Here is a 72,089-nt window from a genome sequence, read left to right on the forward strand (position 1 = left end):
ACTTGCATGAGCTTTTTGAAGAATAGCTTCAGACTAAGCATAGGGTTGCAACTCTTATCAAGTCTTCATAATTTTGTATTTGATATCTGCATAAGGACACCTTCATTAGAATACTCAACATGCAATTGTATAAATTATGGGTTTACCTTTGTGTAGCTTACTACTGTAGGCTTCGGGGCCATTGGCTCCTTGGGGAATAGTGTATAAGTGTTGTACATAAGAAGATTCCATGTTAGTTAGTTCCTCATTGTTACTTGGCTCAGGGGCCTACCCATGAGATGGGAGAAGTTTAGAGGAGGGAGGCCTATGAAGCGAGTATGTATATAAATAAGCACTCTCCCCTTCCTTGTCATCTCATAAGGGTTTAGGAGTCAAGGAGTTTAAGTGGTATTTAGAAATGTATTAAGCTCTAACTATACTTCATGAGTTACACTAGTAGGATATTCAATATGCTCAAGTGAGAAGTCATATACCATAGATATCAAAATTTGTTCTAGATGTTTGTAGACATTTTGATAAAGGTTTAAGATACCATAAGGGTGGTATAAGGTGCTTTCACGAAGCCTTAGATATGTATAGGTATCATGGGCCTCTACCCAACTAGGACCAAGTATAGGAATTCTAGAGAGAGTTTTAAAATTAGTAGGGATGGAGGGAAGGTTAGGAGACATAAAGTTTTTAAGAAATTCTTCCATGTTATCCAAAATTTGTAGAGTTGATCAGCACTACACCATATCACTAAGGCTATATAGTTCTCACTAGGATTATTATTTTTTGGGTGATTGGGAAATTTTGTAGAGTTTTTTTTTCTTTTGGCTAGAGGGTTCATTTCTTTGTCCCTCATGGAGTAAGGAGGTGGGGTGAGTTTCGAGTTCGCATCCTCAGGTTCTAGAGCTCAAGCTATACCAATAGACTTTTTTTTTTACATAATCTCCCCAACCATCCAGTCTTTACTACCCTTTGTCTATGGACCTAACCCCACGGTGGCAAGTGGTTGGCTAGAGTGGTGGAAAGAAAAATGAGAGAAAAAGTTACATCTCTTTGTAGAGTGTGCATGATCAATGAGAAAATACAGGCTCATGAGATTCCAATTTGCCATGAGTGCTATTTAGAACCTCTTGCTGAAAGAGAAGAGAGGTCTAGTGGTGGTAGTTCTCGAAACACACGAGAATAGCTTCTAAGTAACATTTTGCGCAACGTTTCGGACATCGGTCCTTGAGAAGTCTTCGGCCCAGCCCGATTTTACCAGTACGAGGGGCTTACTACTAACAGGCATTGTGGTGGGTTAGTTAAGGGAAAACGATAGGAACACATAACTCTTTGTCCATCACATCCGCAAGGTGTCACCCTAAAAATAGCATTTGTTTTAGTACTCCCTCTGGCAATGCAACACTTGGTAGTAGTAGTAGTAGTAGGGTAAACACATTCATTTATTTATTTAATAAAGCTAGGGGCTTCCCGAGAAGAGTCTTTTCATACTCGAGTTGATACGCAGCCGACGGACATGTAGAGGCTGAGGCCAAGGCAAACGCAGTTGTGCACGATGACCAGGGATCGCAAGGGGGCGGGCTCGTTATGATGGCGGGGCTTCAAACCAGCAGATCTGATCCATTGCAAGCCCAAGGTGACCACGCCCACGTAGAGCAGGATGAGCAGAAGCACGGGTGTGGGGCTGTCAACACTGGGCCAGCCTCTAGTCGTCGGAGTGCCTACAAGCTCCACCCCAAAACACCGGAGCAGCAAACCATCAAACGCCGCCGTTACGGCAGCGTCCGCCGCCTTGTAGTATGTGATCAACAACTCCTCCATTGCCGCCGCTGCTGCCTCGCCAACGCCCGCAAAGTGTCGCCAATAATAATAATAATAATTGTGCTAGATGGGCAGGTGTGGCCGAAGATCGCAGACTTTGGGATGGCCAAGCTGATGTGAGCAGGGGCGAAAGCATCGTAGCTATTGAGAGTGGGTGTGTTGTTGAGCTATTGCAAAGGATCATAGTTGTTCACATTATCTGTAGTGGTGGTAGAGGGGTAGTCGGTAGAGGAATAGGCATGGGCTAGTAAATCCAAAAAAATAAGGGTTATCGTGTAGCATGGTCTGGTAAATCCGAAAAAAACCGAGTTATTTTGCATGTTTGTAAGATCCATTACACAAGTGTAGTACGTTGTTGGAGAGGTAATGTAGTTCCATGTGAGATCCATTGGACATAAGTGTGGTACACTGTTGGAGACATAATGAACATCCATATGAGATCCAGTGGACAAGTGTAGAACACTGTTGGAGACATAATGAACATCCATGTGAGATCTAGTGGACAAGTGTAGTACGTTGTTAGAGGAGTAATGAAGTTTCATGTGAGATCTAGAGGCCTACATCGAAAGGCTATGCAGGCTTGTACTTATTGGCTTTTCTCACTTGAACTCTGTCTTTTAATCTTTGTACTTTAACCTTTTGAATGATGAAAATATTCATTTGCTTTGGCCCGCAAAGTATGTGGATATGAGGGTAATTGAAATGTGTCTACATAGGTATTAATAGTGTTTGTATATGTAGATATGATCTCTTGATACACACACACACACACACACACATAACAATAAAAACAACAACAAAACATATATGTGTAAAGATTGCCTTTCTATGTAAACTTGAGCAACTCATTTCAAAAGTGCGGCATTGTACTATTGCTAGCAACATTTGTTCAAATGTACCCTTGTTCTTCCCCAATGGTGACCTTTAATTGAAACTTTTAACAGTAAAGTTGAAGTGTATAACTGGTCGATGAATTTATGCCAAAAAGTTTACCTTGTCATTGTGGAACCAAATATCATGTTATTTTCTAAAACAAGTTTTCTTTGGACCCTAACATAGCATTTTGGGTTGCTTTTCTTAGATGAGGTCGTGATTAGCATAGTTAACGTCATGTGTTGAAGCTTAAAACAAATGGGAAAACACCATCTTGAAGTCCAAAGTAAATTGGACAAGTTTCAAAAAATTTTGGATGAAACCTTCGATTAGGCTCCAAATTTAATGCATGATCGTAGCTGTTGAGAGTGGGTGTGTTGATGAACTATTGCGAAGGAATCGTAACTGTTCACATATCTGCAGTGGTAGAGGGGTAGTGGGCTGGTAAATGCAAAAAATAGTAGTTGTCGTGTAGCGTGGACTGGTAAATAAAAAAAACGAGCTGCTTTGCACGGTTGGGCCCTTCACATGGAATGTGACAACTTGATCTACACCACATTTATCTTGAGGCAAAGGATCATAGTTGTTCACATTATCTGTAGTGGTAGAGGGGTAGTCGGTAGAGGAATAGGCACTAGTAAATCCAAAAAAATAAGGGTTATCGTGTAGCATGGTCTGGTAAATCTGAAAAAAACCGAGTTATTTTGCATGTTTGTAAGATCCATTAGACACAAGTGTAGTACGTTGTTGGAGAAGTAATGTAGTTCCATGTGAGATCCATTGAACATAAGTGTAGTACACTGTTGGAGACATAATGAACATCCATGTGAGATCGAGTGGACAAGTGTAGAACACTTTTGGAGACATAATGAACATCCATGTGAGATCTAGTGGACAAGTGTAGTACGTTGTTAGAGGAGTAATGAAGTTTCAAGTGAGATCTAGAGGCCTACATCGAAAGGCTATGTAGGCTTGTACTTGTTGGCTTTTCTCACTTGAACTCTGTCTTTTAATCTTTGTACTTTAACCTTTTGAATGATGAAAATATTCATTTGCTTTGGCCCCCAAAGTATGTGGATATGAGGGTAATTGAAATGTGTCTACATAGGTATTAATAGTGTGGATATGAGGGTAATTGAAATGTGTCTACATAGGTATTAATAGTGTTTGTATATGTAGATATGATCTCTTGATACACACACACACACACACACACACACACACATAACAATAAAAACAACAACAAAACATATATGTGTAAAGATTGCCTTTCTATGTAAACTTGAGCAACTCATTTCAAAAGTGCGGCATTGTACTATTGCTAGCAACATTTGTTCAAATGTACCCTTATTCTTTCCCAATGGTGACCTTTAATTGAAACTTTTAACAGTAGTGTTGAAGTGTATAACTGGTCAATGAAATTTATGCCAAAAAGTTTACCTTGTCATTGTGGAACCAAATATCATATTATTTTCTAAAACAAGTTTTCTTTGGACCCTAACATAGCATTTTGGGTTGCTTTTCTTAGATGACGTCGTGATGATTAGCATAGTTAACGTCATGTGTTGAAGCTTAAAACAAATGGGAAAACACCATCTTGAAGTCCAAAGTAAATTGGACAAGTTTAAAAAAAAATTGGATGAAACCTTCGATTGGGCTCCAAATTTAATGCATGATCGTAGCTGTTGAGAGTGGGTGTGTTGATGAGCTATTGCGAAGGAATCGTAACTGTTCACATATCTGCAGTGGTAGAGGGGTAGTGGGCTGGTAAATGCAAAAAATAGTAGTTATCGTGTAGCGTGGCTTGGTAAATTAAAAAAATGAGCTGCTTTGCATGGTTGGGCCCTTCACATGGAATGAGACAACTTGATCTATCAATGTATGCCTAGGAATTACCAATGAATGAAGTGCTGTAAATGTTCAGATTGTGCAAAAGACATAATACTTGAAATGACAGGAAGAATTAATGTAAAGATTATCTAGTGGTGAGTTAACCCTCAACATCTTTACTTTGACTGGTTGGGAAGAGAGTTTTTATTATTATTAAGGTTTTATGAGAGTGTGAGCCTTAATTAAATGTGTCTTTTTTATTAAGGCTTTTTTGAGAGTGTAAACCTTTAAAAGGCCGATTGAAATTTATTTAAATCCCCAAAAACCTATGGTTGCTGTGGAAAGCTATCTTTATTTTACTGGTTAGAAAAAGGGTTTCACGTGAGCACTGTAATGTAGTGTAGTAGAGGCGGATAGGAGTGCCTTAGAATAAATGTGGTATGCTCCGATCGGTACCAAACTTTGTAAGCATGTCGGAGGGCCCACCCCCACATGCTTGCAAAGTTTGGTCATGATTGATCGGAGCATGTTTGTGTTAGGACTTAGCGCCTAGTGCGGATTTTTCAAGCCTCTTGGTGCTTAAGAGGCCATGGAAACGGGTCTTCCCCATACCACTGTACCTAAACATGCTCCGATGGGGACCAAAATTTACAAGCATGTGAGGGGGACCCACCCCCACAAGCTTGCAAATTTTGGTCACAATAGGAGCATGTTTGGGTTAGTAAATAGCACCTAGTACGTATTTTTCAAGTCTCTTGGTGCATAAGAGGCCATGGAAAATCCGGGTCTTCCCAATACCATCGTACCCAAACATGCTCCGATGGGAACAAAACTTTGCAAGCATGCGGGGGGGGGGGGGGGGGGGGGGCCACCCCCACATGCTTGCAAAGTTTGGTCCCCATCGAAGCATGTTTGGGCTAGTACTTAGCGCCTAGTGCGGATTTTTCAAGTCTCTTGGTGATTAAGAGGCCATGGAAAATCCAGGTCTTCCCCATACCATCATACCCAAATATGCTCCGATGGGAACCAAAGTTTGCAACCATGTGGGGGCCCCATACCATCATACCCAAACATGCTTCGATGGGGACCAAACTTTGCAAGCATGTGGGGGGGGCACCCCCACATGCTTGCAAAGTTTGGTCATGATCGGAGCATGTTTGGGTTAGTACTAAGCGTCGAATGCAGATTTTTCAAGTCTCTTGGTGCTTAAGAGGCCATGGAAAATCCGGGTCTTCCCCATACAATCGTATCCAAACATGCTCCAATGGAGACCAAACTTTGCAACCATGTGGGGGGGACCAGTCCCCACATGCTTGCAAAGTTTGGTCATGATGGGAGCATGTTTGGGTTAGTAATTAGTGCCCAGTGCGGATTTTTCAAGTCTCTTGGTGCTTAAGAGGCCATGCAAAATCCGGGTCTTCCCCATACCATCGTACCCAAACATGCTCTGATGGGAACCAAACTTTGCAAGCATGTGGGGGGGGCCACCCAAACATGCTTGCAAAGTTTGGTCATGATCGGAGCATGTTTGGGTTAGATTTTATCGCCCATTGTGGATTTTTCAAGTCTCAGTGCTTAAGAGGCCATGGAAAATTCAGGTCTTTCCCATAACATCATACCCAAACATGCTTCGATGGGGACCAAACTTTGCAAGCATGTGGGAGGACCAACCCCCACATGCTTACAAAGTTTAGTCAAGATCGGAGCATGTTTGGGTTAGTAATTAGCACCAAGTGCAGATTCTCAAGTCTCTTGGTGCGTAAGAGGCCATGGAAAATCCGGGTCTTCCCCATACCATCATACCCAAACATGCTCGGATGGGAACCAAACATTGCAAGCATGTGGGGGGGACCACACCAACATGCTTGCAAAGTTTGGTCATGATCAGAGCATGTTTGGGTTAGTACTTAGCACCCATGCGGATTTTTCAAGTCTCTTGGTGTTTAAGAGGCCATGGAAAATCTGAGTCTTCCCCATATCATCATATCCAAACATGCTCCAATGGGGACTAATCTCTGCAAGCATGTGGGGGGTACCTACCCCAACATGGTTGCAAAGTTTGGTCATGATCGGAGCATGTTTGGGTTAGTATATAGCGCCCAATGTGGATTTTTCAAGTCTCTTGGTGCTTAAGAGGCCATGGAAAATCCAGGTCTTCACCATATCAGCGTACCCAAACATGCTCTGATTGGGATCGAACTTTGCAAGCATGTGGAAAGGGCCCACCTCCACATGCTTGCAAAGTTTGATCATGATCGGAGCATGTTTGAGATAGTAATTAGCGCCCAGTGTGGATTTTTCAAGTCTCTTAGTACTTCAAAGGGCATAGAAAATCCGGGTCTTACCATCGTACCCAAACATGCTCCAATGGGGACCAAACTTTGCAAGCATGTGGGGGGGGGCACCCCCACATGCTTGCAAACTTTGGTCCCCATCGGAGCATGTTTGTGTCGAAGCTATATATAGCTAACCCTAACTCACTCCAGGTCTTGCCTATATATATGTGACTTGTGACTAATATGATTCATTCTTGTGGAGCGTATGTGGTGTCTCTTGTCTCGTCTCTCTCCCTCTCTCAACATGGTATCAGAGTGATTCTAATCATAAGGAAAGCATCTACATCTTCTTGTTCAATTTATGATTATGATTTCATGTCTTACAAGATTGATCTTTGGTAATAGTTTTGTGTAGGATTGATTGGTTCTTTGATTATATTTTGCCTACATGATTTTATAGCTCCGCTTGTTGTAATTAGAATTGTTTCTTAATTGCATCCTTAATTGTGTAGGGTTGATTGGTGCTGCTGCGTAGATCGTACAGTACTGGTAAATCCTATCAAAACGGTTTGTCAATTGGAGTACTGAGTCAAAAGTTAGGACAATTCAGGTAAACTGCATCTAAAATAGTAAAACAGGTTCTTTGTGAGAGCAAACAAGTAGTTGTCTCTAAGTCGTAAGCAGGATTTGATCATCAAAGCTTTCCGTGTGGTGAAAGCTTCAGATGGATGCTTGTTGTACAAGCTACAATTCGATACAAAACTTGCCATGCAAGTTGTGTCATAACGCGGTGCTCTTTCTTAACGCGGTGCTTTTTCTTATTATTATTTTCATCTTTTATGGACCTCTAAGTTTGCTTACGTGCATGAGACATGGGTCTCCACTTTTAGAGTTCTAATTTTGGTTCACGTTCTATTCTTTACACGATCACTTTATGCTCGACGTCTGGTGCATGCCTATTTTGGGATACGTTTCTCATATCTCGTACATGGTCTGCAAGTTCTGCGATCTTATCTTTTACATGTTCTCACAACCCGACATGGTCTGCAAGTTCTGCGATCTTATCTTGTATGTGTTCTCACAACCCGACATGGCAAACACCATACTTGTTAACGGATTTCCTTCTGGGCAGCGTTCTGTTCCTCTTTTCCAAGGCCAAGGATTTCCTGGTTGGAAATACAAGATGCTATTAATTTTGGAAGGAAACGAATTGGCAGATATTGTTCTTGGTATTCTTGCATGCCCTCCTCAACCTATTGATCCACTTCAGAATGATGTTATTATTACCGAAGGTCCTATTTTTGAACAGTGAAAAATTGATCATGCACACTGGATTTGTCGTGATAAGGCTGCTCATCTCGGTATATATTTTTTGCCCTTAATGATTCACTCAAGCTAGATGTTTATCCGTTATCCATGTCATATGCTATATGGGACTATCTTATCACTATGTTTGAGAAGAAAACTGTTAGAGAGGTTCTTTATCTCTGTAATCTTCTAGGCAAGCTTCAATTCAAGGCAGGTACATCCATGTCTAGTCACATTGAATCATTTAAAAGGTATTATGAATCAACTTTCTGCTTGAGGGGATCCTATTCCTTGAACTCAATTGGTTACACACCTTCTTGATACGGTGAAGAATCCTTTGTATGATAATATTGTCACTATATTATCTAACAAGGATGGAATTGACTTTGAGCATACATGTATTTTCCTTGATCTAACTATGGGACTTACGGGGTCGATCAGATCAGTTCAATTAGTTAAGGCTTTGACAATGTTAGAGTAAAATTATCTTGGAGGAATTGCCCGTGCTTCCAAGGCGAGGGAAGTTTTTTTGGGTTTGGTTTTGGAAGAACCGAGGGATTAGTCTCTTGTCTAGATATCCGTGGTGGGCGAGGCCCCGAGTGAGGGACCCTGCCCTACATAAGAAGTGCTACTTCCACTGCTAGCACCGCTGAATTTGTTGTGCGGTGGGGACAGGGATCGTACAAACCTGACTAATCCATGACTACGACCTGCATCATGTCTTTCTCCGCAAACATTCTCAAATGCTTAAGGTCAATTTATATACTTGGCATTTACATCCCATGGCTAACTCTCCCTTTGTTGAAGACTTTGTGACCACCACTAGGAGAAATGATCTCTTGTTTTGCAATGCTTGTTTATCAAGCCCTTGATGACGTGTGGTTTCCATGCATGGTCGCAAGAAAACATGCCTTGCTATCTCCCATAGCTAGCAATAATCTTTTGCCATGGGAAACATGGGTTTCCCTAGGAAAACCCTCTTAAAACTCCCCCTGTCAAAGTTCAATTACCTAATGGAGAACACATACAAAGCCTTGGGTCTTTTACACAAACTATACATATTGTAGTTAACCCATTGGCTTGTAAGTTTTATATGTGGTTCCCACAGGTGAAACAAAAGAAGTCATCCTTGGAGAAAGTTGGATCCAAAATGCTGCAAGTACTCTCTAGCTTCCCCAAGGCAATGTAACAATGATCCTCTAGGATGGGGCATGCATCGACTCTAATCCTCTGCCCCCACCAGCTTCGTCCACAAAGGGTGCTCCCTCCCCCCCATAATAATTGGTAAGTCTTCCACTGCCCCTAAACTACCACCATAACTCAACCCACCAAGAATATGTATTGGACTCCCTGAGAATGGTCTACAACGGTGGCAAGCCCACATATATCCTATGGTCCACACCAATCTCATATTCCTGGAGGCGTGGAAATATCTTGGAAAACCCACACTAACAAAAGAAAGCACTTACATTCAAATCTCACATGAAATGCATCTAATGAGTGTTGGGTATTTCATTCCTGAAATTTCTATAGGAAATAACCAGTTGGAGTGCAGATTTCATGTCATAGACGTAGGTGCACTCCAAGGCCGTATTATCATTGTAAAAGAGTGAATTGATGTCACTCATTGCACAGTTGGCGCAAACAAACTACCACCATGGAACTCAATGGCTAGAAGGCCACAATCCTCTTGTGTCCCCAAGAGGAAATCATCCATACACCCTCACCCTTGACTGCCCTTCTTCCTCACCCCCCCTCCTTCATCACTGGCGGTCTCTCCTATATTTCCCCACACCATGCCTCACCAAAGGTGGTCAATTGGTCACCATCGACAACATCCACCAATGACAATCAATCCCCGTCTCGCCGACATTGCCCCTCAACTCTACATCCTTGACCAGCCACATTGCCCCTCAACTCTACATCCTTGACCAGCCACATTGCCAGCACCCTGACCTCATATCTTTATCATGACAATCAATGATGGGTGCCTAAGGATCTTCTTGTTGCTCAAGGATTCTATGATGCTTACACAAAACTATGGATCCCCAGATGGCCATCTCTAAAATGCAAATGCAAAAAGCCAACTAAGCCAACAACCACCAACCCTAAGATAAAGCTCCAACATTGGCTAGTCCCCGACCACTTGTTTACGAGCACAAGGCTATTATGAAGGCAACACTCGCCTCTGGCTACCCAAGTATGCCACTAGTACTCATTCCCCATAGTAACTCCCCGAAAGCCACAATAAAAGGTCCCACACCCACAGGTTCGGCAACCCTAAGCACAGTGAAGCCAACAACGCTGGGTGCCTACCAATGTGCTCCAAGCACAAGGATTCCATGAAGGCAACACACACTTGTGGCTTCCCAAGCCACAATCAAAAGCCTCTTCTTCGTGTCGACAACTACCTTATAGCTCTAAGCCTTGTTGACAAAAAAACTGGAAGCCTCACCAACCATGGACCTTCATCACTCGACAGCGTTGGGTTCCCAAATGTCTCTTAGAAGTCCAAGGCTTCCATGATGGCAATTCCATCATTTGGCTCCCAAGGCATACCCCTCAGCAATTTTCCCAAACCACAGCCCCCACACTAGTACACCTGTCCAATTGACAAAGATGGTTTGGCAAGTTCCCTCCTCCTCAACAAAATCCTTCGCACTTTCCCACACCCCCAACCCATGGGCACTCCAAAGCTCAATTCACCCAACCCTTTCAACGCACGGAGCCTACTCCATGAAGCTCGACCCTGCCCCTTGACTTCGTCACCAAACCAAGGGGCATTGCTACACATGGCTGAGCTTATCCAACCACTCAAAGATAAATTCAAAGGTAAGCTCACAACTCTAGCCACATCGGCCACTTAGTACAAAACACTTTTTAGGGGTGTTGACTAATAAACACATGTCAAAACAAAAAGAAAAAGAAAAAACAAAAAGGAGTCTCTAGGTGATTAGGAACACGGGCACACCTTTTGTCCTCGCCCATGCACAACACCTGCAAATCTCACTTGGCTCTATCCTATGGGCACACATCGCATAAAGCTTCATCATCAACAGCCATCCAGGTACATCTTTAGATGGGGGGATCATGGTGGGTGCAAGATTGGTACATGGTATGACCCATAACCTAGATCTTCTAAATCATCCCTACTCTACTTGAATAACTATGATTCATGTCTAATCAATCCTACCCAAAATTTCTTCTTCGGTTCAACACCTATAGATCCTCGTCCCATCAACTACCACTCCTATCCACATAGGTTCCCAGTGCTCCAATGATAGAAGAAGACAAATCATAAAAAGAAAAAGAGAGAACACTGCAACCCGATGACTCAACATTCACAGGAGCCAAGAAACCCATCACAGTGTCTTGACAAAAATGCTAGAGCTTTATGAACATCTCCATCGACATACAACATCTTGGAGTGCAAGTAGTATCCATGCGTGTTGCCTCCTTGTCCCTCCGGAATTCCCCCCTCGCCACTTGCATACTAACCCCATAGTTTTACTAACTCCTCTTTAATCATACCACCTACCACTAGGATACTAGTCATTAAGTATTTCCATGCTAGTCTACTCATTCAAGTACTCTGACTCCTCTAATGAGGATGTCCTGCCGCAAAGGCAATTTATTTATTAAAAAAAACACACAAAAAAAATAAAATAAAGAGTACTATTGGGCACATACATAAAAGCAAACTTATAAGAGCCTATGAAACTAGCTAGATACTCGTTATTTAGTAATTCACTAACTTCTTTCCATCTCACTAACTCCCCCACCCCCTCTCATTTCCAAAGAGACAAGAGAACCAAAAAAGTGTGACACTTCTCCGCGTGCCTCGACAACCCCTCACCAATCACGAGGACACGATCGACTTTAGGAAGGGGAGTATGTTAACCACATATTGGTTAAAACATTCCACAATTCAATCTAGCATTACAACCTAATAAAATGATGACAATCTTAATGCACCTGAACATGGATTTAAAACAATCTTCGGATAACTAGATTATCTCTCCTTGAAAGCCTATACTCCTCGCCTCCATCTGGCAAAATATATGCAAGATAAAAACATTAGCATTGAAGATATAATTCTTGCCGAAAAAAGAAGGATAAGGATAAAACCTTACAAAACTCATTTGGTGGATCAATATTTGAGGCAAACGGCATTTGAATAGGCTTGTAAATAGTAAATCCAAAAACTTTGTATTGTCCAGTGCCCTATGCACCGAAAATCCAACTTATCAGGCTTTTCACAGTCCACAAACATTACACGTACATGAAGTTGATCCACAATCTCCTGCAATCTTAGATTGTAAATGCCAAGGAGCCCAAAGCTCTCATTAAGTGTCTCGACCATACAAACCTATCAATAATTTGGGTTCTTAAAAATAAAAATATTCCCTATTTCAAAAAGAATGTTTCAATAAAAATATAAATTTATTAAATAAAGCACAAAAGCTACATAAAAAGGAAGTTTCTATATATACCATAAAACACTAGTGCTCTCTAATTGTTCGATGTTGTTGCTTGCCCTTCCCAAAATGAAGGGTCTACAATTCAGCCATGAATATTAAATAGATCTTGGAAAACAATAATACCTATATTATAGCAACCATCTAAAAAAATTACCTTCAATATCTTGTCCATCACCATAAATGAATGAAAATGATCTCCTTGCCACATCCATCCTAAGCAATATACCCCTGCTATCAAGTATAACACACTCTATATATATATATATATATATATATATATATATATATATATATATATATATATATATATATCTGTGTGTGTGTGTGTGTTTAGTAGCTTGAGCCAAGAAAGGAATAATATAATGTCACTGTATATAAAAGCAATCCAGAAGCAAACAAAGATTGCACATGTCACATCTTTACAAACATTCTCCATTCAAATGCTTACTTCATTCTACAAAGATATGTATAAATGTAGTCTCTAAAATTTGTAAGCTACCATTTACATTTACATTCTTCGGCATGCCATTTGCAAAACCTCCTTATAGACAACATTGGTTGTGTGAAGACTTCGTTTGAACCTTTTGTGCTGCTTTCATATTCCACAATATTCTTTACACACACTTTCACTACATCGGATGATCTAACACGTGACATAGCAACATACAGTTACCCATGTGTGAATACTTGTGTGCCTAGACAAAGTCCCAATACACTCAGTGTTTGTCCTTGTGACTTATTTATTGACATACCAAAATCTAACCTGACAGGAAATTATCTCCTACTCATGTCAAAAGAAAATTGATGCATAGTAGGCATAAATGTTATCTTGGGAATAAAGACTCTGTCTCCAATGTTTGTACCTGTAATCATGTCTTCTTCTATCACCTTTGAGTTAAATTGCTTGCATATCAATCAGGTACCATTACAAAGTCCCCGTGGAGGGTCCGAATTGCGGAGCAACATGATAGGGGCATTAATATTTAGAAGTAAGCAATGAGGAGGGTAACCACCACCTAATTTCAAATTGTTCAAGTACATAATTGGATACAATATTGCGTCATTCTCGCAAGAAACAATAGAATCTACACTGAGGTATTCTCTTTCAAGACCGGGCAACAAACTCAAGGCTATTTCATTGATCTCATCAACCTCTAGATTTCGTGGTGCAAGAATAGCACGGTCTTTGAAGAAGCATGCATAATCCTCCACTCTCTAAAGATCTTTGTATACCCATTCTACCAAACTCAAAATAGAGTTGCCTGGATCAACATTTGTGGTGAAATTACCACTCTGCCTTCATTTTTTGGCTGACCTATAGTGCCATCTCCAATTTGTAATGCCCATTTGATAAATTCATGTTCTATACCATTATAAGATCTCTGTCTAACTTGCATGTTTTGGGTGAGCTTTAAAACACGAACATATCTCCAAAATCACACCACATCCTATCACATCCCATTCACATCTTATCGCATCCCATTTACATCTTATCACATCTCATTCACATCTTATTCCCATTTAATAGCTTTTCCTACTTCGATGAGAATTTTTCTAAATTTCTACCAATTGTTTGGCTTAGATAAAGGTTATTTTTCTCGACGACTATTTTCATATTCTTTCTCAATTTCTCAAATAAATTATATTCAATATTCCTCTTTTGAATAAAAGAATTCATGGGATTTACAAAAATAAATTCTACCCATATTTTCACTTTTGATAAATATTCATAAATTGAATTATACTAAAAAATCATTTTTTCCCATTTTATTTTTTGGATCTCAAATATCATGGGAATTCCTCTTTTTACATTTAATTGCTTGAATTTTAAATGTCATGGTAATTCTTCCTTTATCATCAAATAAATTTATCTAAAATTTCTCTTTTCTTTAATAAAAATATCCATTAATTCAATATGCCAAGAATTTCACTTTTACTATTTAAATGATTGAATTCCAAATGTCATGGGAATTTCTTTTTTATCATTTAAATATTTCTCATTAAAAAAAATTATCTAAAATAAAATATCCATTAACTCCAATATGCTAAGAATTTCACTTTGACTATTTAAATGATTGAATTCCAAATGTGATGGGAGTTTCTCTTTTATCTTTTAAATATTTTTCATGCATAAAATAAATTTATCTAAAATTTCTCTTTGAATTTAAATAAAATATCCATTAATTACAATATGCTAAGAATTCTACTCTTCCTATTTAAATGATTGAATTCCAAATGTCATGGGAATTTCTCTTTTATCATTTAAAAAATTTTACCATAATTTTCTCTTTTCTTAATTATTTAATTTTACATAAACCTTAAAATTTAGTTTTCCATTGAACATGATGAAAATCATTATTTTAGCCTAGGATATTCAATCCTAGAATATGGTAGGAAGACCTCTTTTCACGTTATGCATAAGAATGAATTATGTATCAATTTCTTAAAATTTTTGCCATAGCTCCATTGCTATTACTGAAAATTTTTAATATTTTTGAAAAGAATAAGATTTAGTAATGTAATTATGAGTCCTGTATAACTATCTTTTAACCTTAAATTTAATTTATGGATTTAACTCATAAGATTACCATAATTTACTAGTATATAAGTATAAAAACTCATTTTCTTAACCTCTAGCTTCACAAGCCTAGAGTTTTATTTGTGAATTGAGAATTTCTCCATGAGAAGCATCAATTGAATAGAGAAATGGTCATAGGAATGACCATTGTTTGGGGAAGAGAGAGATAAACATAAAAAGTATCCTAATTAAGCATAAATGTAAACTTTTCTTAATTATTCATTACAACTCTTAAGAAAATCTTGATTTGCATTATAAACACTTAATTTAAAAACTTCTCAAGCTTAAGAGGGGTTGAGAAGTGAAAACATTGAGAATAGTAGAGAAAAACCATAAAATTACACTTTACCTCTTGTTTTTTCTTGCTTCTCTATCTTAGAAGAAGCCCCCAACCAATCAATTGGTTAGTGTGTTGAAAGGAAAGCTCCAAGGATGGTTGAAGAGAGAGAGCAGCTCCACTCTCTCCAAAAGTAGAGGATTTTTAAGGGATAAAAAAATTTCTCAATATTTTAATGTAGTACTGGCATGGTATAGCTCACAGATTTTTTTACAAAAGACTAAGGATCTATTTATAGGTGAGGGAGGCCTCTAATCAAGTCCAACTAGGTTCTAGAATTTTCCAGGTTCAATTTGGCTAAATTTTGACAAGATTTGGACCTAGTTTGGCTCCCTTTTTATTTGGTTTGATCCAGAGAGAGGAGAGATAAAAATATCATAATTTTTTTGAGTTAAAAACTCCACCACATGTGTGAAATAGGCGACTCCTTGAAGCCCCCCTTCTCCTCACCAAGATGTCAAAAATGTATCATTATACCAAAATATCTCATTTTTTTAGTAATATCTCATAGTTTTTAACTAATAAACCTTGTACTCAGTCAACTCTTCATCTTATGTGAGCATTTACTCATTTTTGGGTATTTTCTTTTATTCTTTGGATTTATCTCATCCCCACACTTGGATTAATCCAATTGGCCCATAGGAACCTTAGTTGGACCATAATCCAAAAATTTCCTAAAAATCTAGACCCTTAGGCTAAGGTCCTTTATACATATTTTTAATTAATTCCAAATGCACATTGGAAAGTGCTTTTTGATTTTTTATTTCAGGGGAATCCATTTTAGACACTAGGAGGATTTTTATATCCAAAAATATCTCAATTTTGGATTACCTCTCTCTAGACATTTTCTCTCTCCAAGCCAAAACAGGGTAAAACAGAATATTTCTTCTATTAATTCAGAGAGGGGAATAACGACAAGAACAAAAGGATAGGTTCTTACATGTGTACACCTCAAAAGCTGGAGGGAGGAATCTTACACCTCGACTTTGTGCCGCTAAAAGTTTTACCCGGAAGAAGTAGCCATGATGATTATTGTTTCGTTGGTTTATGCTTTTGTTGGTATCAGAGTAACCTTCTTACCGGATGCTCTGTCCATGGATGACAATGGTAATATAGGTAATGATGGCTTGTTGAATGAAGTGCACAGGAGCTCTCAGAAATGGTTTGCTGGATGAAGTGCCCAGGAGCTCTTAGTTTAATCATTCTCACTTGTTGGATGAAGTTGACCAAGAGCCTATTTTTATCATTTTTATTATTTGTGTATCTCTCCATAGGGTTTGTCTAGAAAGATCATTGTATGAGATATGCTGGAAGCTTGCTTGCCGAAAATTTTTCTCGAAGGCTAGCTTGCGAGAGAACAACCTATTTTTCCTATTTTTTATGTGGCATTCACCGCCGCGAGATGGTGAATTGAGTAGTAGTGGGTGACCTGTGGATGGGAAGCCAGGTCCTCCACACTCCACCAAGAGCTTCCCACCATCACCTCTTGCATCTTCGACTGCTTTCACTGCCAATGCTGCCCTACAAGATCACTCTGACCGTCAATGCCCTATCACTATTGTTGATGTCCACTGACCACATCTGATCGCTGTCACTTACCAGTGCACCTCCAACCACCGTCACCGTCGGTGCCCTTCGCCTACTTCGACCACTAGTACCCTTCAACCACTCTGACCGCCGGTGCCCCTCTGACCGCTTTGTCATCGTCACTGCCGCTAGTGCCCTTTGACATCTCTAATTGCCATCTACGTGCATGGCCAACTCCGATGGAACTCATGGAGGAAACACCCCTCTCCTCTTCCTGAGTGATGTTTCTGAGTGATGACGAGATCCTCCTCAAGATCCTCTTGAGCACCATCTTCCTTTTCGTGAACGGAATATCTTCTCTCTCGATATTCCCTCTACACTACATGTTAAGGGTTGGGACTTCAAGGAGGAGGACACCCAAGGAGTAGATAAGGGTAACACTCTCTCATCATGGGGGGAGATATGGACACACTCTCTCAGACACAGATACTCTCTTGTAGGACATATATTGTAGCACATTCTTTGTTGGAGTAGAGTCTATCTTGTATCATTCCTTTCCGTATCTTGATATATAGTGTTACGCTCTTGTGGTGTTTGGTCTATCTCTCTTGTGTGAGCGAGGTGAGTGAGTGATTAGTGGTGGGTGTGGTGTGAATGAGAGGCCTATAGGGATACTGCAGTGTGGTGTGAATGAGAGGCCTATAGGGATACTGCGGTGTGGTGTGAATGAGAGGCCTATAGGGATACTGCGGTGCTAGGTGGTGGTCGGAGAGCACGGTTGACAATGTAGAGCATAGGTCTTGCATGTCTAGCCAGTGAGGTCAACTCATCCTTGGCAGGTATGCTTCCTTGAGATGATCCCTGCCCCATTTTCCCTAACCCTAGTTTTTGTGTCAATAGTCCTCGAGTTCCCTAGTGAGGACCTGCAGTCTTCTACAGTGTCTACCACCTATGCATGGATTTGTTTCAGTCACCATGAGGTCAAATGTGATCTTCGTACATGGGGCCATGTGCAATTGTGTATGCAAGGTGTGTAGGCCAGCAAAGGAAGTAGAATGTATTGCACACATTATGGTTTGCCAACAATCAGTCAGGGAACTATGAAGTTCTACAACATGTCCAAAGGATAAAAATGAAGAATGGCATAAGCTAGAGTGCCTACTTGGTATATGTGGTACTTTTCTAAAGCCATTATTCTATCCTCAAGAACTGAATGATGCTAATGGTGCCACGATACAGTGGAAGGCATATGAGTGTATCACTGAGAGGAGACTAAGAATGGTGCCACAAAGAAGAGGATCAAGCTTATTTATAAGGAGACGTCTCCATCCACTATCATTCCACTCTTCCATAGGAGCACTTGAAGACATTCATTGCACACAATTTACGCAGCTACTACTAGCAGCACTCCCAGTTCAAAGAGTGAATCAAACACTTTACTAATGATGTGGTGGTGTTAGTTGTTAGCTTTGCTAAAAACCTATTCCTTCAAGGTGAAAAATGAAATCCAATCAATGCACTGGCATAATGACCAGTGCACAATTATGGTTCACATATTCTACTAGAAAGAGAAGGGAGAGACCAAGAAGTAACATCTCTGATGAGACCGGATACATGACATGTTTTTTATGCAACATTTCTTCAAGGAACATCGCAAGTGGTTGCGGTCTCAAGGGTTGCACTTCTAGTGCCATTGGGTTTGGTCAGATGGTGCTACATCATCTCAATTCAAGGCAGCACCACCATTTTACTTTGTTAGAAGGTAAGGCTTTGTAATTTCATCTCCGCCTCCATTTTATACCTTTCTAAGTAGCTGAGATGTGATAAATTTCAAACTTGAATTCATGTTAATAGCTTATAATCCCTCATATTTGTAGCATTTTTGGGTATTATTCTCTTACTGGTGTTCGCATGACATGGAACTTGTTTGGTAGTTATTATGGTGGCAAGGGTGTGAGCATGGTGGTGTAGGTGTAGTCATCAAGCATGCCCGCAAATGTAGTCATCGCACTACAAAGCAACTTGATGCAAATGGAACAAAACTTGAGAATATACATGATGTAGTTGAGTGGCTAAATTGAAAATTTGGCAATGATGAAGCAAAGAAGTGGTGGTTTGTGGAGGTGATGGTGGGTTAGGTCGAACAAAAAAATATGTATAGAAGCCATATAGTGAAGGGTATGTGAAAGATGCATTGTGTATTAGGCTTGAGTAGCACAGACCTAACATAAGTATTGTTTAGGGGACTCTCTTGCTTTTATGGTTTTTTTAATGGATAAGGAATGGGATAAGTGCACCACATTGGGTATGTGAAAAATGCGTTGTGTATTAGGCTTCAGTACCACATACCCACACAAGTATTGTGTAGGGGTCTCTCCTGCTTTTGTGGTTTTTGCATGGATGATGAATGGGATAAGTGCACCACATTGGTGCATTCAAGTTCTTGGAGTCTAAATAATTTGGAGCCCACTAAAGTGCATGATAACATGTACCTTGGGAAGCAGGACCTTACCTACTCCAATCAAAGGGAGAATCTTGCAGACATGGTGGAGTTGGGAGATCATGTTGCAGTTACCGTTGCACCAAAAAATGCAGACAAAGAAGACTACTATTTAATTGTCTTATGCAAACAATCCAAAATTATTCTTACCTACTCCAGTCAAAGGGAGAATCTCACAGACATGGTGGAGTTGGAGGATCATGTACCATTGCACTAACAGATGCAAACATAGAAGACTATTATGTTGTTTTATGGAACCAACCTTAATTTATTCTTACTGAGTAGGTGAAGGTTGGATGGGGAAATTTGTTTGAGGTTGGTGATGAACTCTTATATGGTTTATATTATGAGAAGGCTCCAAATACTATAGTAAGTTCTATTTTCTTGGAGATGGCACAAATGGCCATTGTGCATGATGCTGATGTGGTGGTGGATTCGGTGGTGCCATTAAGTTCCCAATGTTGCAAGTAAAATAAGGTGAAGAGACACAAAACCTCAGGGGATTCACCTCTAAGAAATTTTATGTATCATGTGCGTTCAAGGGGTATTTAAAAAACCCCTTACACTTACATACTTTTATGAATAAAATGACCCCTTTTTCTTCATAAACTTACGGTTTTTTTTTCCAAAATTGGTTTTGAAAACCCCTGTTGTGAATGTAATTCTATAACTTTTTTGAATTAATATACCTTTTCTCATGAATTCACATACTAAAATTACATATTTTTAGGTGAACCCCCCAAGTACAAAACTGTGTACTGCATACCCCTCTAAGTGCACACTCGGATCTTGGACAACATCCACTTCCAAGTTTCTTACTTTATTTCTTTCTAAAAATGCTCATGTGCTAGACTTGTGTATAATTATTTTTGAAGTTTGAATAAATTTTATGGAGTACTAGCCAACATCTTATCCTATGTGATATGATTTCCACGTGAGTTTTGTTATCTTCTCAAATCGTTGTTGAGTAGTTATGTACATAGTGAAAGATGTTATATGACATACAAGGTTCTTTCACATGATCCTCTTTCTCCCAGAGAGACCACCATTATTGTGCCACAAGCTAAATACATGCTGAGCACTCTTCTTTTGTGTTTGTAACCTGCTGTAAGATCCCTGTCCCCACTGCGCAACGGATTTGGGTTGCTAGCAGCGGAAGTAGCACATCTTGCGTGGGGCAGGGTCCCACACTCGGGGCCTCGCCCACACATCTTGCGTGGGGCAGGGTCCCACACTCGGGGCCTTGCCCACAGATATCCGGACAGGTGACTAAATCCTCGATTCTTCCAAACCGAACTTGGAAAAACTTCTCTTGCCTGGAAAGCACGGGCGATTCCACCAGGATAGCTTTTCCCTAACGTAGTCAAAAGCCTTACTTAACTGAACTGATCTAACCGAACTCGTAAGTTCCATAGTCAGATTCAAGGGACAGATTGCACTTGGATCATAGAGACCAATGCTTTTTTCCTCACCGAGAGGCACAGCCGTTGATCCTTTTTCCATAGAATAATTTTTGTCCGGGATTTACTTCATCTATCGAACTAAACAGAAATTGAGTCTTGATTTATGGATCCATCAGTCCAGCCTAACCCCATCTAGTCCCATGGGTTAGCCAACTACCCAAACACTGTAGTGATGGGATCCAATTAGGAATTTGGTTAGGTTTTGTCCCGGGTCCCAAGGAAAAGAGTTCCCAAGCCCCCTAGTCGAAAGTTCATGCAAACATAAAACTAGTCACACCACTTACGCACCCAATATGAAATTGCATTTTTCTCAGCATCAACTAACTTTAAAACAATCCTTTAATGAAACCATTATGTCATTGATCACTATCCTCAAAATCTCTGGTTGAATCCAGATTTCTAATCATTCATTCATCGGTGTACATATGGCATCATTGGCAACCAGAACGCTCACCACCTGTTCACTCAGGGGCCTTTTCGATAGTTCCTAGCTCATAGTAACCGGCAATATATTCACATAACAAAATGGAATCTCCATGGAAGATCAGCAAGATCAACCAACAGATCCATATAAAAGAGCCATGGACTCATCCGTTGAGGAACAGCAAGGTCAATCAACCAGATCCATGCCTGGTTTCAGAAAACAACTCTTACTCCTTATTCCAATATCTTGCATTATGCACGTGTGGGTATCTTCGGTGACCCAGAGCCCATCGAACCGAGGCTGGTCAAGACCTTGGCCGACCTTGCTAGCGCTCCACTCATAGGCCGCTTTCTTGGTCCCTCATCCACCGTACCGGAAGCTCACCATTTAAATCGAACCGAGGCTGGTCAAGACCTCGATCAACCTTGCTACGCGAGACGTCCTCCATTGACTCTCCGTCAGCTATTGCAACTTTATCAGGTAGGTCTCTACGACCACATACTCAAGATAGTAAAAATGCTTTCCCAGCATCTTTGACATAAAACAGTCATTTGCAAAACAGTTTACAAATACAGTTTCTATATTGAACTCTCGTCATTCCACATTATTCCATATCAATCCATATTACTTAATCCAATTATAATTCATATGTGTATCCATTCTTGACCAGATACATCATTTTCCATCCCATCACATCGGATTCATTCACTTCACATAACATCCATTCCTATCTTTCTTAATTTACATTACGTCTCATCACATCCATTTCTCATTATATCTCATTCGTTCAGATCTTATATTATTCATTCACATTCTGATGGTTCACATGACATCTCATCTCATCCATTCGCTCATATCGACTTCATATCCATTCACATTCATATTTGCATTCATTATTCCACACACACATATCCACATTCGTACATCCACATTCACATCTACATTTATGCATCCATTTTCACATCCACATTCATACATCCACATCCAAATCCACATTCATACATCCACATCCACTTCTATATTCATACATCCACATTCACATTCACATCCATATATCCATATCCACATTCCACATCCTCATTCACATTCACATACATCCACATCCACATTCCATATCTACATCCATATCCCCATTCACACATCCACATTCACATTCCCATACATCCACATTCATTTTCCATATCTACATCCATATCCCCATTCACACATCCACATTCACATTCACATACATCCACATTCACATTCACATCCAGACATCCATATCCACATTCCACATCCTTATTTACATTTACATACATCCACATCCATATTCCATATCTACATCCATATCCACATTCACACATCCACATTCACATTCACATACATCCACATTCACATTCACATTCACATTCACATCCAGACATCCATATCCACATTCCACATCCTTATTCACATTTACATACATCCACATCCACATTCTATATCTACATCCATATCCACATTCACACATCCACATTCACATTCACATACATCCACATTCACATTCACTTTCTCATCCATACATCCATATCCACATTCCACATCTACATCATTTCTTTCACATACATATAAGTACATCTATTCTTTCGCATACATACATCTCCATCTGTTCCTCGTTCATTTTCATCTAATTGATTCGTTTCACATCCTCATATCTATTTATAGAATACAAGAGAATTCTTATTTTCGATATAAGATTTCTTTACTCATTTATTTATGCATAAATTCCATTTTAAGGAGACTAACACTTTCGAAATAAAAATCAATCTTTTATGCATCTTCCTATGCATAAATTCATTTTAAATGAGAATGACACTTTTGAATAGAAAATCAATTCTTTAATGCATCTTCCTATGCATGAAATCAAAATTGATGAAAATAACTCTTTTGAACTAAAAATAGATTTCTTTATGCATCTTTCTATGCATAAATCCAATTTAGTAGGAATTACACTTTTAGAATAAAAGAATTTTTCTTATGCATCCTATTTATGCATAAAATCATTTATGATGAAAATCACTCTTTTAATATTAAAAAAATATCTTTTATGCATCTAATTTATGCATAAAATCATTTATGATGAAAATCACTCTTTTAATATAAAATAATTTCTTTTATGCATCTAATTTATGCATAAAATCATCTTATCTGAGTATTTACTCATTTTTGGGAGATTTTACTTTTATTTCTTCATTTATCTCCTCCCTACATTTGGATGAATCTTATTGGTCCATAGGAACCTTAATTTAAAATTTCAAAAAAATCTTCACCCCCAGGATAATGCCTCTTGAACAGATTATACTTGATTTCTAATGCACCTTCTGAAAATCTTTTTGAACTTTTGTTTCAAGGGAACTTATTTTAATAAGATGAGGTATTTTTTTATCCAAAAATATTTAAAATTTGAATATTATCTCTCTAGAATATTTTCTCTCTCTAGGCCAAAATAGGTAGAAACAAGATCTTTAATATTTCTGAAGAGGGGAATGAATTACAGGGGAGGATACTGGACATCATGAGGACTGGGGGAGGAATCTTACATTCTACCCCACTTAAAAAACACGAGATGTCCTCATCTCGCAGGTGGAGTATGATCTTTTTCATCTTCTTCTTCTTCTTCAATCACTTCCAGCGTTACTACTTTGGAAGTGCGGTCGATTTGGGAACAACTCTCTTTGACTTCCCCTATTCTGAGGTGGAGGTCTTGCATTACTTTGGGTTGAATCTGCAGGTTGGATAGAGGGTCTACCTCTAGGACTTCCCTGATTTTGGCGGATAGAACCGTAATTACTCTAGACGGAAGGGGCTGGGGTCTGGAATCTTGATCCCTGATTTCCCTGCCCTGAAAACCTTGATCCAAAAGGAGTTGGGTAATCCATACTGCGATGTCCAAATCCTTGACAGTCATAGCATTTCATTCTCTTGTTCAAGGGTGGAACTTCTGAAGTTGAAATCCAGGGAATTGAGTTTCGAAAAAAGGACATTTCTTCCATTCTAGAACTTCCCATATCCTGGGTTTGACCCTGATATCTCTTAGATGGAGGAAGGTTGGAATCACCTTCTGGGAATAAAAACCTTTTGAAAGGTGATGGTGTTAGCTTTGGTGAGACTTTGACATCAAAGGCTTTGGCGAAATCCTTCACCATCCGAACTGCTTCGGCCATGGAAATAGGTTTGGCATTCTTGACTAAAGTATCTAATGGCTCGTTCATTCCCCGAATGAACCTGGCCAGCTGCTCTTCATCTAATTGAGGGGAATATTTAAGAAGAAGTGCAAAAGCCCGATGGCACTCTTCAATTTTTTGGGTTTCCTGCTTTAGTTCCAAGAACTCATTCATCTTAGTTTCAAGAAAGCCTGGAGGACAAAACCTCTTTCTGAGGTAAGCCTTGAGATCGATCCAGGTTTGGGTATTTCGGTCGAGACAGTTTGTCTCGCAGTGGTTTCTCCATGCCACTCTAGTTGTCTCCACTATCTTTAGCCTTGCAAGAGCCATTTTGCTCTTCTCATTGTACCCGGTGACATCAAAGTTTTCTTCCATTGATTCGATCCACTTCTCCACAGTCTCGCCCAAGTTTTTCCCTTCACCTTTGAAAGGTCTAGGCTGCGAACTATGAAGAGTTTTACGAACATCTAGGTCGAGCTCTTCTTCATCGAGTTGGGGGTTAACATTTCTACCACGATGACCTCGACCCATATTCCTATCAATACAAAAATTCTTGTTAAGTCTCTTTATTTATGATTCAATCTGAATTTTGATTCAACTGATTCCGGGGTTCTCTAAATAGGTCGGCTCCCCACAGAATCAAGGGATAAAGATACTCATATAGAACGCATTATCAGTTAAATAATTCATTTAGAATATCTCATTCATATCTTTAACACAGTAATGGTCCATTAGACTAAATTTTTCCATCTGAACAGTCCTCCATGGGAATTTCAAATTTTTAGATTTTTATCATCCCTTAACTTGATCCATTGATCAAAAGTTAATAGTAGTAATCTAGCAGCACAATCCACTAATCTGATAGTGATTGGCTGAAGTCATTAACTTCATTCTAGCTATAAACATTATCACAGGGACTCGTCCCATTCATCCTCATTGCGGTTTCGCTCAACTTATTACATTTCAACCAATTTTCAGGGATCATCATTTTTCAATCAGAATCCAAATCAACTCATCAGTTCTCAACAAGAATTTAAAAATCATATCAACCACATTCGAATTCATCAACTGGATAGCATTAATGCTTATAATTTCAAGTCTTAGATTTCCTCGTATATACAGCCAGTAAAGAGCTGCAGTTATACCCTCGGTATATACGGGTAGTCACGGTCCTTGGAATTATAAGGTAAATGCTATCATGTCTAGGCCTCAAGCAAGTCAGGGATTCCATACAATTGTGGTACTTCCACCTGAAGACCGAATTACCAAATTACAAATTTCAGTTTGAATATCAAATTGTATGAATTTTTTATCACACAATTACAACCTTTTTGTGCTTCTTGATAAATTTTTTACATATTTGGCTTCTCGGTTGATCCTCATTAGCCAAATGGCTCTAATACCAACTGTAAGATCCCTGTCCTAGATCCCTATCCCAACCGCGCAATAGATTCGGGGTGCTAGCAGCGAAAGTAGCATATCTTGCGTGGGGCAAGGTCCCACACTCGGGGCCTCGCCCACGGATATCCGGACAGGTGACTAATTCCTTGATTCTTCCAAACCGAACTTGGAAAAACTTCTCTTGCCCGGAAAGCACGGGCGATTTCACAAGGATAGCTTTTCCCTAACGTAGTCAAAAGCCTTACTTAACTGAACTGATCTGACCGAACTCATAAGTTCCATAGTCAGATTCAAGGGACAGATTGCACTTGGATCATAGAGACCAACGCTTTTTTCCTCACCGAGAGGCACAACCGTTGATCCTTTTTCCATAGAATAATTTTTGTCCGGGATTTACTTCATCTATCGAACTAAACAGAAATTGAGTCTCGATTTACGGATCCATCAGTCCAGCCTAACACCATCCAGTCCCATGGGTTAGCCAACCGCCCAACCACTGTAGTGATGGGATCCAATTAGGAATTTGGTTAGGTTTTATCTCGGGTACCAAGGAAAAGAGTTCCCAGGCCCCCTAGCCGGAAGTTCATGCAAACATAAAACTAGTCACACCACTTACGCACCCAATATGAAATTGCCTTTTTCTCAGCATCAGCTAGCTTTAAAACAATCCTTTAATCAAACCATTATGTCATTGATCACTATCCTCAAAATCTCTGGTTCAATCTAGATTTCTAATCATTCATTCATCGGTGTACTTATGGCATCATTGGCAACCAGAACGCTCACCACCTGTTCACTCAGGGGTCTTTTCGATAGTTCCTAGCTCATAGTAACCGGCAATATATTCACATAACAAAATGGAATCTCCGTGGAAGATCAGCAAGATCAACCAACAGATCCATATAAAAGAGCCATGGACTCATCCGTTGAGGACCAGCAAGGTCAATCAACCAGATCCATGCCCAGTTTTAGAAAATAACTCTTACTCCTTATTCCAATATCTTCCACGACGCACGTGTGGGTATCTTCGGTGACCCAGAGCTCAAGCACCATATGGTCAGCACCCTCTAGGATCCTTCGCAGGTCACCTAGTGCTTCACTCATAGGTTGGTCCCTCATCCACCGTACCGGAAGCTCACCATTTAAATCAAACCAAGGCTGGTCAAGACCTCGGTCGACCTTGCTACGCGAGACGTCCTCCATTGACTCTCCGTCAACTGTTGTAACTTTATCAGGTAGGTCTCTATGACCACATACTCAAGACAGTCAAAATGCTTTCCCAGCATCTTTGACATAAAATAGTCATTTGCAACAAACAATTTACAAATACAGTTTCTATATTGAACTCTCATCATTCCACATTATTCCATATCAATCCATATTACTTAATCCAATTCCAATTCATACGTGTATCCATTCTTGACCAGATACATAATTTTCTATCCCATCACATCGGATTCATTCACTTCACATAACATCCAGTCCTATCTTTCTTAATTTACATTACGTCTCATCACATCCATTTCTCATTATATCTCATTCGTTCAGATCTTATATTATTCATTCACATTCTGATGATTCACATGACATCTCATCTCATCCATTCGCTCATATCGACTTCATATCCATTCACATTCATATTAGCATTCATTATTCCACACACACACATCCACATTCGACATTCAGAATTCCAATGAGGAAAAATTAATCATTTATCTGCATATTTCGATCTTGATAGACTTCCTGAATTTTCTTTTTACAATCCGTGTGAATATAAAACGATAGAAATTTCTCTTTTAGAGTATTTAATTATTCATTTATCAAAAACTCATAGAGTTTAAACATAAAAATTAAGAGAATTCTAATTTTGATATAAAAATTCTTTATGCATCTATTTGTGCATAAAAAGCAACTTCAATGGGAATAACACTTTCAAAATAAAAAAAATTCTTTATGCATCTATTTATGCATAAAAATCAATTTTTATAAAAATAATACTTTTATAATTAAAAAATTTTCATTATGCATCTTTCTATGCATAAAAATCAAATTTAATGAGAATAACACTTTTGTGATAGAAAAAAATTCCTTTATGCATCTTTCTATGCATAGAAATCAAATTTAATGAGAATAACACTTTTGTAACTAAAAAATTTCTTTTATGCATCTTTCTATGCATAGAAATCAAATTTAATGAGAATAACTCTTTTGTAATAAAAAATTTCTTTATGCATCTTTCTATGCATAAATATCAAATTTAATGAGAATAACACTTTTGTAATTAAAAAAAATTCCTTTATGCATCTTTCTATGCATAAAAAAACAAATTTAATGAGAATAACACTTTTGTAATTAAAAAATTTTCTTTTTGAATCTTTTTATGCATAAAAATCAAATTTAATGAGAATAACACTTTTGTAATAAAAAAACTCCTTTATGCATGTTTCTATGCATAAAAATCAAATTTAATGAGAAAAACACTTTTGTAATTAAAAAAATTCCTTTATGCATCTTTCTATGCATAGAAATCAAATTTAATGAGAATAACACTTTTGTAATTAAGAAATTTCCTTTATGCATCTTTCTATGTATAGAAATCAATTTTAATAAGAATAACACTTTTGTAATAAAAAATTTCCTTTATGCATCTTTCTATGCATAGAAATCAATTTTAATAATTAATATTGGGTTTTAATGAAAATACTCTTCTTTCAATTAATCTATTTCTGGGTAAATACCAATTTGGTGATTTAACCACATAAAATATCTAAAGATATTCTTTCTACCATTTAATTTCTCAACCTTAATTCCCTAGCTGGAATTATGGTGAAAATTCCTCTTTTGTCATGAAAAATTAATTCAAATGTTTCTCTACTTAAATATCATAAAAATTCTTCTTTTACTTTATCATAAAATAAATTTATCTAAAATTTCTCTTCAAATTAAATAAAAATATGCATTATTCTAAATATACCAAGAACTTCTCTTTTTCCATTTAAATGATTGAATTCCAAATATGATGGGAATTCCTCTTTCATCATTTAAATTTATTCATGCATGAAATAATTTTAACTAAAATTTCTCTTAAAAATTCAATAAAAATATCCATTAATTAAAGTATGACAAGAATTCCACTTTTTCCATTTAAATGATTGAATTCAAAATATGATGGGAATTTCTCTTTCATCATTTGAATTCATTCATGCATAAAAATAGTTTATCTAAAAATCCTCTTTAATTTTAAATAAAAATATTTATTATTTTAATATACCTATTTTTCTCTTTCTTCATTGAAATACATGGATCTCCATTATCATGGGAATTCCTTTTTTTGCATAAAAATAAAATTATTAAAAATTTCTCTTTTTCTCTAATTCATATTTATGCATAAATATTAAAAATTAATTTTCCATGGATGAAATAAAAATTATTCTTTTAGCATAGGATGACTAATCCTAGAATATGGTAGGAAGTCCTCTTTTCCCATTATGCATAAAAATGATTTATGTATTAATTTTCAAAACTTTGGCCAGCTATTACTGATAATTTTTAATAATTTTGAAAAAAATAAAACTTAGTAATACAATTATGATAGATTAACTATCAATAGATATAAATCCAATTTGCGTATCTAAATCATAAGTTCATCATAGTTTATGTAACATAAAAGCATTAAAAAGCCATTTCTTTAGCCTCTAGCTTAACTAGCATAGAGTTTGATTTTAGAATTAAGAATTGCTCCATGAGAAGCATCATTTGAATAGAGAATTGGTCATTGGAATGACCATTCTTTGGGAGAGAGAGATATATACTTAAAAAACATCCTAAATTAAGCATAAAGATAATCTTTTTGTGATTAATCATTAGAATTCATTATAGAGGTTTATTTGCATTCAAAAACCATTCATTTGAGTACTTCTCAAGCTTGAGAGGGGTTGATAAATGAAAACATTTAGAATATTAGAGAAAAAACCATAAAATCACATCTTACCTCTTCAATTGGTTAGTATGTTGAGAGGAAAGCTCCAAGGATGGTTGAAGAGAGAGAGAAGCTCCAATCTCTCCAAAATGTAGGGGATTTTTAAAGGATAATAGAAAATATACTTATTTTAATGTAATAATGGCATGGTCTAGTTCAAAGATGAGAATACAAAAGAATGAGGTTCTATTTATAGGTTAGGGAGGCCACTAACTGAGTCCAACTAAGTTCTAGAATTTTTGAGCTTCAGTTTGGCTGAATTTGGACAAGATTTAGACCATTTTAGCTCCCATTTCGATCCAGTTTGATCCACGAGAGAGGAGAGATAAAAATATCTTAATATTTTTGAATTAAAAACTCATTCACATGTGTGAAATAGGCGCCTTCTTCAAGTCTCCTCCTCTCCTTCCCAGGTGTCAAAAATGTATCATTATACCAAAATATCTCATTTTTTTAGTAATATCTCATAGTTTTTAACTAATAAACCTTGTACTCAGTCAACTCTTCATCTTATGTGAGCATTTACTCATTTTTGGGTTTTTTTTTTATTCATTGGATTTATCTGATCCCAACAATTGGATTAATCTTATCAGCCTATAGGAACCTTGGTTGGACCATAATCCAAAAATTTTAGAAAATCTTGACCCTTAGGCTAAGGTCTTTTAAATCATTTTTAATTGATTTCTAATGCACCTTGGAAAATTTATTTTGAATTTTTGTTTCAGGGAAACATATTTTTGATATTAGGAGAATTTGTTTATCCAAAAATATATCAATATTGAATTACCTCTCTCTAGGTAAAAACAAGGAAAAATAATATTTTATTGTATTCAGAAATAGGGAATAGTTACAGGGGATTGAAGTAAAGCTTATTCATTATTTAGGCTGAGGAAGAATCTTACAGAAGTAGCAACCTTGTGCACAGGGCAGAGTCTCCCACTTGGGGCTGATGAAAAACAAGTAGAGGGAGAGGAGACACACACACAAGAGCAAACCCTAATGTATTAGTCAAACCCTAATCATAGAGGGAAGCCATGTCCCATCTCACACAATGCATAAAGCCATAATCCATAAGCTACAACACACTACATGTATTTTGTCCACACACAACTAACCCTAGCTACTGTCCACACACTATGACCAACTGGAAACGGTCTTTTATGTCTCATACATGTCACTACCTGACACGCCAGCACATAGTGCAACTGGCACAAGCTCACATCGAGCTTGAATCTCAATAGCCCCTCTCAAGCTCATAATGTACTACCATAGATGAAGGTGTAGATGAGCTTGGGCTATCAAAGCTCTCAACACTCCCCCTCAAGCTCATCCCATGTACTCCCAACATAGTACGGAAGTACTCAAACTTCTCCCTGCTAAGTGGCTTTGTAAAGATATCGGCCACCTGCTCTTCATCAGTCTTCACATACTGCAAACCATTGTACCATCCAACACTTTCTCTGTGACAAAATGATAGTGGACCTCTATATGTTTGGTCCGTACAGGAAAAGCTGGATTCTTGGCCAACTATATGCTGCTCATGTTGTCACAATGAATGAAAACCTTGCCATCAATAGGCTCACCCAAATCAGCCAAGAGACTCTTTAACCATACTCCTTCACATGTAGCTATGGCTACACCCCTGTATTCAGCCTCTGTAGTAGTACTAGATAAAGCAACAGTAGGTTGCTTCTTATTGCTCCAACTCGCCACTGCACTTCCAAATGTAAAGGTATAACCACTAGTAGACCTCATGTCATATGAGCTACCTGCCCAATCTGCGTCTGTGTGTCCGTGTACATCCAAGCCTTTACCATGCTCATAAAGCCTTCTTGACATGCATAACATCTATAGCATGATCTCCTGTGACAATCAAGTCATCCACATAGATGACAAGCAAGACAATCCCATGATGTGTTTTCTTCACATAGAGTGAAGAATCTGCTGAAGAAACCTGAAATCCAAGGGAGATAAGATATCAGCTTATCTTATCACTCCAAGCAGGAGGTGCTTGCTTCAAACCATATAATGCTTTCTTTAACCTGCGTACATGAGTGGGGTACCTCGGGTGTACACATCCTTCTGGCTGTGCCATATAAACTTCCTCTTGTAAAACACCATTTAGAAATGCATTTTTCACATCCAGTTGATGCATTCCCCAACCATTTGCTGCAACCATAGCAATGACTACTCTCAATGTTCCCATCTTTGCAACTGGACTAAATGTTTCATCATAGTCCAAGCCTTGGGTTTGTGCATAACCCTTGGCTACCAGCCGTGCTTTATGGTGCTCAATGGAACCATCTGATTTGCATTTCACCTTATAAACCCATTTGCAACCAATGACATTTTTGCCTTGTGGTAAGGCAACCAAATCCCAAGTTTCATTTGGTTAGTTTTGTCCCGGGAACCAGGGAAAAGAGTTCCCAAGCCCCCTAGCCGGCTCTCATGCAAAAATTAAATAGACAGACCACTTACACACCCAATATGAAATTGCCTTTTCTTTGATTCAACTATTCAATAAAACCATAGTGTTTCTATCCTAATCCTCAATATTCAATTTCTAGATCCAATTTCCAACTTTTTCACTTTCCAACCATAAAATCCAATTTCAGTCATTCCTTCCTCAGCATACCTATGGCATCATCGGCAACCAGAACGCTCACCACCTGGCCACTCAGGGGCCTTTTCAATAGTTTGTAGCCCATAATACTTAGGAGTTTAATCACATAAAAACCATATGGACTCTCAGTTGGAGATCAACAAGATCAACCAATAAGATCCATATAAAAGAGCCATGAACTCATCTGTTGAAGACCAACAAGGCCAATCAACCAGGTCCATGCCCGTGTTCAGAAAACAGCTCCAACTGATTTTTCTTCCTCGTTGCACGCGTGGGTATCCTGGGCGACCTAGACCCTGAGCACCGTATGGTCAGCACTCTCTAGGTTCCTTCGCAGCAGGTCACCTAACTAGCGCTTCACTCATAGGTTTCTTCCTTGGTCCATCATCCACTGTACACCGGAAGCTCACCATTTTAATCAAACCATGGCTAGTCAAGACCTCGGTCGACCTTGCCACGCAAGACGTCCTTCATTGACTCTCCACCGTCAGCTGTTGCAACTATGTCACTTAGGTCACCATGACCTCATTCCACAAGATAGTCAAAATGCTTTCCCAGCATTATTGACATAAAAGAATCTTTAAAAAAACAGGTTTCACATACAATTACAGTTCCAAGGAAATTCCCATCTCTCCTCATCTTCATCATTACACATTCTTTCACATCATTCCTCATCATTTCTCATCATCTCATATCATCTCTCATCATTCCATATCATCTCTCATTATCCCACATCAATTTACATCAAATCACATCACTCCCACATCAACTCACATCTAATCACATAATCTCACATCAATTCACACATCCAATCACATCATTTCCACATCAACTCACATCCAATCACATCATCTCACATCAATCACATCCAATCACATCATTCCCATATCAACTCACATCTAATCACATCATCTCACATCAATTCACATCCAATCACATCATCCCACATCAATCCATATCTAATCACATCATTCCCACATCAATCCACATCTATTCACATTTTTCCACATCAATCCACATCTAATCACATCGATCCCACATCAACCCACATCTATTCACATCTTTCCACATCAATCCACATCTAATCACATCAATCTACATCTAATCACATCAATCCACATCTATTCACATCTTCCCACATTTAATCACATCATTCCCACATCAATCCACATCTAATCACATCATTCCCACATCAATCCACATCTAATCACATTATTCCCACATCAATCCACATCTATTCACATCTTTCCACATCAATCCACATCTAATCACATCATTCACATCATTCCCACATCAATCCACATGTAATCACATCATTCCCACATCAATCCACATCTAATCACAGTATTTCCACATCAATCCACATCTTTCCACATCAATCCACATCTAATCACATCATTCCTACATCAATCCACATCTAATCTCATCATTCCTACATCAATCCACATCCATTCACATCCATTCTTATTATTTCACATCCATTCGCATCGTTTCACATCCACTCACATCATTTCACATCCATTCACATCGTTTCACATCCATTCATATCTAAATGAATCATTTCCATAATTTATCTAGAATTTTGTGCATAACCTTGTTTATTTTTCAAGCAATTGAATATTGCTTAAAACTCCACTTTTAGCATAAAATTTATTTTGCATAAATTCATTCTTTAATGATATATATTTTTTTTCCCAAAACTTCCTCTCATTTTCTATGAAATGATAATGATTAAAATTCTACTTTTAGCACAAAAGTTATTATGCATGAATTCATTTTCTCATAGCTTCCCCACATTTTCTATAAACTCCACTTTTAGTATAAAAATTAAGTATGCAAAAAAAATTCATTTTTAATAAAAATTCTGCCATAGTTTCCCCGCATTTACTATGAAATGAGAATGCTCAAGGTTCCTCTTTTAATATAAAAATTAGTTTATACAAATCCTTCATTTTCTAATGATAAAAGTTTTCCATAGTTTCCCCTCATTTACTCTATGAAACGAGAATACTCAAAACTTCACTTTTAGCATAAAATTTAATTTATGCAAAAAGTGAAGATTTTCTATTGATAAAATTTTGTTATAGTTTCCCCGTATTTACTATGAAATGATAATGCTAAAAATTCCACTTTTAATATAAAAGTTAGTTTATTCATAAACCAAGGCTTAAACATAAACATTAATTCATCATAATCAAAAAAAGCATGGTTTTAAGAGAAAAACCACAAAATAAAATGCTTCCCAAGCATGAGGGAGATTGGGAAGAGATTACCATTGAAAAAGAGAGGAAAACATCATTGATTTAGGCTTATCCTTGGTTTTCTTGATTCCTTAGGGAAATGTGAAGCCCTCAAAGAAGAAACTTGGCCATCAAGTAAAAGAGGGTAATCTCCAAGAGAAGAAGAGGATTAATGAAGCTCTAAAGCTTCACAATAATAGAAATATAATAAACTAAAAATTTACACTAATATATAGTTACTCCAATATGAAAATACAAAATAATGGGTTTCTATTTATAGGTGAGGGAAGCCACCCACCAACCAAGTCCAACTAGAATCTAGAGGCTTTCAGCTCCAGTTTGATCCATTTGGACAAGTTTAGACTAGTTTGGCTCACTTTTTTGATTTGGTTTGAAGGAGGAGAGAGGAGAAATGAAATATCTCACTTTTTTGAATTAAAAAATACCCTCTAGGCACCTCCTTCATGAGCCCTTCTCCCCATTCTCAGGTGTCAAAAATTTCATTTTTATACTGAAAAATCCCATTTTTTACTAGTTAACTCTTCATCTTATGTGAGAATTTACTCATTTTTGGGAGATTTTATTATATTCTTTGCCTTTTTCTCATCTTAACACTTGGATTAACCTTATTGGCCCTTCTTGACACTCTTTGGACCTTCATAAGAATTTTTCTAAAATTTTACACCCCTAGGCCAAGATGTCCAATTCACATTTTCAACTAATTTCTAATGCATAGTGGAAAATCCTTTTTAAGTTTTTGTTTTAGGGGATCTCTTCCTATTGACTGGGAGAAAATTCTTATCCAAAAATATTTCAAAACTCTATTACCTCTCTCTAGAATATTTTCTCTCTCTAGACCAAAATAGGGTAAAACAATATTCTCTTATATTCAAAATTAGGGGATGATTACAGAAACTAGAGGGGAGGTTCTTACATCTCAAATACTGGAGGGAGGAATCTTACATCCTACCCCACTTAAAAAAACACGAGATGTCCTCATCTCAGTTATGGAGGATAATCTCTTAGTTTTCTTTCTTCTTCTATTACTTCCAGCGTTACTGCCTTGGAAGTAGATGGCCGATTTGGAAATATCTCTCTTTGACTTCCGCTATTCTGAGGCTGAGGTCTTGCATTACTTTGCATCAAAGATGAGGGTTGGTTAGGGAATCTTCCTCTGAGGTTTCCCTGATTTTGATGGGAAGGACCTTGATTACTCTGGAAGGAAGAGAAACATACAGAACTCAGAAACATACAGAAAATAGTTCATTCATATCCTTAACACAATAATGGTCTATCAGACCAGTAATTTCATTTGAACATTCCCCAACGAGAATTTCAGTTATATAGGTTCTCAATCTGTTATTTCACTTTTGGGTCCAGTGGACCAAAGGTCAAGCTGCAAATAATCTGTCAGCACAATCCACTAATCTCATAGTGATCTCGGAAAGACTTGATCATCTTCTCAGCTACCAACATCATTACTCGAATTCTCTCCATTCATCATCATCATGAATTATTCAGCTCATCATCTCAAATTTTAGAAATCATCATCTTTCAATTAGAATCCAAATCAATTCATCAATTCTCAACTAGAATTCTAAAATCATATCAACTGCATTTGATCATCTGGGATAGCATTTTTGCTTATAACTTCAAAGTCTTATATTCACTTGTATGTATTGTTAGTATAGAGCTGCAGTTATACTCACGATATATAAAGGTGATCACGGTCCTTGGTGTTATAAGCTAAATGTCATCATATCAAGGCCTCAAGCAAGTCGGAGATTCCACATAATTGTGGTACTTTCATCTTAAAGCCTAATTTTCAATTTATGAGTTTTAACAGTCTGGATATCAGTTTGTACGCATTTTAACACACAATTACAATCTTTCTACATTCTTGCTTCTTGGTTGATCAACTTCAACCAATTCACTCTCATACCAGCTGTGAGACCCCTGTCCCCTCCATGCACTAGAATCTGGGGAGCTAGCAACGGAAGTAGAAACCTTGCATGTAGGGTAGAGTCTCCCACTCGGGGCCTCGCCCACGAATGCCGGACAAGAGACTAATCCAGCGGCTCTTCCAAAACCAAACTTGGAAAAAACTTCTCTCGCCCAAAAAGCATAGACGATTCCTCCAGGAAAAAGCTTCTAACATGGTCAATAGCCTTAACTATCCTTTGTATTCTAACCGACCCCCTGGGTCACATGGCCGAATCAAAGGAGGAACTTGCACATGGTTCATAGAGACCAACGCTTTTTCCCCCATCAAAAGAGGCACATGTAAGATTCCTCCTCAGCCTCAATAATCAAAAGAGGCACATGTAAGATTCCTCCTCAGCCTCAATAATCAATCCCCTATAATCATTCCCTATTTTTGAATATAAGAAAATATTATTTTTCCTTGTTTTTGTCTAGAGAAAAGAAAATTTTTAGAGAGAGATAATTCAATATTGATATATTTTGGATAAACAAATTCTCCTAATATCAAAAATCTATTTCTCTCAAAAAGAAGCTCAAAATAAAATCTCCAAGGTGCATTAGGAATCAATTTAAAATTATATAAGTGACCTTAGTCTAAGGGTTAAGATTTTTTGAAATTTTTAGATTATGTCCAATTAAGGTTCCTATGGGCCAATAACATTAATCCAAGTGTTGGGATGAGATAAATACAATGAATAAAAGAAAATATCCAAAAATGAGTAAATGCTCACATAAGATGAAGAGTTTACTGAGTACAAGGTATATTAGTTAAAAATTATGAGATGATACTAAAAAAATGAGATATTTTGGAGGAATGATGAATTTTTGACACTTTGGTAAGGAGGGTGAGACCTTTGCGGTAGGCACCTCCTTCACATGTGGAAGGGTTTTCAATTCAAAAACATTAAGATATTTTTATCTCTTCTCTCTCATGGATCAAAATGAGAGCTAAAATGGTCCAAATCTTATCCAAATTCAACCAACTAAAGCTAGAAAATTTGAGAACTTAGTTGGAATCAGTTAGTTGCCTCCCTCACCTATAAATAGACCCTCATTCTTTTGTATTCTCATCTATGAGTTAGATCATGCAAGTATTACATTAAAATAAGCATATTTTCTATTATCCCTTAAAAATCCTCTACTTTTGGAAAGATTAGAGCTTCTCTCTCTCTCTCTCTCTCTCTCTCTCTCTCTCTCTCTCTCTCTCTCTCTCTCTCTCTCTCTCTCTCTCTTAAAAAATCCTTGAAGCTTTCCTCTCAACACACTAAAACAATTGATTGGTTGGGGGCTTCCTTCTAAGAGAGAAAGAAGCCAACAAAATCAAGGGATAAGATGTAATTTCATGGTTTTCTTTAATATTCTCTATGATTTCACTTCTCAACCCCTCTCAAGCTTGAGAAGTTTCAAATGAGTTATTTTTTAATACAAATTAAGCTTTCTATAAGAATTCTAATGATTAATCATAAAAAGTTTAAATTTATGCTTAATTAGGATGCTTTTTATGTATATCTCTCTCTCCCCAAAAGAATGGTCATTCCTATGACTAATTCTTATTCAAATGGATGCTTCTCATTGATAAATTCTCAATTCAAAAATCAAACTCTATGCTAGTTAAGCTTGAGGTTAGAAAATGGTTTCTTTTATGCTTTTATGCTAATAAAACTATAGTAAACTTATGATTTAATTCCATAAATTGGATTTAGGTCCAACGATAGTGAATCTATCATAATTGTATTATAAATTCTTATTCTTTCCAAAAATATTGAAAACTATTATTAATAGCAGCGGAGCTATGGCAAAAATTTTAGAAAATAATACATAACTCGTTTTTATGCATAATGTGAAAAGAGGACTTCCTACCATAATGTGAAAAGAGGACTTCCTACCATATTCTAGGATTAGTCATCCTATGCTAAAAGAATAATTTTCATTACATTCATGGAAAACTAATTTTTAATATTTATGCTTAAATAATTAATTAGAGAAATGAAGAGTTTTTGGTATTTATATTTTTATGAAAAAAGAGGAGTTTCCATGATAATGGAGATCCATGTAATTAAATGGAAAAAGATAAAATTTGATATATTAAAATAATAAATATTTTTAAAAGAATTTTAGATAAATTTATTTTTATGCATGAGAAAATTTAAATGATAAAAGAGGAATTCCCATGACATTTGGAATTCAATCATCAAAATGGTAAAAGTGAAATTCTTGGCATAATTGAATTAATGGATATTTTTATTTAAATTTTAAAGAAGAATTTTAGATAAATTTGTGCATGAGAAAATTTATTTTATGATAAAAGAGGAATTTCCATGACATTTGAAATTCAATCATGTAAATGGTATAAAGTGGAATTCTTGGTTTATTTGAATTAATGGATATTTTTATTAATTTAAAAAGAAATTTTAGATAACTTTATCACTTAGGTCTCCACAACCTCGTTTACAAGACGGTCAAAATGCTTCCCACCCATTCTTGACATAAAACAATCATTTAAAAATAGGTCATAAATACACTTTCTATAACGAACTCTCGTCTTTCCACATTGTTCCACATCAATCCACATTACTTAATCCAATTCCAATCATATGTATTCCCATCGTCCTTCATCCATTCTCATCCAATCACATCATTTTCCATCTCATCACATCTTTCCACATTTATACTCATCACATCTCATCGACTTGCATCTACCCATATCCACATCTAATCACATCACATTCATTCACATCTCATCCATTCATATCTATCCCGATCCACATCACATCACATACATTTCACCTCACATCTCATTCATTCACATCTATCCAAATTCACATCCCATCACATCTTATCCATTCACATCACATCTCATTTATTCACATCTATCCCGATTCACATCCCATCACATCACATCCATTCACATCACATATCATCCATTTACATCATATCACATCACATCCATTTCACATCACATCTCATTCATTCATATCTATCCCGATTCACATCACATCACTACCATTCACATCACATATCATCCATTCACATCTATCCCAATTTACATCATATCACATCACATCCATTTCACATCACATCTCACCCATTCACACTTATCCCGACTCACATCACATCACATCCATTCACATTCATCACGTTCATTGTATCCCCATTATATTACATACATTCTATCCACATCTATCCATATCATATATCATTCATTCCATCCCCTTTACATCACATCCCCATCATATCTCATTCATACACATCCCATCTCATTCATCTATCCATACATTCACATCTATCACTTCACATCCACATATATTCACATCAAACTCTCGGTATATACGGGTAGTCGTGGCTCTTGGAATTATAAGGTAAATACCATCATGTCTAGGCCTCAAGCAAGTCAGGGATTCTATATAATTGCGGTACATCACATTTCATCCACATCTCTTTACATCACATCACATCTCATCCACATCCACATCACATTCACATCCACATCTCTTTACATTACATCACATCTCATCCACATCCATATCACTTTCACATCCACATCCCTTTACATTACATTCTTTCACATGCACATACACATCCACATTCTTTTACATACAAATCCACATCCATTTACATCACATTCTTTCACATCCACATCCACATCCATTTACATCACATTCTTTCACATATACATCCACATTCATTTACATCACATTCCAATATGCTAAGAATTTCACTTTTACTATTTAAAGGATTGAAATCCAAATGTCATGGAAATTCCTAAATATTTTTCATGCATAAAATAAATTTATCTAAAATTTCTCTTTGAATTTAAATAAAATATCCATTAATTCCAATATGCTAAGAATTCCAATATGCATAAGAATGAGTTATGCATCAATTTCTTATTAAAAATTTTACCATAGTTCTGCTGCTATTACTGACAATTTTCAATATTTTTAAAAAGAATAAGACTTAGTAATGTAATTATGATAGTATAACTATCTTTTAACCTTAAATCTAATTTATGGATTTAACTCATAAGATTACCATAATTTACTAGCATATAATTATAAAAAATAATTTTCTTAACCTCTACCTTCACAAGCCTAGAGTTTGATTTGCGAATTGAGAATTTCTCCATGAGAAGCATTAATTGAATAGAGAATTGGTCATAGGAATAACCATTCTTTGGGGGAGAGAGAGATACACATAAAAAGAATCCTAATTAAGCATAAATGTAAACTTTTCTTAATTATTCATTAGAAAAGCTTGATTTGCATTATAAACACTTAATTTAGAAACTTCTCAAGCTTGAGAGGGGTTGAGAAGTGAAAACATTGAGAATAGTAGAAAAAACCATAAAATTACTCTTTACCTCTTGTTTTTGCTTGCTTCTCTATCTTAGAAGAAGCCCCCAACCAATCAATTGGTTAGTGTGTTGAAAGGAAAGCTCCAAGGATGGTTGAAGAGAGAGAGAGAGGCTCCACTCTCTCTCCAAAGTAGAGGATTTTTAAGGGATAATAAAAAATATCATTATTTTAATGTGATTTTGGCATGGTATAGTTCACAGATTTCTTTACAAACGACTAAGGATCTATTTATAGGTAAGGGAGGCCTCTAACCAAGTCTAACTAGGTTCTAGAATTTTTCAGGTTCAGTTTGCCTAAATTTGGACAAGATCTGGACCTAGTTTGTCTCCCTTTTGATTTGGTTTGATCCAGGAGAGAGGAGAGATAAAACTATCACATTTTTTTTAGTTAAAAACTCCACCACATGTGTGAAATAGGTGCCTCCTTGAAGTCTCCCCCCCTCCTTACTAAGGTGTCAAAAATTTATCATTTTACCAAAATATCTCATTGTTTTAGTAATATCTCATAGTTTTTAACTAATAAACCTTGTACTCAGACAACTCTTCATCTTATGTGAGAATTTAGGCATTTTTGGGTATTTTTTTTATTCATTGGATTTATCTCCTCCCCACACTTGGATTGATCCTATTGGCCCATAGGAATCTTAATTGGATCATAATCCAAAATTTTTGAAAATCTAGACCCTTAGGCTAAGGTCCTTTATACACATTTTCAATTAATTCCAATTGGACATTGGAAGTTCTTTTTGAATTTCTTTTTCAAAGGAAACCATTTTAGACACTAGGAGGATTTTTATATCCAAAAATATCTCAATTGTGGATTATCCCTCTCTAGACATTTTCTCTTTCTACCCCAAAATAGGGTACAACACGATCTTTCTTCTATTTCAGATAGGAGAATAATTACAAGATCTTACATCACATCCATTCACATCACATATCAACCATTTACATCATATCATATCACATCTCATCTCATTCATTCACATATATCCCGATTCACATCACATCACCTCCATTCACATCACATATCATCCATTCACATCTATCCCAATTTACATCATATCACATCACATCTATTTCACCTCACATCTCACCCATTCACACTTATCCCGACTCACATCACATCACATCCATTCACATTCATCACATTCATTGTATCCCCATTCCATCACATACATTCTATCCACATTACATCACGTCCACATCTATCCACATTATATCTCATTCATTCCATCCACTTTACATCACATCCACATCATATCTCATTGATACACATCCCATCTCATTCATCCACATTTATCCAATCATTCACATGCACGACTATCCACATCTATCCATACATTCACATCTATCACTTCACATCCACATATATTCACATCACATCACATTTCATCCACATCTCTTTACATCACATCTCATCCACATCCACATCACATTCACACCCACATCTTTTTACATTACATCATATCTCATCCACATCCACATCACTTTCATCTCCACATCCCTTTATATTACATTATTTCACATACACATCCACATCCATTTATATCACATTCTTTCACATCAAATCCACATCCATTTACATCACATTCTTTCACATACACATCCACATCCATTTACATCACATTCTTTCACATACACATCCACATTCATTTACTTCCCATCTCACCCTTTCACATATCCTCTCATCTCATCACATATCCTCTCATCTCATCATTCACATCCACATCCATTTACTTTACATCTCATCCACATTCATTTTCATCACACCACATCCTATCACATCCCATTCACATCCATTCACATCCTATCGCATCCTATCGCATCCCATTCACATCCTATCGCATTTCATTTACATCTTATCACATCTATTCACATCCCATTTACCTCTATTCACATCTTATCACATCTCATTCACATCTTATCGCATCCCATTTACATCTCTTATCACATCAATTCACATCCTATCACATCCCATTCACAACTTATCGCATCCCATTTACATCTTATCACATCTATTCACATCCTATTACATCCCATTTACATCTTATCACATCCATTCACATCCTACCGCATCCCATTCACATCTTATTCCCATTTAGTAGTTTTTCCTACTTCGATACCGATAATGGGACTTTTTCTAAAATTTTGCCAACTGGTTGGCTTAGATAAAGGTTCTTTTACTCAACGACTATTTCCATACTCTTTCTCAATTTCTAAAATGAATTATATTTAATATTCCTCTTTTGAATAAAAGAATTCATGGGATCTACAAAAATCAATTCTACCCATATTTTCACTTTTGATAAATATTCATAAATTGAATTATACTAAAAATTTCTCTTTTTTTCATTTAATTTCTTGGATCTCAAATATCATGGGAAATCCTCTTTTTACATTTAATTGCTTGAATTCTAAATGTCATGGGATTTCCTCTTTTATCATCAAATAAATTTATCTAAAATTCTTCTTTTTTTTTTAATAAAAATATTCATTAATTCAATATGCCAAGAACTTCACTTTTACTATTTAAATGATTGAATTCCAAATGTCATGGGAATTCCTCTTTTATCACTTAAATATTTCTCATAAAAAAATTTATCTAAAATAAAATATTTATTAATTCCAATATGCTAAGAATTTCACTTTCACTATTTAAAGGATTGCATTCCAAATGTCATGGGGGAATTCCTCTTTTATCATATAAATATTTTTCATGCAAAAAATAAATTTATCTAAAATTTCTCTTTGAATTTAAATAAAATATCCATTAATTTTAATATGCTAAGAATTACACTCTTCCTATTTAAATGATTGAATTCCAAATGTCATGGAAATTTCTCTTTTATCATTTAAATAAAATTACCATAGTTTTCTCTTTTCTTAATTATTTAATTATACATAAACCTTAAAAATTAGTATTCCATTGAATGTGATGAAAAGCATTCTTTAAGCCTAGGATATTTAATCCTAGAATATGGTAGGAAGTCCTCTTTTAAAGTTATCCACCATAAGAATGAGTTATGTATCAATTTCTTAAAAATTTTGCCATAGCTCCGCTACTATTACTGATAATTTTTAATATTTTTGAAAAGAATAAGACTTAGTAATGTAATTATGAAAGTATAACTATCTTTTAACCTTAAATCCAATTTATGGATCTAACTCATAAGATTACCATAATTTACTAGCATATAAGTATAAAAACCCATTTTCTTAACCTCTAGCTTCACAAGCCTAGAGTTTGATTTGTGAATTGAGAATTTCTCCACGAGAAGCATTAATTGAATAGAGAATTGGTCATAGGAATGACCGTTCTTTGGGGGCGAGAGAGATAAACATAAAAAGCATCCTAATTAAGTATAAATGTAAACTTTTCTTAATTTTTCATTATAACTCTTAAGAAAAGTTTGATTTGCATTATAAACACTTAATTTAGAAACTTCTCAAGCTTGAGAGGGATTGAGAACTGAAAACATTAAGAATAGTAGAAAAAACCATAAAACTACACTTTACCTCTTGTTTTGCTTGCTTCTCTATTTTTGAAGAAGCCCTAAACCAGTCAATTGGTTAGTTTGTTGAAGAAAAGCTCCAAGGATGGTTGAAGAAAGAGAGAGGCTCCACTCTCTCCAAAGTAGAGGTTTTTTAAGGGATAATAAAAAACATCATTATTTTAATGTAATATTGGCATGGTATAGTTCACAGAGTTTTTAAAAAAAGACTAAGGATCTATTTATAGGTGAGGGAGGCCTCCAACCAAAAGACTAAGGATCTATTTATAGGTGAGGGAGGCCTCCAACCAAAAGACTAAGGATCTATTTATAGGTGAGGGAGGCCTCCAACCAAAGGACTAAGGATCTATTATAGGTGAGGGAGGCCTCCAACCAAAGGACTAAGGATCTATTATTAGGTAAGGGAGGCCTCTAACCAAGTCCAACTAGTTTCTAGAATTTATAGGTGAGGGAGGCCTCTAGCCAAGTCTATAGATTTTTTTTACAAAAGAATAAGGATCTATTTATAGGTGAGGGAGGCCTCTAACCAAGTCCAACTAGGTTCTAGAACTTTCCAACTTCAATTTGCCTAAATTTGGACAAGATCTAGACCTAGTTTGGCTCCCTTTTGATTGGTTTGATCCAGGAGAGAGGAGAGATAAAAATATCACAATTTTTTTGTGTTGAAAACTCCACCACATGTGTGAAATAGGTGCCTCCTTGAAGTCTCCCCCCCTCCTTACCAAGGTGTCAAAAATGTATCATTATACTGAAATATCTGATTATTTTAGTAATATCTCATAGTTTTTAACTGATAAACCTTGTACTCAGTCAACTCTTCATCTTATGTGAGAATTAACGCATTTTTGGGTATTTTCTTTTATTCATTGGATTTATCTTCTCCCCACACGTAGATTGATCCTATTGGTCCATAGAAACCTTAATTGGTCCATAGAAACCTTAATTGCACCATAATCTAATTTTTTTTGAAAATCTAGACCCTTAGGCTAATTCCAATTACACATTTTCAATTAATTCCAATTACACATTGGAAGTTCTTTTTGAATTTCTGTTCTAAGGAAAACCATTTTAGACACTAGGAGAATTTTTATATTTAAAAAAATCTTAATTTTGGATTACGTCTCTCTAGACATTTTCTTTCTCTAGGCCAAAGCAGGGTAGAACACGTTCTTTCTTCTATTTCAGAGAGGGGAATATTTACAAGGTCAGAAGGGAAGGTTCTTACTCCTTTACACCTCAAAAGCTAGAGGGAGGAATCTTACATCCTATCCCACTTAAAAAACGTGAGATGTCCTCATCTTGCTAGCTGGAGGACAACTCTTTCCCTTAACATCCAACTGATTCTGGGGTTCCTTATAGTGTGGTCAACCCAACAGAATCCTGGGATAAAGATCCCTTCTACAAGAAGAACATATAGAACTCATTATTACAGATAACAATTTATTTAGAATATATCATTAATATCCTTAACACAATAATGGTCCATTAGACCGAAATTCCATCTGAAAATTACTGCATGGGAATTTCAGTTATGCAGGTTTTTAATTTGTCATCCCTTAACTTGATCCACTAGGTCAAGTGTTAACAGTAGCAATCTGTCAGGACAATCCACTAATCTCATAGAGATTTGATGAAGTCACATATATCATTCCAGTTACTATCATCATCAATGGGATTCGTCTCATTCATCCTCATTGTGGCTTTGTTAAACTTTTCTTCTTTCAACTAGAATTCACGAATCATTATCTTTCAATCAGAATCCAAATCAACTCATCAATTCTCAACCAAAATTTTAAAATCATATCAACCAGCATTTGAATTCATTATCTAGATAGCATTTTTGCTTTTTATATCAAGGTCTTAGATTTACTCGTATATACTACCAGTAAAGAGCTCCAATTATACCCTCAGTATATACAGGTAGTCACGGTCCTTGGAATTATAAGGTAAATACCATCATGTCTAGGCCTGAAGCAAGATAGGGATTCCATACAATTGCGATACTTCCATCATCTGAATACCAATTTACAAATTTATGAATCTTCATTATGAATATCAATTTGTATGAATTTCATCACACAATTAAGACCTTTTACTTCTACTTCATAAATTTTTGACATTTTTGGCTTCTCGGTTGATCCACTTTAGCCAAGTCGCTTTGATACTAGCTACTGAAAGATCCCTGCCCCCTCCACGCAACGACTTCGGGACTGTTAGCAGTAAAATTAGCACTTCTTATGCCTTTACCCCGTTTTTGGCTTACCTCTCAGAGGTCCTTTTGTTAGATCACCTCATACCACTGAGATAGGTGCGGCAATAACCAACAGAATTATTCCCATAGATGAGTTACCTTATACATGCGCAACTTGTGAGTGCTGCTTTTGTGATCATATGATGGACGGGCTTATGGAAGTATAAAGAGTTCTTCTATCTTTACTGTATATGTTCTAAGAATGAATAAAGTTTAAATCTTGTTCTTGTCTTGAATCTTACTCTCTTTGAGACTTTTCTTGGTGGTTAATCTTTATTCGTGCATCTTGCGAAATTATCGCAAGTTGCGAGATGAGGACATCTCGCGTTTTTTAAGTGGGGTAGAATGTAAGATTCCTCCCCCAACCCCCTTTTGATGTCTAGTATCTTCCCCTGTAATCAATCCCTCTTCAGAAATATAAAGACCTTGTTTCTAACTGTTTTAACTTAGAGAGAGAAAATATTCTAGAGAGAGAATATTCAGATTTTGAATATTTTTGGATAGAAAAATATCTCACCTTATTAAAATGAATTCCCCTAAAACAGAAATTCAGAAAGAATTTTCCAATGTGCAATTGGAATTAATTGGAAATAGGTATAAAGAACCTTAGTGTAAGGGTCTAGATTTTCAGAAATTTTTGGATTATGGTCCAATTAAGATTCCTATGGGCCAATAGCATCAATCCATGTGTAGGGAGGAGATAAATCCTATTTGTAAAAGAAGATAACCAAAAATGAGTAAATGCTCACATAAGATGAAGAGTTGAAAATGTACAAGGTTTATTAGTAAAAAACTATGAGTAATATCAAAAAAATGAGATAAATTGAGTATCCAAAAATGCTCACATAAGATGAAGAGTTGAAAATGTACAAGGTTTATTAGTAAAAAACTATGAGTAATATCAAAAAAATGAGATAAATTGAGTATCCAAAAATGAGTAAATGCTCACATAAGATGAAGAGTTGAAAATGTACAAGGTTTATTAGTAAAAAACTATGAGTAATATCAAAAAAATGAGATATTTTGGGTATAATCATTCCATTTTGACACATATGTAAGGAAGGGGAGTTCTTTAAAGGAGGTGCATATTTCACATGCTTGAATGAGTTTTAAACTCAAAAATAATGTGATATTTTTATCTCTCATCTATCTTGAACCAAACCAAATCAAAATGGAACCAAACCGAATCAAAAAGTAACCAAACTAGGTCCAAATCTAGTCCAAATTCAACCAAACTGACTTGAAAAATTCTAGAATCAGTTTGTTTGGTTAGGAGCTCAATTTTTCCTATAAATAGAAGCCTCCCCTTGTTGGAAAAAATATAGTGTCTTATGCATTGTTACTCTACTCCACCTAAGCCAAGAACTGTGAATTCTTTAATAATTCACTAGTTTTTTGACACTTCTCTCTTTCTTAAATCCCCATTGGTGGCTCCATCAACATACTAAACCAATTGATTGGTTGGGGACCTCTACCGTGAACAAAGAATCAAGCAAATTATAAGGTAAGTATAGTGAATTTTGATCTTTTCTATAATTTCTCAATGATTCTCTCTTCTCAACCCCTCTCAAGCTTGAGAAGCTTAATTGGTATGGTTTTTGAAATGCTATTGAAGTTAGTTAATTAATGATAGTAAAGAATTACATAAATTTTCATTTATGTTTAATTATAATGGTTTTTTCTCTCTCTCACTTAAGAAATGGTCATACTCATGACCCATTCTCAATCCAAATGAAGCTTTTCATAAAGCTTTTTCTTAATCCAAGATTAATCTATGCTTGAGAATAAAAAAATAGTTTTTTTATCTATGCTTTTAGTTTATGATTATTTTTTATTTAATCCATTAAGGGTTAATGATCCAATTAGGGATCATTCTAATCATTCTCTTAAAGATAATCTATCTTTTAAAATAATTGAGATTTATTAGTTATAGTAGTGGAGCTATGGCAAAATTTTATAAAAATATACACATAAAATAATTTCATTCAAAGCATGAAAAGAGGATTTCCTACCATATTTTAGGAACTATCATCCTAGATTAATTAAAAGAATTTTATTATGCATGGAGATGTGGATGTTTGCATGTAGATGTAGATGTATGGATGTGAGTGTGAATGTGGATGTGGATGTATGCATGGAGATGTGGATGTATGCATGTAGATGTAGATGTATAGATGTGGATGTGATTGGAGATGTGGATGTATGCATGTAGATGTAGATGTATAGTTGTGGATGTGAATGGAGATGTGGATGTATGCATGTAGATGTAGATGTATAGATGTGGATGTGAATGTGGAGGTGGATGTATGCATGTAGACGTAGATGTATGGATGTGAATGTGAATGTGGATGTGGATATATGCATGGAGATGTGGATGTATGCATGTAGATGTAGATGTATGGATGTGAGTAAGAATGTGGATGTGGATGTATGCATGGAGATGTAGATGTATGCATGTAGATGTAGATGTAAAGATGTAGATGTGAATGTGGAGGTGGATGTATGCATGTAGATGTAGATGTATGGATGTGAATGTGAATGTGGAGGTGGATGTATGCATGGAGATGTGGATGTATGAATGTAGAAGTAGATGTATAGATGTGGATGTAAATGGAGATGTGGATGGATGCATGTAGATGTAGATGTATAGATGTGGATGTGAATGGAGATGTGGATGTATGCATGTAAATGTAGATGTATAGATGTGGATGTGAATGTGGAGGTGGATGTATGCATGTAGATGTAGATGTATAGATGTGGATGTGAATGTGGAGGTGGATGTATGCATGTAGATGTAGATGTATGGAGGTGAATGTGAATGTGGATGTGGATGTATGCATAGAGATGTGGATGTATGCATGTAGACGTGAATGTACGCATATAGATGTAGATGTATGGATGTGAATGTGCATGTAGATGTGGATGTATGGATGGGGATGCATGAATGTGCATGTAGATGTGGATGTGAAAATAGATGTATGGATGTAGATGTGGATGTATGGATGTGAATGTGCATGTGGATGTGGATATATGTATGGATGTGAATATATGATATGTGATGTGAAGGAATCTGAAGTGATGGGATGGAAAATGATGTGAAGGAATCTGAAGTGATGAGATGGAAAATGATGTGATGGGATGAGTACACATATAAATGGAATGTGGAATAAGTAATGTGGATTGATGAGGGATAATGTGAAAAAATGAGAGTTAATATAGAAATTGTATTTGTAAACTGTTTGTAAATGCTGTTTATAAATGACTGTTTTATGTCAAGAATGCTGGGAAAGCATTTTGACCATCTTGTGATTAAGGTCGTGGAGACCTGACTGATAAAGTTGCAACTGCTGAGACGGAGAGTCAATGGAGGACGTCTCACGTAGCAAGGTCGGCCGAGGTCTTGACCAGCCTCGATGTGATTAAAATGGTGAGCTTCCGGTACAGTGGATGAGGGACCAAGGTGTTGAAAAATACAAGTGAATAGGGTGTGTGTGGGAACAAGCTCTTGGATAGAGGCTGTAAAAGAGGAGATGTAATTGTGAAAGAACCTGTGAAAAGGTGAGAAGAATCTACTGAGAGAGAATAATGGGTAGCATGAGGGAATTTAGGAGTGTGGAGTTATTCTGGGAGATATTCAGGGAAAAGAGAAGAGGTGGAGAGAATCAGGCAAAAGGTGGAGATATTCTGGGAGTGAATCATGGAGAAATCAATGGGATTTGATGCTTGATGTAAACTCTATAAATTGAGGCATAGCCCTAATGAGAATTTGCTGGTTTTTGAGTATCCATGCCTACATTAATCTATTTGCTAATTATTCACTAATTACATCTTAATCACTTGCTAATCACTTTGTTAATCATGTTGATTCTAGTGTATGATCCACCATAGCTCATCATTATGCTCAAATTTCAACATGGTATCAGAGCCATGCCTAGAATCAATCATATTTATGAGCCCATTAGTTAATTAATGAGGATTAGTAGATAATTAGCAAAAAAAATCAATTTTTTAGTAAGCTTTCACTTCTCCCCTTCACCCCCAGCCAGTGGAGGACTCCATTCTCGTTGCAAACATAACATTAGGCTAAGCCCTCTTAGGTACTCATAGTAGACTCATAGGGCTACACACATCTCAAATCTTGTGGGCTAATTCAACACAGAACGCCGGCGGGAGCTCGATTTGCAGGCTACGTTTTTCTGAGATGTTTTTGACATTGCAACTTCCAGAGATCAAATCTCTCTAATTCCTCTTAGCCCAAGGGGTAATCAAGCATGCTCTACAAGCTGGTGAAGACAGAATTCAGTTTTATCAAGTCTACATTGAGATCAAAGCTCTTCATCAAATCTGCAGGTGACTTTGGTAAAACAGAGATTAAGCTTTCATTATTTGGTCAAATCTTGTGTTTCTTGGCTTAATCCTCTACTAGACTCATTGCTATTGATGCCTTTGAAAGCATTTGAGCTCATTTGAAGTGGAAGGCACCAGATCTGGACTCCCCGCATACTCTGTTTTTTGCACACAAAACAGAGCATTAATTTCCTAATCAGTGATTAATCAGTGCTAATCACTGTACTTTGGTGCAATTGAGGGTTCAAATTAACCATTAGGTATCTGATACAGATCCCTATAACTTCAGATTGCAAATCGGAGTTGGTTTGATACTCCAACCATCCCGTACAAATTGGTTACCCTTGATTCAGTGTAATTTCTGGTAAAATTGTGCTGATAAAATTGTGAAAATCATCATTTTGCATTTAACCCTTGGTTAATGCCTGTAAATCTCACTCAAATTAAAGATTATTCACAGCCAGAGTTGCATTTGGAATGTGCATGAGAATGAATGCTATACGCATTATGTATTGGGCACATTGCATCAGTGTAAAAATGGGAACAGACACTGCCCTTGTCAAGATTAAGGCAAGAGGTAAGACCTCCCGCATAAATTTGGGTTTGCATTGCATAATGACAAAATATAAACATCAAAAACCCAAAGGAACTGTCAGCAAAACATTGAAACATGTTGCTCACATGGAGCAAAATGACCTGACGGACGAGCTCATGGCCCCAGCCATGAAAGAAGAAGAATATCTCTTCCCAAGAAGAGGATCCACACCGAGAAGAAGACCTGAAGGAAGACATGGACACGAGAAGAGAAGCTGCCACAAGAAGAGAAGCTACCCCGAGAAGACTGAAAGAAGAGACGGACACGTGGAGAGATGCTGCCACGAGAAGAAGACTGAAGACAAGAGAAGATGTGAGGCTCCAAAGAGTGAGGAGCCATGTGAAAATCTCTGAGAGAGAGAGAGAGAGAGAGAGACCCCACAACCCAATGTAACCTGCCCCAATAAAGTAAAACCACCTCTGAGCCACCGATGATGTAGGCCACGTGGTAGATGTATGTGTGAGCACTTTAGTCAAGGTCGCGGGCAACTATAGTAAGCCTTGGACACATAGAGAGAGAGAGTGTCAAGGACTATGGGTTTAGGGATCTGAGGCATTGGTCGCAGGCTATCAAGTAAGAGAGAAACTTGATATAGGGTCCAGGTGTGCTGAGATAACTTGAGGGGAGGAGTAGACACTGGTCGCGGACTATCAAGTAAGGGGAGGCAAACTTGGTATAGGGTCTAGGTGTACTAGGATTATTCACTTGAGGGGAGGTGTTGAAAAATACAAGTGAATAGGGTGTGTGTGGGAACAAGCTCTTGGATAGAGGCTGTAAAAGAGGAGATGTAATTGTGAAAGAACCTGTGAAAAGGTGAGAAGAATCTACTGAGAGAGAATAATGGGTAGCATGAGGGAATTTAGGAGTGTGGAGTTATTCTGGGAGATATTCAGGGAAAAGAGAAGAGGTGGAGAGAATCAGGCAAAAGGTGGAGATATTCTGGGAGTGAATCATGGAGAAATCAATGGGATTTGATGCTTGATGTAAACTCTATAAATTGAGGCATAGCCCTAATGAGAATTTGCTGGTTTTTGAGTATCCATGCCTACATTAATCTATTTGTTAATTATTCACTAATTACGTCTTAATCACTTGCTAATCACTTTGTTAATCATGTTGATTCTAGTGTATGATCCACCATAGCTCATCATTATGCTCAAATTTCAACACAAGGAAGCGGCCTATGAGTGAAGCGCTAGGTCACCTGCGAAGGATCCTAGAGGGTGTTGACCATACGGTGATCGGGCTCTGGGTCGCATAGGATACCCACGCGTGCGTCGAGGAAGATATTGGAACAAGGAGTAAGAGTTGTTTTCTGAAACCGGGCATGGATCTGGTTGACTGACCTTGTTGGTCCTCAACGGATGAGTCCATGGCTCTTTATATGGATCTGTTGGTTGATCTTGCTGATCTTCAACGAGAGTCCATCTTGATAAGTGATTATATTGCTGAGTATTATGGGCTAGGAACTAGGAAACGGCCCCTGAATGGACAGGTGGTGAGCGTCCTAGTTGCCAATGATGCCATAGATACTCTGATGAAGGAATGACGGGAAAATTAAGAATCAACCGGATAAATTGGAAGATGGTGATCAGTGATACTATGGTTTTATTAAAGGATTGTTTTAAAATTGGTTGAATCTGTGAAAAGGCAATTTCATATTGGGTGTGTAAGTGGTGTGACTAGTTTTATTTTTGCATGAACTTCCGGCTAGGGGGCCTTGGAACTCTTTTCCTTGGTACCCGGGACAAAACCTAACCAAATTCTTAACTGGATCCCATCACTACAGTGGTTGGGTGGTTGGCTAACCCATGGGACTGGATGGGGTTAGGCTGGACTGATGGATCCGTAAATCGAGACTCAACTTTTGTTATTACGATAGATAAAGTAAATCCCGAACAGTAATTGTTCTATGGATAGGAATCAGCGGCTATGCCTCTTGAATGGAGAAAAAAGCGTTGATCCCAATGATCCAAGTGCAAGTTTCTTCCTTGATCTGATCAAGTATCTTGAAGATGCAATTGGATTAGCTTGATCAGAAATGATCTTGACTACGTTAGAGTAAAAAATTCTCCTGGTGGAATCACCCGTGCTTTCCGGATAAAGGAAGTTTTTTCGGGTTCGATTTTGGATAAATCGACGGATTAGTCTCTTGTTCGGATATCCGTGGGTGAGGCCCCGAATGTGGGACCCCTGTCCCGCGCGAGAAGTGCTACTTCCGCTGCCAGTATCCTGAATCCGTTGCTCGGTGGGAACCGGGATCTCACAGCTAAGAAGGAAGAAATTCACAAAGTTGGAATTTCCTTACGGTTAGAAGTTCAGTAGATGTTTATCTGAAGAAAATCCTTGGAATCAAAGCTAGAACTAAACCGAATGATTTTGGTTAGACCACGACTATGAGAGGGACGGTCAAAACTACTTGTCAATCTCTCGATCTGACCGATTCCAATTATTAATACAAAACATAACCAAATTTTCATAAAAGGGTCCTATCAATACAGTGGTTGGGTGGCTGGCTAACCCATGCGATTGGGTTGGACTAATGGATTCCTATAATAAAATTTAATTCTCTTCAAGTTATGATAGTTGAAGTAAATCCTAGGATAATCTTTGTTCTATGGAAAAAGAATCAACGGTTGTGCTGTGAAACCCCCGTCCCCTCCGCGGTGCCCCCTCCGAGGGCGCTGACAGAAGAAGTAGTGCTAGCCTCCCGTGCGGGGCAGGGATCCATACTCAGGGCCTTGCCCACGGATGTCTGGACAAGAGACTAGTCCGGCGGCTCCTCCAAAACTGGAACCCGAAAAAACTTCCCTCGCCCGAAAGGCATGGGCGATTCCTCTAGGGAAATCTTCGAGCGGGAGAATTAATCTAACGGGTCAAAGTCTTAAGTATTCAAACTGATCCGATCAAACCTGAAGTCACATGGTTAGATCAAAGAAGAGACTTACACTTGGTCCATAGAATCACCGATTTTTTCCTCCTTTAATGAGGCACAACCGCCGCTGATTCCCCCCAACACAACAAGGGTCTTCTCAAGACTTAATCTATCTAACGTAACTAATCGTAACTTAATGGTATCACAGGAATCCTCTGATCCAACCTAATCGGCCCATGGGTTAGCCAACCGGTCGACCACTGTATTGGTGGGATTCCTTTATAAGGATTTTGTTATGTTTTGCCCGGGTATCGAGTAAAAGAGTTGCCAAGCCCCCTAGCCAACGTTTCATGCAAAAATTAAGGTAGGCATACCACATACACACCCAATATAAAATTGCCATTATAACAGAATCGGCTGTCTTTAAAACAATCCTTCAATGAAAATCATAATATTACTGATCATCATCCTCCAAAATTTTGAGTCCATTGTATTACAAAATATGTCATTTGGACTCTTTGTTGAGGACCAGCTGGCCAACTAACGAGATCCAATATCAAAATTTGATTCACAAAAGTCATTCTTCTTAGTCCATCCAAATCTTCCTTGACACACGCATGGGTGTCCTAGCAACCACGAGCTAGTGCATCACCTGGTCAGAACCCTCTAGGATCCTACTTAGTTGTCCTAGCATTTCACTCAGGGACCGCTTCGTCGGTCCTCACCCATCGTACCGGAAGCGCACCATTTTAACCGTAACGAGGTTGGTCAAGACCTTGGTAGGCTTTGCCGCAAGTGACATCCCTCAACGACTCCCCGCCAGCTATTGCAATGAGCCTCTTCTTAGATTAAACACATGCTAAATGCTCCCTCTAGCATTCTAGTGTAAAACAGTCCTTTGAAAGAAAACAGAGGTTATATGCAAGTAAAATTCCTAGTTTGAGAGGGTTCCACAAAAACCCTTTTCCCTTAATCCACAATTTCATAATGAGAATCCTTGATCTCTCATCAGGGTAATCTACCCATCATTTGACTGACTGTCCAACTAGATTCTTGGTGATTTTGGTCAAGGAAAAACTAGTTAATTCAATAGTAGTCCATTCTAATTTCCAAATCCAATTTCTAACTTTTCCACTTTCCAACCATAAAATCCAATTTCAATCATTCCTTCCTCAGCATACCTATGGCATCATCGCCAAACCAGAACGCTCACCACCTAGTCACCAGGGACCTTTTCAATAGTTCCAAGCCCATAGTAATTATTAGGAGTTTAATCACATAAAAACCATATAGACTCTCAATTGGAGATCAACCAAGATCAACCAACAAGATCCATGTAAAAGAGCCATGAACTCATCCGTTGAAGTCCAGCAAGGCCAATCAACCAGATCCATGCCCGTGTTTGGAAAACAGCTCCAACTCATTTTCCTTCCTCGTCACATGCATGGGTATCCTGGGCAATCTAGAGCCCGAGCACCATATGGTAAGCACCCTCTAGGTTCCTTCACAGGTCACCTAGCACTTCACTCATATGCCGCTTCCTTGGTCCCTCATCCACCATATCGAAAGCTCACCATTTTAATCGAATTGGGGCTGGTCAAGACCTCGGCGGCCGACCTTGCCATGCGAGACGTCCTTCATTGACTCTCCGTTAGCTGTTGCAACTATGTCACTTAGGTCACCATGACCTCATTCCACAAGATAGTCAAAATTCTTCCCTAGCATATTGACATAAAACAATCTTTAAAAAAATGGGTTTCACATACAATTACAGTTCCAAGAAAATTCCCATCTTTCCTCATCATTACATATTCTTTCACATCATTCCTCATCATTTCTCATCATCCCATATAATCTCTTATCATTCCACATCATTTCTTATTATCCCACATCAATTTACATCCAATCACATCACTCCCACATCAACTCACATCCAATCACATCATCTCACATCAATTCACATCCAATCACATCATTCCCACATTAACTCACATGCAGTCACATCATCTCACATCAATTCACATCCAATCACATCATTTCCATATCAACTCACATCCAATCACATCATCTCATATCAATTCACATCTAATCACATCATTCCCATATTAACTCACATCCAATCACATCATCTCATATCAATTCACATCCAAGCACATCATCCCACATCAATCCACATCATTCCCACATCAATCCACATCTATTCACATCTTCCCACATCAATCCACTTCTAATCACATCATTCCTACATCAATTCACATCTATTCATGTATTCCCACATCAATCCACATCTAATCACATCATTCCCACATCAATCCATATCTATTCACATTATTCCCACATCAATCCACATCTAATCACATCATCCCCACATTTAATCACATCATTATCACATTATTTCACATCTATTCACATCATTTCACATCGTTTCACATCCATTCATATCTAAATGAATCATTTCCATAACTCATCTAGAGTTTTGTGCATAACCTTCTTTATTTTTCAAGCAAATGAATAATGCTCCAAACTCCACTTTTAGCATAAAATTTATTTTGCATAAATTCATTCTTTAATGATATAATTTTTTTTCCATAACTCCCCTGCATTTTCTATGAAATGATAATGATTGAATTTCCACTTTTAGCATAAAAATTAGTCTGCATAAATTCATTTTCTAATGCTATAAATTTTGCCATAGCTTTCCCACATTGTCTATAAATTGAGAATGCTTAAAACTCCACTTTTAGTATAAATATTATTCATGCAAAAAATTTATTACTTAATAATAAAAATTTTGCCATAGTTTCCCCGCGTTTACTATGAAATGAGAATGCTCAAGGTTTCTCTCTTAATATAAAAATTAGTTTATGCAAATCCTTCATTTTCTAATGATAAAATTTTGCCATAGTTTTCCCACATTTACTATGAAAGGAGAATACTCAAAAGTTCACTTTTAGCATAAAATTTAATTTATGCAAAACCTTCATTTTCTATCGATAAAATTTTGCTATAGTTTCCCCGCATATACTATGAAATGATAATGCTACAAATTCCACTTTTAATATAAAAAATAGTTTATGCATAAAACAAGGCTTAAACATAAACATTAATTCATCATGATCAAGAAAAACATGGTTTTAAGAGAAAAACCACAAAATAAAATGCTTCCCAAGCATGAGGGAGGTTGGAAAGAGATTGGGAAGAGATTACCATTGAAAAAGAGAGGAAAACATCATTGATTTAGGCTTACTCTTGGTTTGCTTGATTCTTTAGGGAAATGTGAAGCCCTCAAAGAAGAAACTTGGCCACCAAGTAAAAGAGAGTAATCTCCAAGAGAAGAAGAGGATTAATGAAGCTCCAAAGCTTCACAATAATAAAAATATAATAAACTGAAAATTACACTAGCATATAGTTACTCCAATATAAAAATACAAAATAATGGGGATCTATTTATAGGTGAGGGAGGCCACCAACCAAGTCCAACTAGAATCTAGCGAGGCTTTGAGCTCTATTTTGATCCATTTTGGACAAGTTTAGACTAGTTTGGCTCACTTTTTTTATTTGGTTTGAAGAAGGAGAGGGGAGAGATAAAATATCTCACTTTTTTGAATTTAAAAATACCCTCTTAATGTGATTTCTAGGCACCTCCTTCACGAGCCCTTCTCCCTATTTTGAGGTGTCAAAAATTCTATTTTTTTATTAAAAAATCCCATTTTGAACTAATAAACCCTGTATTGGTCAACTCTTTATCTTATGTGAGAATTTACTCATTTTTAGGAGATTTTATTTTATTCTTTGCCTTTTTCTCATCCCAACACTTGGATTAACCTTATTGGCCCTTCTTGACACTCTTTGGACATCAATCAGAATTTTTTTGAAATTTTATACCCCTAGGCCAAGATGTCCAATTCACATTTTCAATTAATTTCTAATGCATATTGAAAATTTCTTTTTAAGATTTTGTTTTAGGGGATCTCTTCCTATTGACTAGGAGAAAATTCTTATCTAAAAATATTTTAAAACTGTATTATCTCTCTGTAGAATATTTTCTCTCTCTAGACCAAAGCAAGATAAAATAATATTTTCTTGTATTAAGAATTAGGGGATGATTATAGAGACTGAAGGAGAGGTTCTTACACCTTTACATCTCAAAAAATGGAGGGAGAAATCTAACATAAAGGACGAAACTAATGCCAACAAAGGAATAATCCAAAATTCCTTAATCCGGGCGCCCGTGACCATTTAAATTCCTTTTAAAATCTTTTTTTTGCCAAGAAATTTATAAAATCCATTAAAATTAATACCAATCACCAACCCCACATTTTTTAAAAATTTAAAATAGCCTTTGTCTAATTTTTCACTAATTTTAAGAATTTTTAAAATTTTTAATTTACCTTGAATGAATAAGAATAGAAACGGTCAAAAATTTCAGAATCCCAAATCCCAATGGTCTTCCTCGAATACAAAAAGCCAAGAGTTTTGGGAAAATGAGAAGATTAAAAAAATCAAAATATGAAAGGTCATAAGTTTTCGGAATCCGAAAGGTCAAAAGATTTTCGGAATTCGGAAAGTAAATAGGTTTCCCAGGAATGCAGAAAGCCAATAGGCTCCAAGAGAAAAAAATTAGAAAATTTTAAAAAAATAAATTCAAATCTCATATTTCTTTTTTTTCAAGCTTTTTTTGAAGCTTTGAAGAGCTTTAAATAATAATAAAAAACTCTTTTATTAAAAAATTCAAAAACTTTAAATGAAGATTTTTTCTTTATCTTTAAACCTTAGAAAATGTTTTTAATGGGGGGTGGTGATTTTTGCCCAGCAGGCTTCAGGCGTAGCCCCCCCTCCCCGCACGTTTTCGATTTAAGTGAGAGGAGGAGTCCTCTCTCCTCTCCTTCTCTCTTTCTCCAATCCCTCCTTCTCTCTTAATAGAGAGGAGGATTAAGCTTTAATTAAATTTTTAATCATGATTAATTCTTAATTATGATTAACATTAATAAAAATGTGCCTAATAAGAGGTGTTCACACACGCGGCATAGCCCTCATCCAATGAACAAGACAATCAACCAAATGGCAAGTAGACTCCAATGGTTCAATGAACACCAAAACAGCGATGTTTGCTTAATGCTTAAGTAAAGCAAGAGCTCATGTGATGCATTCAAAAATCCTCTCCATGGTGGATATAATGGCCATGCAAAAGCTTCCACATGTCATGAGCATTCCACCATTGCATATAGCATGCAAGTGTTTGAAGCATTGGCAATCAAAGACTTCAATCTATGGTGTTCAAATACCTTGAAGAGAAATCTTCAAAAGGCTTGAAACCATAGTGATCAAAGAGCTAGAAATGCCATCATACAATGCTTTCATCAATGGTATTCAAAGGCATAAACAAAATCCTTACTCGTTGCATAGTTGTTGTGAAGACTTGAAGACTTGAGATGGTTGAAGACTTGAAGAAGATGATCATAAACATGCTAAATTGTAGATTGAATGATGTATTTCTTCACAACATAGTCGGTCTTCAAACACAATAAAATCGCAGCCCTTTTGACTCATTGTTGCCAAGATTAAGCTTGCCTAACCTTAGGATAAGCTTAATCAAGAATGCTCTTGCTATATGGAACTAGAATCAAAGTAAAATGGCCGCTAACGTCCCTCAAAAATAGCATGCAATTCAACCCGTCTTCTCCATGGATGAAAACTTGAATCATAGAATTGATAGGATCAATTGAAAGCTCGTGAAATGATCCTTTAAAACCCTAAAAACAATGTTGCTCAATGGCAAGAATATGATACCCTATTTTCTCTCAGAACCAAGCATGTGTAGATGAAGAAAAGATCATAAACATTTTGGATTAAGACCACTAATCATGATTAATTCAAAATTTCCCCCAATTTTGGTCCTCTCCCTCATATTTTGGAGCGGTTGCCCCAATGTTTGGTCCACAGTGACCCATAGCCTCCCAAAACATTAATCAATTCAAAAATCCAAGAAAATTCTAGCATCCCACACTCCCCATGCCCCATTTTTTGATCAAGAAATCCATCAAAATCAAGAAAATTTCAAAGAAAATTAAAAAATACAAAAAATTCAAAAAACTTGGATCAAAGACAAGGCTCTGATACCATTCTAATGATGGTGAGAGAAAGATTGTACTCATAATGGAGTACCACATGCACTCATGATGGAGTACCACATGCACTCAAGGGAGTACCACCATAGCCATAGAAGCATGGAGCTCCATGAAGTATGATTCGATTAATCAAAAAGTGAGTAAAGTCCCTAGTTATAATATTCACTTATATACTTGTCCACTTTTTCACACTCATTAATGTTGGGCCTCATACTTGCCTGGCCATATCCATGCCCATGAGCCTCTTCTTATGTACAAACCCAAGCCCCTTTCATTACAAAATGTGTGTGTGTTTTTTTAATGTGAGATTGGGTATTGGCATTAAATACGCAAATTATGCTTTAAAAAGAAAACAAGTCTATCTTATATGTGCATTGGGTGATTCCACGTGTGCATGTAAGAGTAACCTAAAAATCAATGTAAGGGCTCAATAGATATGTTTTAAAAAAATTAAAGGATGGCTTTATATTAACTTAGGAAAAGAAAAATATATCCACAAAATAGAGAGAATTTGGGCTCAATAGATATCTTGAAATCTTAGGGCTCTACTCATGGGCTATATATGTATGTATAATATACTAATATGGAGAGAGAGGCCTCATGAAAATTTTTGAAGGGGGCATGGCCCCCTCTTGGCCATGCACTATTTGGTGGGCAACAAGAAACACAACCTTATCATTGTTTTTAGTACAAACACTTCAAAAGACATGTGGTTGGACCAATGGGTGTGTAGCCTAGCGATGTGTCGAGAAGGGAGAGGTCTGAATTCACATCCTCGTAAGCATCCCAGTGGTATCGAGGCCAATATTGTGCCTATAATTATATTGCCTTTGGGCATTTCCAGCGAGCAGGAAACCACCTAATAAATTCTTTTTCTATAGCTTATATCTCCGCAGCAATGAACTCAACTGTACATGTTTTCATGTATCTCTACTCTCTTCATTCTGCGTTCTGGCGAAATGATGAAAAGAACCAACAAAAGTACCTTTTTTGGGGAAGGTAAGTATTTTAGCCACATCCCATGGAAACATAGCCTATCTTGTATTTTCCTTGATCTTTTCGTAAAGGCCTTGATCAAAGTGCATGCCTTTTTTTGCAAACTCTTTGCTTTTCTCATTTTGCGGGTACTTGACTCAACTTCAAATGATTCAATTTGTAATCAACATGCCACAAGAATTTTACTCTATCATTGTTCAAGCTCCATATCCACAATTTCTATGCAAGGCCTTCCATTATCTCCTCCATCAAGATGCATAATTAGTCTTAATCAAAATACCTTGAGAGATAGTTTTTGTGTAGTAAAAATAACATATTTTAATAGTATTAGATATTGAAACAATACGCATGCTAAGAGCTTTGATTTTTTTTCTTTTTTGTTGTGCAAATACTCTTTGGCTATATGATTTCTTTGCTTATTCTCTTTTTCAATTTTTACAAAAAGAAGTACAAAGCCTCGAGCTCAAAACTATTAAGGCATGTTGATTAATAACATCAATTTGCATTAACTTTTTAAGACATTGTTTAGGAGGATTTAAAAAAAGTAAGAGTAGACGAGATGTTTTTCGGGGATGCTTCTGAAACATACCTTGGTTATGTAAGTATTTGAAAGTTAATTTTAGTTGAGCTAATAATTACTAGTATATAATTAATGCTTCTTATGTGGCTTTTAGTGTTTGTAGATATTTCTACGACCACTTTATTAATATGCAAATCTATCTACTTTTGTTTCCTATACTTTATTTAAAAAAATAGTTGTTGAGAAACATAGGTATAATATATTTTTTAAATTCTCATTTTTGTTATTATATTTTTGTTCTTTCTTCTTTGTCCTTCTATTTTTCTTCTTCTTTTATGACAATAAGAGTAAAAAGCTAAAGAAGATATTATTCCTCCTTTTGCTTTTGCTACTTCTTCTACTCCTTTTGTTACCTCCTCTTCTTCTTCTCCGCTTGTTACCTCCTCCTCTTCCCTTTCTTCTACTCCTTTATTACCTCCTTCTCTATCCCTTCTTCTTCTTGTTATTATTTGTTCTCCTTCTCCTCTCTCTCCTTACTCTTCCTCCTCTATCTCCTTCCTTCTGTTCCTCCACCTTACTCCTCACTATCTTCTTCTTGTTTTTTTAAGACTTCAATTCCCTCTTTTATCTATTTCTTAATTTCAATCTCCAGGGCCAAACCTCCTACCAAGCTCAAAATTTATTTCCTCCAAAGATTTAATATAACCACAATTGTTATATTATTTTTCTTATATACTATGGGGATTTCTTATTCTTTTCTTACTTAAGAGGAAAAAGAAGCAAAAGAAAACCTACTCCTCCTCCTTCTACTAATGCTAGTATGACTATGACTACAAATGACTATTAATATGACAATGACTTTAAATTATAGTGATGATTACTACTACCACTTCCACCATCATTTTGCGATGATTTCTCCCACCTTCTACTGCTACTATCATTATTTCCTCTTTAATTTATTTTTAATATGCCATGGAGTAAATTGAATAAGAATAAGGAAAATGATAAGTAAAACAAAAAGAAGAAGAAAAAATGTATATTTCTTCATCCTCTTATTCTAGTTTTCCTTTACCATGTCTTTTGATGTTATTATTGGTTTAAAATTATTTTTTCTCATTATCTATTTATTTGAAGTAGAAGATAAAGGGGAAAAATTTTAAAAAACTACTTGGCTAATACAAGGAAAAAAAAGAAGAATAAGTGATACAAGAAGGATGATATGAAGAAGAATTTTGTTGAATCTATTCTCTCCTTAGTGATTCTCTCCTTCTCCTCCTCCATCTTCTTTCAATAAGAAGATGGAGGAGGAGGACAAGAGAATCAATAAGAAGATGGAGGAGGAGGAGGAGGACAAGAGAATCAAAACAAAATTCTTATTATCCTTCTTTACCATGGCATGGAAAACAAGAACGAGAAGAATAAGAAATGCTAAACTATGTGAATGTAAGTTTTCTGTTTGCAAGGCTTGAAATGCAAGATCTTCTTCTTTTTCTTTAGAAATACTAAATCATTATGTATGTAAAGTTTTGTGCTTTAAGGTTTAAAGTGCAAGGTTTTCTTTCTCTTCATTGTATTCTACTCATGTGTGAGAAATAGAAGAAGAGAAGAAGAATAAGAGGGAGAAGGACAAAAAGAAGAAGAAGACTTATTCTTTTACAAAAAATATCCTTCTTTTCCTTTTCCCTCTTCTTCATCTTCCTCCGCATCTCCTTCTTCTTCTTCTTTATTTTCTTATTCTTCTTTTTATTTTTATTATTTAGCCAAAGTCAAAACATGGTAATAGAGAATTAAAGGGAGAGGGACGATGAGATAATACATTCTTATTTTTTGTAATGTTTGTAAGGTTATTTTTGGCCAACTTTCTATCACACCATTTAGCCCTACTTTGTTACAATGGACCAAATTTGTGAGATTTATAGTAGCCAAACCTATTTTTTGCATCTTTCAAAGCATAAAGTATCTATGTGGCTAGTCTAAAAATTGGGCTTATTTTTGGCTTCTTTAAATCTAACAAAGTACTACTAAAGGCCTATCCATGGCATGCCAAAACATTCTTAGATATGCAATATAGCTAGCCTAGTTATAACACAATTTAACGATTAGAGTTTCTCCTCATTTAATTTTATTATTATTCCTAATATTGAGGAGTACGTCACGACTTGGTAAGTTACATGGTTAGTGGCAAGCGTGTATCACACACCCCATTATTTGATCTTAACAATTTTCTTACCTCTATATTTCCATGCTTTCACTTTTTTTGATTCGCTTTTTCAAATGTAAATTTAGGTGGGGTACCTTTTTTAAAATTCAAATATTTATTGAAAGCCAAAAATCTAAATGTGCATACCTTTGTTTAGTTATATCTTCCCCCAATTCTAAAAACAAGGTCATGCATACAAGACGATTCTAGTAATGAGAAATTATAGAATCCCACTATGCGAAATGAATTTACAACTCTTTATGTGCTTGTGCTTACATGTGAATGGGATTTGAGAGTGTGAGCTTCTCTTCTTCTCCCCCCTTCTCTTATTATCTCCTTCTTCCCATCTTGAGCAAGGGAGACATTAAACATGGTGGTAGACATTGATGGGATCTACTATTACTAACTTGAATCCCTTTATTGCACTAAACTTATTAGATTTAGACCTTGGTGGTGTGATAAGGTCAAGTAGTGATTGATAACTAGATTTCACAATAATTCAATAGGTCACCCAAGCTATTAAATGGTAAGGTTTTGTGATGTTCCTTTTCTTTTGCATGGTTTTGATACTTCTAGGGTGGTTATATTTTGGCTTATAAATGTGATTTTCACTAACAAAGAGTTAATAGAGGACCAAAAAAAATAATATAAGTGTAATAAATTCATCCTAACGTTTGATCTCAACTTTTGTTTTGAAGTAAAGGTCCCTTTAATCTTGGTTCATAATGGTTTTCTCCTAGGCTAGATGAGTAGTCTCATAGTTTGACCATATTAATATGAAGGGAGACATCCTAACGAAAGCTAATCCCATTTTAACATTTCATTCTATGCTAGCATAGCTCATGCTATGCTAGCTTGACAACCTTTATGCACCATGATACCATGCTACACTCAAGAAACTATGTCCATGAAAAAAAAACGTATAAGATTGCCAAAACATTGGGGGAATAAGTCTACATTGAGAGATAAAGCTTTGTCACATTGTTTTTAGAGCATTTCATTAAATTGTGGGAGGAATTTTCACAAGGGAAGGCTCCTTGCAAATTTACTCGCATCCATTATAGAAAAGAGATTTTTTATTATGGGAAGTAATTTAAGAGTAAGAACACACATATCATGTAGCTTGGGATTGGTATCACCAACCTATGTCCCATATATGATATTTTACAAAATAGAGTAGAGACCTACTATGAATAGCACCCTCAACTCTTAATATACTTCTTGTCAACATACAACACTTCACTCTTTTCATATCATCAAGGTATTCTTTTGTGGCATCACCCAAATAGATATAAAATTCTCAAACCCTCCCTTTATAACATTTATCTCCTCATCTACTTACTCCCCCATAGGTTCATAGTTTGAGGGAGCAGGAGGTCATATGGGAAACAACAATGGGTTTGGTCTAATGAATGTGGTATGCATGAGAACATTAGTTTTATTGTCTCTATAGGTGCACTTATAGGATTGGTCGATCCTTGGAACAATAAATGTAAGATTCCTCCCCAGCCTTCGAGGTATACAGGAGTAAGAATCTCCCTTTTTGATCTTATAATTATTCCCTCTCTAAAATAAAAGAAAGATTCTGTTTAAAAAAGGAAGACCCTTTCCCTAGAATACTTCTCAGGAGTTCCACCTGTTTTAAGGATTCAGAACAATGAGTTCAGAAGTAAAAATCGGTGTTTTGGATACCAAGGTTTTGGTCTTCATTCGAGTACGGCCCAAAAGAAGTTCTTTATCTATTGGGGAGTTTAAGAAGTTATCCCCTAGATATTGTGAGCCTTATCTGAATTCAAAGAAAGTAAGTGACTTAGCTTACGAGCTTCTTTTATCTCCTCATCTCAAAGTTCTTAATGCCTTCTATAGAAAATTGTGCCAAACCCAAATCATAGAAAGACGGTAAAACTTCAGTGGCAAGTTACCGTTGGCTTCTAAGTTACGCTAGCTCCTTCCTTTATATAAGTCGTAACTTTTACTTGTCGCTCACAGTAATCTTACTCCCATCAATCTCCTTCTTTCTTAATCTTCTTCATGGCTTGGCAACAAGAATTAGTTTTATCCATGATGATTTCTCACCTTCAAGACGCAAGCGAGTTTGTGAAGAAGGATTTTATAGAACAATATGAGCGCTCACTTTTCCCTCACTTGGGAACTTCTGTAGCTCAGACCAAATGGCGGACCTATCAAAACATAACTAGGGTAACACCCTAGGGTCAGCAGCACTTTCGTAACAATGTCCGCTTGGCCATGGTTATTGAAGCTTTGGGTTTGGGTCCCCGATACTACTGCGTCATGAGATCAAGACATCTTGGGTTTTCTGAGCGGGTCTTCTTACTGGCGTGTTTTCTTCCTCATGAGAAGATATGTCTTTACCCTGTTTTTGGCTTACCTCTCAGAGGTCCTTTTGTTAGAACACCTCATACCACTGAGATAGGTGCGGCAATAACCAACAGAATTATTCCCATAGATGAGTTACCTTATACATGCGCAGCTTGTGAGTGCTGCTTTTGTGATCATATGATGGACGGGCTTATGGAAGTGTAAAGAGTTCTTCTATCTTTACTGTATATATTCCAAGAATGAATAAAGTTTAAATCTTGTTCTTGTCTTGAATCTTACTCTCTTTGAGACTTTTCTTGGTGGTTAATTTTTATTCGTGCATCTTGCGAAATTATCACAAGTTGCGAGATGAGGACATCTCGCGTTTTTTAAGTGGGATAGAATGTAAGATTCCTCCCCCAACCCCCTTTTGATGTCTAGTATCTTCCCCTGTAATAAATCCCTCTTCAGAAATATAAAGACCTTGTTTCTAACTGTTTTAACCTAGAGAGAGAAAATATTTTAGAGAGAGAATATTCAAATTTTTAATATTTTTAGATAGAAAATTATCTCATATTTTTAAAATAAGTTTCCCTGAAACAGAAATTGAAAAAGAATTTTCCAATGTGCAATTAGAATTTATTGGAAATGGGTATAAAGGACCTTAGCCTAAGGGTCTAGATTTTCAGAAATTTTTGGATTATGGTTCAATTAAGGTTCCTATGGGCCAATAGCATCAATCCATGTGTAGGGAGGAGATAAATCCAAATTGTAAAAGAAGATACCCAAAAATGAGTAAATGCTCACATAAGATGAAGAGTTGAAAATGTACAAGGTTTATAAGTAAAAAACTATGAGCAATATTAAAAATATGAGATATTTTGGGTATCCAAAAATGAGTAAATGCTCACATAAGATGAAGAGTTGAAAATGTACAAGGTTTATTAGTAAAAAACTATGAGCAATATTAAAAATATGAGATATTTTGGGTATAATGATTCCATTTTGACACATATGTAAGGAAGGGGAGTTCTTTAAAGGAGGTGCATATTTCACATAAGATGAAGAGTTGAAAATGTACAAGGTTTATTAGTAAAAAACTATGAGCAATATTAAAAATATGAGATATTTTGGGTATAATGATTCCATTTTGACACATATGTAAGGAAGGGGAGTTCTTTAAAGGAGGTGCATATTTCACATGCTTGAATGAGTTTTAAACTCATAAAAATTAAAATATTTCATCTCTCCTCTCTCCTCATTCAAGTCTAGTTCCAAAAAGTTAGCTTAACTGACCTAAAAATGGTCAAAAAGTAACCAAATTGACTTGGAAAATTCTAGAATCAGTTTGTTTGGTTAGGAGCTCAATTTTTCCTATAAATAGAAGCCTTTCCTTGTTGAAAAAAGTATAGTGTCTTATGCTTTGTTACTCTACTCCACCTAAGCCAAGAACTGTGAATTCTTTAATAATTCACTAGTTTTTGACACTTCTCTCTTTCTTCAATCCCCATTGGTGGCTCCATCAACATACTAAACCAATTGATTGGTTGGGGGCCTCTACCGTGAAAACAAAGAATCAAGCAAATTGTAAGGTAAGTATGGTGAATTTTGATCTTTTCTATAATTTCTCAATGTTTCTCTCTTCTCAACCCCTCTCAAGCTTGAGAAGCTTAATTGGTATGGTTTTTGAAATGCTATTGAAGTTAATTAATTAATGATAGTAAAGAATTACATAAATTTCTATTTATGTTTAATTCTAATGGTTTTTTCTCTCTCTCACTTAAGAAATGGTCATACTCATGACCCATTCTTAATCCAAATGAAGCTTTTCATAAAGCTTTTTCTTAATCCAAGATTAATCTATGCTTGAGAATAAATTAATAGTTTTTCTTAATCTATGCTTTTAGTTTATGATAATTTTGATTTAATCCATTAAGGGTTAATGATCCAATTAGGGATCATTCTAATCATTTCCTTAAAGATAACCTATCTTTTAGATTTATTAGTTATAGTAGCGGAGCTATGGCAAAATTTTATAAAAATTTATACATAAAATAATTTCATTTCAAAGCATGAAAAGAAGATTTCCTACCATATTCTAGGAATTATCATCCTAGATTAATTAAAGAATTTTATAGTAATCATGGAAAAATTAAATTTTCATATTATGCGTAAAAGATAAATATATTATTATAAAAGTGTTACTTTTAACATAATTAAATTTTATGCATAGAGGTATGCATAAAAGATAAATGTTTTATTATAAAAGTGTTACTTTTAGCATAATTGAATTTTATGCATAAGAGGTATACATAAAAGATGAATATTTTATTATAAAAGTGTTACTTTTAGCATAATTGAATTTTGTGCATAGAGGCATGCATAAAAGATAAATATTTTATTATAAAATTATAAAGAAAAAAAAATAATGATTATTTTATTATAAAAGTGTTACTTTTATCACAATTGAAATTCTTGCATAGAGGTATGCATAAAAGATGAGTTAAGATGTGTATGGGATGAGGTAAGAAGTGTATGTGATGGGATAAGATGTATATGAGTTGAGTTAGGATGTGATAAGATGAGTTAGGATGTGATAAGATGTATATGAGATGAGCTAGGAGGTGATAAGATGAGTTAGGATGTGATAAGATGTATATGAGATGAGTTAGGATGTGATAAGATGAGTTAGGATGTGATAAGGGGTGTATGAGATGTGATAAGATGTGATAAGATACATCTGAGATAAGTTAGGATGTGATAAGAAGAGTTAAGATGTGAAAAGATGTGTATGGAATGAGATAAGAAGTGTATGTGATGAGATAAGATGAATATGGGTTATGATAGGGTGAGAATGGATGTGATGAAAAAGAATAGATGAGAAGGCGTATGGGGTTATGTGAATGGGAATGAGAAAATGGATGTATGGATGTATGGATGTATGCATGTAGATGTGAATGTATGCATGTGGATGTGTATGTATGGATGTATGTATGTGGATGTGGATGTATAAATAAGGATGTGAAAATGGATGTATGCATGGATGTGTATGAAGAATAATGAAGGTGAATGTGTATGGGAAATAATATGTCATTGATATGAATGAATGGATGAGAATGAGTACATATGAAGGGAATGTGGAATAAGTTATGTGGATTGAGGAGGGATAATGTGGAAAGACGGAATTCGATATAGAAACTGTATTTTGTGACTGTTTGTAAATGCTGTTTGTAAATGACTGTTTTATGTCAAGAATGTTGGGAAAGCATTTTGACCATCTTGTGATTAAGGTCGTGGAGACCTAACTGATAAAGTTGCAACTGCTGAGACGGAGAGTCAATGGAGGACGTCTCGCGTAGCAAGGTCGGCCGAGGTCTTGACCAGCCTCGGTGCGATTAAAATGGTGAGCTTCCGGTACGGTGGATGACTATGAGTGAAGCGCTAGGTCACCTGCGAAGGATCCTAGAGGGTGCTGACCATACGGTGCTGGGTCGCCCAGGATACCCACGCGTGCGTCGAGGAAGATATTGGAACAAGGAGTAAGAGTTGTTTTCTGAAACCGAGCATGGATCTGGTTGATTGACCTTGCTGGTCTTCAATGGATGAGTCCATGGCTCTTTATATGGATCTGTTGGTTGATCTTGCTGATCTTCAATGAGAGTCCATCTTGATAAGTGATTATATTGCCGAGTATTATGGGCTAGGAACTACTGAAACGGCCCCTGAGTGGACAGGTGGTGAGCGTTCTAGTTGCCAATGATGCCATAGATGCTCTGATGAAGGAATGATGGGAAATTAAGAATCAACCGGAAAACTTGGAAGATGGTGATCAGTGATACTATGGTTTTATTAAAGGATTGTTTTAAAACTGGTTGAATCTATGAAAAAGGCACTTTCATATTGGGTGTGTGAGTGGTGTGACTAGTTTTATTTTTGCATGAACATCCGGCTAGGGGGCCTGGGAACTCTTTTCCCTGGTACCCGGGACAAAAATCAAATTCTAAATTGGATCTCATCACTACAGTGGTTGGGCGGTTGGCTAACCCATGGGATTGGATGGGGTTAGGCTGGACTGATGGATCCGCCGCTCAACTTTTGTTATTACGATAGATAAAGTAAATCCCGGACAGTAATTGTTCTATGGATAGGAATCAACGGCTGTGCCTCTTGAATGGGGAAAAAAGCGTTGATCCCAATGATCCAAGTGCAAGTTTCTTCCTTGATCTGATCAAGTATCTTGAAGATGCAATTGGATCTGCTTGATCAAAAATGATCTTGACTACGTTAGAGTAAAAAGTTTTTTTTCTTGGTGGAATCGCCCGTGTTTTTCGGGTAAAGGAAGTTTTTCCGGGTTCGGTTTTGAAACAACCGTCGGATTAGTCTCTTGTCCGGATATCCGTGGGCGAGGCCCCGGATGTGGGACCCGTGTCCCGCGTGAGAAGTGCTACTTCCGTTGCTAGTACCCGAATCTGTTGCTCGGTGGGAACAGGGGGATCTCACAGTTGGTATCAGAGCATTTGGTTAATAAAGATCAACTGAGAAGACAAATATGTCAAAAATTTATCAAGAAACACAAAAAGGTTATAATTGTGTGATATAATTCATATAATTTGATATTCAAATTAAAATTCGTAATTTGGTAATTGGGTCTTCAGATGGAAGTACCGCAATTATATAGAATCCCTGACTTGCTTGAGGCCTAGACATGATGGTATTTACCTTATAATTCCAAGGGCCGTGTGACTACCGTATATACCGAGAGTATAACTGCAGCTCTTTACTGATAGTATATACGAGTAAATCTAAGATTTGAAATTATAAGCGTTAATGCTATCCAGATGATGATTTCGAATGTGGTTGATATGATTTTTAATTCTGTTTGAGAATTGATGAATTAATTTGGATTCTGATTGAAAATTCTGATTGAAAAATGATGATTTCTGAAATTTAGTTGAAATATAATGAAACCACAATGAGGAGGAATGGAACGAGTCCCTGTGATGATATTCATAACTAGAATGATGATAATGAATTCAGCAAATCACTATGAGATTAGTGGGTTGTGCTGTCAAATTGTTACTGTTAACACTTGATCGGTAGATCAAGTTAAGGGATGACAAATTGAGAACTTGCTTGACTAAAATTCCCGTGGAGGAATGTTCAGAAGGAAATTTT

The 72,089-nt window shown here is 36.6% G+C and overlaps 1 protein-coding gene across 1 annotated transcript; it reads right to left on the reverse strand.

Moving 5' to 3' along the window:
- Positions 1–1,473: 1,473 nt before the first annotated feature.
- LOC147625645 (uncharacterized) lies at positions 1,474–1,809 on the reverse strand. Its single transcript, XM_086817704.1, has one exon. The coding sequence runs from the start codon at positions 1,807–1,809 to the stop codon at positions 1,474–1,476; it is 336 nt and encodes a 111-aa protein (XP_086673830.1).
- Positions 1,810–72,089: the final 70,280 nt, after the last annotated feature.

This window comes from Cibotium barometz, chromosome 23 (assembly GCF_041138505.1).
Source record: "Cibotium barometz isolate CiBa-2024 chromosome 23, ASM4113850v1, whole genome shotgun sequence".
NCBI classification, from domain to species: Eukaryota; Viridiplantae; Streptophyta; class Polypodiopsida; order Cyatheales; family Cibotiaceae; genus Cibotium; species Cibotium barometz.

What these genes read in the sequence shown, in the direction of transcription:
- LOC147625645 (XM_086817704.1), bottom strand. Translation starts at nt 1,809, where the DNA reads ATGGAGGAGTTGTTGATCACATACTACAAGGCGGCGGACGCTGCCGTA.